Raw genomic sequence first — 72,089 nt, forward strand, 5'->3', positions numbered from 1 at the left:
CCTTGCTTGTATGAAGGTGGTTTACCTATTTATGCAAGTACTTCTCTGACAATAGATGTGTAACAGCCTAATGTAACATTGTATGGAAATACAAGATAACACTGATGCAGACATGTTTTATATATTTAACAAGGTGCTTTATTAATGCAACAGAGTTAGTCAGTTTTTCAATGTTTTTTGTCAGCCGGGTCAATCTGTCCGTGAACTCCCTGTTGGTTGCCTCCGTACGCTCCAGTATTTGTTTTTTTTTACTTTTAAGTTCTCCTGCACAGAGAGCCAACAACTGTCCATCGTTTTAAGTTTTTCTAGTCTGTAACTACACAAGCACGCACTTTCACAGCGAGATTCGATACCAAACACATCGCTTGTTTTCGGTAGATGTGTCCTGCGCATGCCCAGTAGGAGGTTGATTCGCCAAAATCTCTGTTTCAATGTGGATAGAGATATTTTTAAAAACACATAGTGTGGATGCCTATTGTTTTTACGCGAAACCAGCTTTTTCAAAATTTTCTGGTCTTGTGTGGATGTAGCCTGTGACGGTGACTGTGGTGCTCACCACTGAAACATCCACATGAGATGCTGCCACAAGAAGGAGACATTGATCAACAAGAACCCCACCATATGGAACATGCACTTTTCCAGGTGCCATTGTGAAGGGGTCACAGAAGCACAATGTCTCTCAACACCAGGTTCAAGGTCCAACTGAGTAACTGCAACCATCTGATCTGTTAAATAAATTGCACAACCCTAACCCTACCTCAACAATGGTACATGATGGAACACTTCTTGTACCACCATGCACTTTGAAACTCGAAGTTCAAAATAAGTTGATTGTTAGAAGTATGTATGTGTCACCATCAACTAGCCAGAGATTCTTTTTCTTGTAGGTATTCACAGTAGAATGAAGAAATTCAATAGAATCAAGAAAAAAAAAACACAAGCATCCAATGTGTAAAAGACAAACTGCAAATACAAAAAAAAAACAAATAATAAATAAATAGATAGATAAATAGACAGGTAGACAGACAGACAGATAGATAAGTAAATAAATAATACTGAGAACATAGGTTCTAGGGTCCTTGAAAGTGAGTCCACAGGTGTGTTTAGAGTTGTTGTGAGTGAAGTTATCCACACTGGTTCAAAAGCCTGATAGTTGAAGGTTAATAACTGCCTCTGAGCCTGGTTGCATGGAATCTATGGTTCCTGTGCCTCCTTCCTGATGGTAGCAACAAAAAGAGAGTATGCCTCTGATTGTTGCTTACTTGATTGATACCTTGGTTCGCTCTATCTTTTTTTCTTATCTGGCTTATATAACTTACAGTACTGTACAAAAGTCTTACCCATGCATACAGAGAGTGTGTATCTTCAAACTACTGCTTGAAATTTCCAATCTACATTAAGAACCAAAGACTGTTTCTTACTTGAATTATTATCTGCTATATTCACATAATTCAGAATACTCTTAATGGATAGGCATCAAGGTTGTTGCAATCAGTTGTTTCTTTAATATAATTTTAATATGATATTCATTGAGTTAATTATGCAACACTAAAATTGTAGCTTCAATTGTGTCAGTAAAAAGAAACTACAATTTGTATTTTTAACAAACACGTGTATTTTTCACAGTATGGTGATTTGTCCCCACCTACTGGTAGAAGTCAATGTACCAGTTCCATATATCTTTTCATTTTTAATTGGCTAGTACACACACACACACACACACATACACACACACACACAAGATGTCAAAGATTTTTGCAGAGTATTATATATTTAATGGTTTGATTTAATCATGCTTTCACCTGTAGCTCATGTACTGATGCAAATATCAAACTCACCTTAATTTAACTTGACTTCATTCTGATTCGAGGGGAGGGGAGGGGAAGAACCTTGGGCAGGGTTCAGCTCCTGCAAGTCAGCCTGTGGGCTGGGTCCCATGAAGAGAATGTGCGTGTGAGTGTGGGAATGAATATGAAAAGGATGGTTGAATGCCTGAATGTAGTGTGAGCCCCTGAGCCGGACACCCTGAGGGTCTCTGGTGGAGTGCATCTTTGTGCATTATGTACCAGCGCAAGATGAAGAGAGGATGCATGGAGTTGGATTTGCAGTCAAGTCCAGCATCCTGAAACAACTCTCTGACCTGCTCATGGGAATCAACAAAAGTATTATGAGGCTACTTCTGCCCCTCAGCCACAAACGTCACACAACAGTCGTCAATGCTTATGCCACCACCATGACCAGCAAATACGAGACCATTGAACGGTTCTACACCGACCTTAGCTCTGTTCTGTGCTCTTTCTCTGCTAACAACACACTAATCCTGCTTGGTGACTTAAATGCTTGAGTAGGCTGCGATCACGATCACTGGGAAGGGGTACTAGGCATCATGGTATTGGCAATATGATCAGCAACCTTAGCAAATATGCAGAATACGACCTCGTCATCACAAACACAGTGTTCAGGCTGGCGAATACATACAAGACAACATGGATGCACCCAAGATCCAAACATTGGCACATGATCGACTATGTTATAGTACATCGCCGAGACATCCGGGATGTCCTCATCACCAGAGCCATGCGAGGAGCAGAGTGCTGGGCTGACCACAGGCCTGCCCACACCACATTGAAGCTATGTTTTGCTCCCCACCATCCCAAGCACCCTAAGTTCAGCAGAACAGTTTTTAACACTGCCAGACTCCTAGAGCCGCTGTATCTTTGCAAGTTCCAGACCACCCTTGATGAGAAGCTGTCTGGCAAAGGAGCATTAATTGGTGGGTCAACCCAGAAGTGGAATCAGTTCAGAGAGATGGAGATGGAGACAGCAAAATCAGTCCTCGGCTCCAATGACCGGAACCACCAAGATTGGTTCGACGAGAATGACAATGCCATCAAAGATTTCCTGATGGCCAGGAAGAACAAAGCATTCATGGAGTGGCAAAACAACCCAAGTTCCATTCCCAAAAAAGAGCGGTTCAAGTCTCTTCAGGCCCATGCCCAACGAGAAATTCGCAAGATGCAAGACCTGTGGTGGGATAAGAAAGCTGAAGAGGTGCAGCGCTTTGCCGACATCAACAACGTAAAGCTGTTCTTCAACTCCATCAAGATGATCTTTGGCCCCTCAAGATCTGGCTTATCTCCATTATTGTCCACTAATGGAATCACACTGCTAAAGGACAAAAAGAGCATCCAACACATCCTTCATCTGTTGACCAGTCTGCTTTGGACCAAATCCCACAACAACCTATTCACGAGGAACTAGATGACACTCCCTTGATAGACGAAGTCAAGAAGGCTATCACGCAGATGAGCAGTGGCAAGGATGGAATAACTGTTGAACTGTACAAGGCACTCAGCAAGGAATCACTTGAGGCTTCCTACAGCTCTCTGACTAGCATTTGGGAAGAAGAGATGCACCTTGACCTCAGAGACGCAACAATAATCGCTCTCTACTAAAATCAAGGTTCAAGCACTGACTGTGGGAACTACAGAGGCATCTCACCACTTTCCATTGCCAGAAAAATCCTTGCCCACATCATTCTCAACAGACTGATTCCAACAGCTTCAGAAGAGAACCTTCCCGAGTCACAATGCAGCTTTCATCCCGAACGCTGCACTGTCGACATGACTTTGCAGTGAGACAGATACAGGAGAAGTGCCTGGAGCAGAACATGACATTATACTCTGTCTACATTGATCTGACGAAGGTGTTTGACACAGTTAACAGAAATGCGTTGTGGATCATCCTTAGAAAGCTTGGCTGCCCGCAGAAATTCACTACACTCATCCGCCTGCTCCACGATGGCATGACAGGAGAAGTGTTCTCAGATGGTTCCCCATCTGAGACTTTCAACATCTCAAATGGTGTGAAGCAAGGGTGCATTCTAGCACCAGAGCTCTTCAGCCTCTTCTTCACCCAAATGCTGAGCATTCTGTTAAAGACCTAGACCTTGGTAGTTACATAAGATATCACCTAGATGGATCTATGTTTGACCTGAGACGCCTTGCTGCAAAGACCAAAACATTGAGGAAGCTCGTCACTAAGCCCTGTTTGCTGATGACTGTGCCCTCATGGCCCACCAGATGAATCACCTGCAGATGACTGTTGACAAGTTCTCCGCTGCCTCAAAGCTGTTTGGCCTGACAATCAGCCTTGGTAAGACAGAAGTTCTCCTACAACCTGCACCAACCAGTCACCCTGCTCAGCCACGCATCACCATTGACAGCACTGCCCTGAAGAATGTGGAGAGCTTCAAGTATCTAGGAAGCACTATCTCCAGTGACGGATCCCTTGACAAAGGGATCATAGCAAGGATCCACAAAGCCAACCAGGCACTCGGGAAACTCCGTGTCAAAGTTCTGGAGCACAAGGACATTCAGCTTTCAACCAAGCTCAAGGTGTACAAGGCTGTGGTCCTCACCTCTCTTCTGTACAGCTGCAAAACCTGGACCCTGTACCACAGGCACGTCAAACAGCTGGAACAGATTCACATGTGCTCTCGGCGGTTGATCATGAGGACTCAATGGCAGGGCCGAATCACCAACCAGGAAGTCCTTGACAGAGCCAGCAGCACAAGCATTGAGGCAAGGATCTTCCAGACCCAGCTACGCTGCACTGGCCATGTAATCCGCACGGGTGAAACAAGAATCCCCAGGCAGCTGCTCTATGGTGAGCTTGAGCATGGCAGTCGCAATCAGGGCCGCCCAAAAAAAAGATTCAAAGACAATTTGAAATCGTACATCAAAAGGGCAGACCTCCGGCCTCGACAACTTGAGGAGTCCGCAACCGACAGGGGTGAGCGGCGAGCCCTGACCAGAAAAACTGCATCTGATGTTGAGGATGACTGAAATCAGTGCCTTGCAGCAGCACGAGACCGACACCACAAAGCTGTGTATGCACCTGTTCCAACAACCACCATTCCATGTCCAACCTGCAACCACATGTGTGCTTCTGCCTTCGGCCTCTGAAGCCACATGTGTATCCACAGATGACTACATAATGTTTAGTCTTCCTCGGAACCCTAGAGGCAACCACCACCACCAGCGTTAACCATGCTGAGGAGTGGACAGAAACTGTGGGGTGGTCTGTGTTCAATGAGATACAGAAACGTTGAAAGAGTTCTGCAGGGAAAGTGAGAGAGAGAGGTGGGGTTGGGCAGGATTATTCAAGGATAATAGTGTCTATCTGAGTGTTTGCAAAGCAACAACTGGTACCAGAGTCGAAGGGTGAATGAGATGATGATTTAAATACCCTGAACTAATCTTTCCCTCGCACTCTCCATTGGCACAAGACAGAGTGTCACAGACAGACAGCAATGATGTTAATGAATACATAGAATGCATGTGTGCTGTTAAATGCGCTGAGGAAGATGGGGACAAAATTCTGTACATATTGTTTAGAAATTTGTGACAGCTGACAATTTGAATTTTATTTTAACTCATGTTGCTGGTTCATATTTAACTAAAATAGCAGTAGCCAAATCTTGGCCTGTCATTACTGCTTGCAGCCTTAGGTACTTGTATACATTATATGTTTTGAATAGTCTGTGCATCTATTTTCTGTCTAAGGACTCTGGTTAGGGGATCGTGAAAGACAATCGGTAGCTTAAGTAGTGATACTTCCTCAGTTAGAACCAGTCTAACCCGACAGGCACTAAATGTAATTCCCTAACCAGTAAGGAAAGATTAAGAATTCTGGTGCAGGCTGTACGGTGCTAAAACAGGCGATCATCCAATGGGAGATAGTGACTGTCAGCAGAATTTGCCCTTTGGGGATGAATGTAATAACATTGAATGGCATGTACTGGGTGTGTGGCTCCTGTGCTCCCCACCGGCTGGTCAGGATGCTGCCTCCTGTGGTATGTTGTGTTGTGTATTTATCACATTGACTACCTGGCTGAACAGCCAGCTTATGGGGCAGGGAGACATAAGAGAGCTATCACAGAGGCAAAAAGACAAACCAGCCCAGGATAATTTGTCTTGTTAGTTTTTCTTTAGTGTTGTGTTTAGATATAATGTGGTGGCGTAATGATGTATACCATTCATGTACTTTTACAGAAACTCATGATGAATTATGTAAACAAAGAATGCTTAATCAAACAATGTATTTACAATATTACTCAAATATTACTGAAATAAACCCCAACTCAATACAGAATACAACTCAAGTATGTAACATAATGTTCTTCAGTCATCGAATTATGTATATATACATTGCCTAATAAATAATACAACTACTATATAGACATTCACAACATTGTGCATTTTAAATTGTCCCATTCAGGCCCAAATGGTGGATGGATCTCCAATCAAGTTGTAGTTGTTTCAGCCAGTCACAACTCCACAATGCTGACCCTCCTGTTTTTACCACACACAAACACAATGGAGCTTGTTGGTTGTTGTATTTCTTTGTTCTGAATGTCATTCCCACAGGAATCATCATTTCTCAGTGGAAGTCTTAGCTGGACATCTGCAGGTTTCAGTTCAGTATCTTTGAAATGCCACTCAAACATTTTGTGGAATGACTGAAACCGAGTCCAAATGCTTTTTAATTAAAAATGGGAAAATATGCAGATTCTGGAAATCCAAGCAATATATACGAATTACTGGAGGAACTCAGCAAGCCAGGCAGCATCTATGGAAAAGAGTAAACAGTCAACATATTGGGCTGAAACCCTTCATCAGGAGTGGAAAAAGAGATGAGGTCAGAGCAAGAAGTTGAGGGTGGGGAGGGGAGAAGATGTACAACGTGGTAGGTGATGTCTGAAACCAGGAAAAAGGGAGGGGTAAAGTAAAGAGATTGGAAGCTGATTAGTGAAATAGTTAAAGAGTTGGAGAAGGGGAAATATGATAGGAAAGGGTAGAAGACCATGGAAGAAAGGGAAGGGGGAGGAACACCAGAGGGAGGTGATGGGCAGGTAAGTTGAGAAAGGGAAATGGGAATGAGAGAATGGTGAAGGGGGAGGGAAATTAACAGAAGTTCAAGATGTTGCTGCTCATGCCATCAGGTTGGAGGCTTCCTACACAGAATATAAGGTGTTGTCCTCCAACCTGAGTGTGGCTTCACTGCTGCAGTATAGGTAACCATGGACTATCATGTCAGAATGGGAATGGGAAGTAAAATTGAAATGGGACATCCCGCTTTTTCTGGCAGACAGCACGCTGGTGTTCAGTGAAGTGGTCTTCCAATCTACGTCAGGCCTCACCGATATACAGGAGGCCACACCAGGAGCACTGGAGACAGTAGATGGTGATGTGTCACCTCTCCTGGAAGGACTGTTTGGGGCCCTGAATGGCAGTGAGGGAGGAGGTCAAAAGACAGGTGTGGCACTCGTTCCACTTGTAAGCAGAAATACCAAGAGGGCGATTAATGGGGGTGAGGGATGAATGGACAAGGGAGTTGAGTAGGGAGTGATCCCTGTGGAAAGTGAGGGGGAGGGAAAGATATATTTGGTGGCGGGATCCCGTTGGCGATGGCAGTAGTTACGGAGAATTATGTGCAGGACATAGAGACCAGTGGGGTGATTGTTGAGGAGAAGAAGAACCCTATTCCTTGTGGGGTGATTTGAGGATGGGGTGAAGGCAGTCGTGTACAAAATGGAAGAGATGTGAGTGAGGGCAGTGTTGATTTTGAAGGAAGGAAAGCCTCTTTCTTTGAAAAAGGAGGACATCTCATTAGTTCTGGAATGAAAAGCATCCTGGGAACAGATCAGGTGCAGATGGAGAAACTGAAAGAAGGAGATAGAATTTTTACAAGTGACAAGGTGGGAAGAGGTATAGTCCAGGTAGCTGAGGGAATTAGTGGGTTTATAAAAGATACCAGAGATAAACTGTCTCCAGAGCCAGAGACAGAAAGGGGAGAAAGCTGCTGCAAATGGACCAGATAAATTTGGAGGCAAGGTGGAATTTGAATGCAATGCTGATAAAGTCATTGATGTAGTGTAGGAAAAGTTGAGGAGTGACACCAGGTATGAACATTGTCCAGGTATGAACATTGTCCCGGAATGAGCATTGTCTTGCTGACAAATAAAAATACAAATCAAATCCTGCTAACTACAGTACTTTCAAGTCAGATACTCCCAAACACCAGCAAAGAAGGTATCATGGACAATGCTTTTCATCAGCACTTATCGCTTAGTGTGGTTCTGCCAAGTCTTTCACATGCTGTCCAGATATGTTCCAGGCAGAGACAGAGAGCTGAATTCCAGAGTGGAGGTGTGTTACGTATCCCGTAACTGGATAACTTACCAGCAAAGATGGAGAGGTCCGTTGAAGTCTGATGTCACTATTTTCAAACGTTTTTATTTATAAAGGGGCACAAAAGTAAGGTTAATACAAACATTCAGATAATGCATGTCACCAATACTCAATCTAAAGCACGGGTATAGTAATAATCATCATTAAGAAGTAATCTCGGCTGTTGTCTAGGGGATAATATATTGTCCATTGGAAATATAAAAGTCACTCAGAAGTCTGCAGACTTTAGCCTTTCGGGGAATCGCTGGGTTTCACATGTTTTAGAGGGATCGGTGAAGAACGAAAAAAAAACTTGCCCGGGTCTTTATGAAGCCACTCCATTAAATCAGGGGAATGTTGTTTCCCCGTTGTTAGTTCCCTTCTCGGTATTATCAGCCACCCGCTCCCCAGGCAAAGGAGTTAGGAGCGCACGTGGCGTTGAGTGGCTTCCAGCTCTCACGGGAGCACTGAGCGAGGGTGTCCTTCTGGTGCATCGCTAGGGTACCGCCTCCTGCAGTCCGCTTTTATCTTTACTTGCAGAGTTGTAGATGTCCGTCAAAGTAGGGTGATGCAATCTCCACCCCCACATTGCCCGAGGGTGTCCATATCCATGGTAGCTGTCACGTAGCAGGGACATGCACGTCACAAAGGTGCCTCTAAGAACAATGGCCAAAACCGTTGCATTGTCTCTCACTTCCGAGACCCGAATTAATAGCGATCTTGCGATTCTCCGGAAGAAGGGGGCTGCTCCCGCTCCTTCGGCCCCTCAGAGCTGTGGTACATTTATAACAAGGTGAGAATGACCATAATTAGACTTACATAACTTATGGCGAAGTGCAGTAACAAGTAGTCTCAGTAAAAGTAAGGACAATTGGAATGAAACAGTGCAACCACACCAACAGTAAGGGAAGAGGGGATGGTTATTATGAATGAATAGCTTTGCCCTGGGCCATCGGTCCTCCAAACTATATCACAGTAGAAATTGGTTTTCAGAGTAATCTCCTGGTTCCACTTGCCTTCAGAATTTTCATCAATGCCTTGCCCTTCGTTATAAGATCTGGAATGGGGATGCTTGTAGTTGGTAGCATAATGTTCAATTTCATTTGCAACTCCCCACAGAACAGATTGGTCTGTCCCCCTTTGCAGGAATTACTGAACAACAGTTAGTCTGGGGCTCACAAGCTTTCAAATCCTGCAAAGAGCTGGGTAATGATGGTTTGTTATGAAAAGAGTCTGACCATGTAAAATCCTTCAAAAACCAGTGTGCCTCACTATCAACAACTTGGGATACTGGACATTAATTAGAAACTTAACCTGTACTAGCAGATAAATACTTTGTCTTTAAAATCAGAGATTGGGTATTGACAGCAAATGACACCTCTTACTCTCTGTTCACCATCTCTCTATCAATTGAAAGGCAGAGGAAAGTGATGGAATATTCTCCCTGATCTGGGTTAAGTACAGATCTGATGACCTGCAAGATGATCTACATCAACAATCAGAAAGCTACATTCTGGAGCTGTACCGAGCTGTCTCACAGCTCTTCTGAGCCCAGTTTGAATCATTCCTTCGTACACTTGTGCTATGAACTTATACGTTCTCCTTGTTATCCCACATTCTAATGATGAGCTCAAAGGTTTATTGTCATTACCATAATTTGCTACTGTAATTTGGAATGTAATTAATATAATTTGCTCCCTCTGTATTTGCATGTGGCTCTGTGTTGCCCCCCCAGAAAAAGTCAAGTATAGTTTTACTCCTGCTCCATAAAGAAACCATTACCAACTAATACAGGTATGATTACAAAGTTTCAGCACTTTGTCAGCACCATTTCTGCAAATATAAAAGTTAATTTGTTCTATTAGATTAAGGGTCTATGAAGTTTGGATGAAGAGTTTTGGCACAAAAAGTTGACTCTTTATTCCTCTCTATTGATGCTTCCTGACCTGTGGGATTCCTTCAGCATTTTGTGCATGTTACTCTGGATTTCTAGCACCTCAGAATCTCTTATGTTTATCAGACTATTGCAGCTTTCCGTCCTGTCTCTGAGTTTATTGTGGAGACAGGATGGTATTTAATTACTTGGCCCATCCGGTCTACACACGGAGACAGCAGGGAAATCCCGCCATGATTTATATCACAGTACTCCTGAAATCTCTCATTTAAACATCACCACTCCTGACTGTTTTGCCACTGACCTATGCTAAATTTGGACATTTAAATGGAAACAGGCTTAAACACTCGGCAGGTATTAACTGATGTCATCATCTCTCTGTACAGATTTCAGGGCGCTGTCATTAGGGTAATGCCACATTTTTGCTGATTCTGTCTTCCTTCTCTAATTGCTGAGTCTCAAGTAACATGTTGAAACATTTCAGAAGAGCCTTCAGGACATTCAAGTGCTAGCTGTGCCAAAGAAATGTGGACATTCGACCAAACTACCTCATTACTTTTTTTGTATTTATGTATTTCCTGACTTAATTTATTTAACTGTTTGATACACATATCACTTACTGCAATTCAGAGCTTTTTTTACTATATCAGGACATCAGTTGCAGCTGTCAGGAATCTCAGCACCCAATCTCACTTTCTCTCTCACTGTGAGTCTCCCTCTCACTGCGGCTGAAGCGATATTACTCTCTCGCTTGTTAGTGAGAGAGAGAGCCTGTTGAGATGTCGAAGTATTGTGATGGATGTTAGTTTTTATTGGATCTAAATCACGGTCTCTGGAGGCTTTGCTGTGCTTGCTCGGTGGCGGTGGGGCTGATGCTTTTTGTTGAGTTACTTTTGTTTGAACGTACCATGGGTTAGCAGTAAAGAATTACATTCTGGAAGAATTTGAAAACTTTTATTAATGGTAATAAACAAACACGTTTTAACCAAGCGATATGCTGGAACATTGTAACAATTCTGCGCATGCTCAGTGCTCTGTCCAATCACGTACTGGCACATCATTACACGTGATATCACCACATTTTCCTTTCCTTCAAAAGAAAAAAAAATCAACAGCATTAATCAAAACAAATCTGCATCAGATAACTGAAACTCTGAAGTTAGCTTTTTCTTCTGTTTGGACCATATATGATCTGGGTTGTACTTCTTCAAGTACTGTAGCTTTCTTAATTCCTTCACTGCCATTTATAGTGAAAAACAAATCTTCTTTTCTTTATCTAATTCATTCATTAACTGTGCAATCTCTGTTTTATGCTGAGACTTCTTCATTTCAATAAAACTTCTCAATTCATTCACTTGTGCTTTCAATTCTTCCTTATACTGTGCCCACTGTGAGGGTTCTTGCTCTAGACGGTGATGAAACTGAATCTCATATTCTCTCAGTGTCTCTTTCAACATCGCTTGCATTGAAGCAACCTCCTCCTGCCATTGTTTTTTCACATCATCAATTGCCTCCTGTTTGGTCGTCTCAGACACTGCAGCTATTGCATTTATATTCTCCATGTCAGCATTTGCCTCCATGAGCTGGACCTGCAGTCGAGTTACATCACCCCCTGCCCACAATAATGCAAAATTCTGTGGCTTCAGCTCTGTGTCACTATCCAAGAAAAAAATTCTTTTCACCAAATTCAGTCTCTTACAGGCACATAAACCCAGAATTGACTGTACATTCTTTGGCATTACCATGGAAAGTGTGTGCACAATCTTTTGGTGTGATACTTTTGCCACATGATCCTTTAACTGGAATGTCTGCACCTGAATCCCCAGTCAGTTTTCTATTTTTGTGATGTAACTTTGGTCTTGGCTTTGAAGCATTAAACTCAGATTATGCAAGAACATTTACTTGAGCTCCAGTATCAAGTTTAAACAGAATATAGTTTTTATTCACTTGCAACAGAATAGTCCAGTCATTCTTACTTTGTTTATTTTCACAAAGCACATCTATGTAAAATTCCTCACGTTCATCTTCAAGCACAGCATTTGCTTGTTTAATTTTATTTTCCTACTTTTTACTTTTGCAACAGCGTGAAAAATGATTAACCTTACCACAGTCATTGAAAATTTTGCCATATGCGGAACACTGATTTGGATGATGTTGCCGCACACAGCGATCACATGACTCTTCTTTCAAATGCTGTTCTCTGTCGGTCTTGTTGATGTATTATTATATATCTTGATATTTTCACGCTTTTTCATGTTTACATTGCAGTTTCCAACAAAAAAGCTTTCAGCCTGTGACATTAAGGTCTCAGAAGCTTTGCAGAGTGCCAAAGCTTTTTCAAAATTTAAGTCTTGCTCTCTCAACAGCCTTTCTCTCAGAGCATTATCTCGAAAGCCACAAATAATTCTACCTTTAATGAGAGAGTCCATGAGTAATCCAAAATCGCATAGTCTACTATAGTTTCTTAACTCAGTAACATCCTGAACAATTGTTTCAGCAGCTCTCTGCGCACGTGTGAAGAATTTATATTGATCATGCTTTAAATTATGCTTAGGTATACAAAATACTTCAAATCTATCCAATTGAATTGAAATCATCTCCATCTTCAAAGACAAATTATATACCTCTACTGCGTCATTCATGATTACATGGAACAGAAGCGCAGCTTTGGTTTCTTCCGATTTTTCTTCATAATCTGTCGCCGATAACTACAGTTCAAACTGTTGCTTGAATACCCTTCACCTCTCAGCTACATCACCAATAAGCTGAAGTTTCAGTGGGGATTGTAAACCTTCCATTTACCATTCACAGTTCAAACTTTTTTCTTCTTCTTTTTTGATTATCTTCGATTCTCTATTCTGGATTATCCTGTATTACTTTTCCAGAACCAGTTCTGACACCATGTTGTGTTACTTCTGTTTAAACGTACCATGAGTTAACAGTAAAGAATCATATTCTGGAAGAATTAGAGAACTTTTATTCACAGTAATAAACAAACACGTCTTAAACAAGCCATGTGCTGGAACATTCTAACAAGCCTGTGCATGCTCAGTGCTGTGTTCAATCACGTACTGGATCATTACATGTGACATCACCACACTGTTTGCCAAAGTAAGTGGGGGGAGGGTTGTTGATTTTGCTGCTGCTTGTACATGGGGGTGCAGAGAGGGGGCTTTGGGGATCTTACATATTTATATCATTTGTTCATTGAGTTTTCATCTGTTTTCTGGATGCCTGTGGAGAGCAGGAATTTCAGGTTGTATTCTGCTTATATTCTCTGATATTTATTGGAATCATTGATCCACAAATGTGGCATGTAGCTTCCAATGATTTGTCAAGTTACTTCTCCATCTCTGTTGTACTTTGATCTGTTTATGGGCACCAACATTCCTTTATCAGGTGCATGGTGAACTACAAGTACAACACACCTTGCAAAATGTAAAATAACAGCATTCTAAATATAAATGATTAGTGTTTCTTCGATAATTTCAGATTATTCTATATTTGTGTCTTTTAACTAGATCATTCCTCCCATTTACATCTTTCTTCTTTCCAATCATATACCTTCCCTTTTGCTTTTCACCCCTTCCTCTTCCTGTATCTCAATCTGTTTCGCTCTGCTCCTGATCCTGATAAAAGACCATTGAAATGAGCAGTGACTTGTTTCTCTCTTCACAGATGCTGCCTGACCGACTCAGTATATCCAATGCTGTTTCTGTTATTACATTATTTTTCATCGAAAGGTACTGACTTGTACTTGAGATTGTCTGAGAAATATCTATTGCCCATATCAAAACCCTGGCCTTTAGTGCCTTTTACACATATACATGTAATGGGAAATCAGGAATGGTTTGAATGTCAAGTGTAGCCTTTTAGTAAAATCAGCCTTATTATCATTGAATGAAAATCAGATCTGTGCTCAGAACACACAAAAACACAGAGAAGTTTACGCGTGGTATTGTTTGAAGATAGTCCATTCTCTGCACTAAGTGTCTGCACTGATTTTTTTCATTTGTGGTCACTGTTATTTTGTGTTTCAACATCTTCTTAATCAGAATCAAATTTATTATCACTGACATATATCATGAAATTTTAAATTTATGGCAGCCATTAAAAAATCGATCAATCATGCAAAAGAGAAATAATGAAGTAGTTCTCATAGACGGGTCAGAAATCTATGGCAGATGGGAAGAAGCTGTTCCAAAAACATTCAGTGTGTGTCTTGAACGCATTTTTTTCGGCAGTTTAACAGGGGCAAGACCGCGCAAGCGTGTGTAAGTCGGACCGTGAGGCAGCGTGAGTATTTAAAGAGAACAGTTAGACAGAGCGGGTGAAGCCAGAGAGTGGTCGTAGATAATTGCCTCTCTAACTTTAGGCCTGTGTCTAGTGGTGAGCTGCAGGGATCGGTGCTGGGTCCATTGTTGTTTGTCATCTATATCAATGTTCTGAATGATACTGTGGTAAAATATGGAAATGACACCAAGATTGCGGGTCCAATGGGCAGTGAGGAAGATGATCAGAGCTTGCAGCTTGATCAGAACCAGCTTAAAAACTGGATTGAAAATTACAGATGGAATTTAATGCAAACAAGTGCAAGGTGTTGCACTTTGGTGGGATCAACCAGGGAAGGTCTAACACAGTGAACAATAGGGCACTGAGGAGTGCTGTAGAAAAAAGGGATTTGGGAATAGGGGTCCATAATTCATTGATAGTGGCATCACATAAAGACTGGGTCATAAAGAAAGCTTTTGGCACATTGGCCTTCATAAATCAAAGTATTAAGTAAAGGAGTGTAGCAGGGATGCCTACTGAGTTCCTCCAGCATTTTGTGTGTTATTGATACAGGAGATGGGATGCTTCGTTAATGTTGTACAAGACGTTGATGGTGCCTAATTTGGAGTATTGTGTGCAACACACACAAAATGCTGGAGGAACTCAGCAGGCCAGGCAGCACCTAGAAGAAGAGTACAGTTGACATTTTGGGCCAATACCTTTTAGCAGCACTGAAGAAGAAACAGCTGAGGTGCAGATTAAATGGTGGTGGGAAGAGAGAGAAACACTTGGTGATAGGTGAAACCTGGGGGGTGGGGGGGGGGATGAAGTAAAGAGCTGGAAAGTTGATTGGCAAAAGAGACAGAAGACTATGGAAGAAAGAAAAAGGGGGAGGAGCACCAGAGAGAGGCAATGGGTGGGAGAGGAGATAAGGTGAGAGAGGGAAAAGTGAATGGGAAATGGAGAAGGGGGTTGAGTTGGGGGGCATTACCAGAATTTTGAGAAATCGATGCTCGTGCCATAAGGTTGAAGGTTACCCAAATGGAATATAAGGTGTTGTTCCTCTAACCTAAGTGTGTCCTTATCCTAACAGTAGAGGAGGCCATTGAGGAACATATCGCAATGGGAATGGGAAGTGGAATTAAAATAATTCGCCACTGGAAAAACCGTCTTATTCTGGTGGTTGGAGCACAGATGCTCAGAGAAGTGGTCTCCCAACCTACACTGGGTCTCACTGATACACAGGCCACACTGGGAGCACTGAACACAGTATATGAACCCAACAGACTCACAAGTGAAGTGTCACCTCACCTGGAAGGACTGTTTAGGGCCCTGAATTGTAATGAGGGAGAAGATGTAGGGGCAGGTACAGCACTTGTTCTGCTTGCAAGGATAAGTGCCAGGAGGGGGATTAGTGGGGATGGATGAATGGACAAGGGAATCATGTAGGGAATGATCCCTGTGGAAGGTGGGGGGTGGAAGGAAAGATGTGCTTGGTGGTGGGATCCTATTAGAGATGGCAGAAGATTCAGAGGATTATGTGCTGGATGTGGACGCTGGTTGGGTGGAAGGTGAGAACCCCTTCCCACCTTCTCCTATCATTTCAGATTTCCCCCTCCCCCTCCTACTTTTAAATCTCTTACCATCTTTTCTTTCAGTTAGTCCTGACAAAGGGACTCAGCCCAAAATGTCAACAGTGCTTCTCCCCGTAGATGCTGCCTGACCTGCTGTGTTCCACCAGCATTTTGTGTGTGTTGCTTGAATTTTCAGCATCTGCAGATTTCCTCATGTTTAAGTTATTTCTGCCATTCTCATTATCTAGGAGGAGGGCAACTTAAACCATTCAATTTTAATCAAATCTGAAATTACAGGGTCAGTACAAATTCTACTGCCCACTGTTGAAAGACAATGGTGTCATTGGGTGGGCACTGGGAATGGGCCCAGATACAAGACACTGACACTGAAGTACTGGGAACTGGACTGGACTAGATCTGGGACAGGAACAAACCTGGGCTAGGACTTTTGCTAGGAAAGCAGGACTGGGACAAGGAACTGGGAACTAGGAGCCTGGGCTTGGACTCCGAGCCAGAGACTGGTCAAGGACCCAGAACCTGGGTCTTGACTCGGGCTCAGAACCTGGAACTAGGTGAGGACATGAAAATGCTTGGGTTCATCGAGGCTTGGGTATGGACTCCAGAACTAGGCAAAAACATGACATGGCTACAGGGCTGGACAAGGCTTGGATTCTTCAAGGCTTTCCTGGGCAGGACAAGGTACACCTGGTCTGGGCAAGGCACAAGGAAAGGACAAGACCCCAAAGCCTTGACTTGGTCTTGGCAGAACAGGGGACACAGAGCCTTTTTCTTGGCAGAACAGGGGACATGGAGCCATGTAACACAGAGCCCAGATCCTAGGGAGCAGGACATAGGGCCAGGACTCATACACAAAACACAGAGAGACAGTTCCCAACACAAGGTAGCAGCAAGCAGCCAGACCTACCTAGCAAAGGCATGGACACAGAGACAGTTCCAAACAACAATAGACAGCTCCTCATCTAGACACAGCAAGGCTCCAGTCTTGCTCCAGCAATAGAACTTGACAGCAATACAGGCAAGGTTATAGGCAAATGCTTGAGGAGGAAGGAAAAGGGAACAGTTCAGCAAATGAAGCTAAACCCAGGAGCTATTTATGTAGCCAGCCCAAAATGAGAATCAGGTGCCTCAATTAGAGCATCCAACAGAATAAGGGAAAACCGGACAAACTGGAATAAGGAACAATGGACCGGACCGTGAACCAGAGTGCGGACATTACTGACCGGACCATGACAGATGCACAGGCATGCGGACAGGAATGGCCCTACCATGAAGTTCGCAAGCTGGCAGTACTGACCAGAGAGGAGCAGCTGCAGCTGAGTGTTGTGAAAACAAACCAGTAAGTCTCACAAAGTGTGCATTTCAATGTTTGTGTCTGCATAACATTTGCTTCATAGAAAATACTTTGTTGTCAGCATGTAATACATATTTAATTGAGAGTTCCCTCTTTGATTAGCAAGTCCAAATTGACACAACAGACTCACATGTCAAACATGTGTCCATGTCTACATTCTGTGAGTAGAAACTATGTATGTGCAATTTAGAATCAGTAAATTTCTATGAAGTAACATATCATTTGGCTTTTATGCTCAATATTCTTATCACAAACAAATTTCTCTATTGTCTTCTAATTACCAAAAATGCATTTTTTAGAATTTTAATCTACCCCTGAGCTCCACAGTTTAGCAGGATACGGTGGAAAGCTTTAAGGTGTAACTTAGTAAGCATACAAATGCAAATTTTCAGAGAAGAAGCAGACTTCATCAGGAATTAAACAAAGTTTGATCATTTTGTGGAAAAGTTAGTCACAGCAGCCTCTGACATTTGAAACATGTATTAGGTGCATGCATTATAAGGATGAAGTAATTAATTTCACTAGTTTTTTTTTGCTTATATTTTATCCACAGCATCCTGGATGTGGGACATTTGTTGAACGCTCAGACCTGAGTAACTTGAGTGTCCGCTGCACTATCTGTACTGCAGAAAAGGGGAGTGTTTAGAGTTTCTGTAGGCAATGCCTGAAACCGTGGAAGGGACGTGTCCCACGGTCCGATGCGATAATGAAGGGTGCACAAATGTGGAACTGGACACACTACGCAGTTGCCCATTAATCAACCTCTCAGATACTGTAGTGAAGAATCGCCCTTCCCATCGAGCCTGCCCAACATGTGGTAAGCTGCTCAAACACAACCAAACGGGATGTAAAAATATTATCTGCTGTAGATGCAGAATTGAATTTTGCTTTGCCTATTTGGAGCTGACAGAAGTATGCCAGGCAAAAAAAAAACACATTCATGGTTTGATCTCTGTGTTAAAGGAATTGCACCAAAGCAAATTTCACTCCCAACATGGAACCAAAATATAGTTCTCAATAAATACGTTGCATACAAAATGTGTCACTACATTCCACCTGTGTATTGATATCACTCAGTTTTACCTTACTATAACTCCACCAACCTCTTGTCTCTCTATAAATTGTTGGACCTTTTGTTTGACATTCAAATCTGAACTTTCATTCACTGTTCAAATTTTGAGCTAAAAATCTTTAGCCCCAGCACAGGCATCACTTAATTGCCACTGACTCTAAGCTTCTCCCTAACAGTGTCTAAACTGGATAATTTGCAACATTGCTGTCATGCCTGATTCGAGGTGATTTTCAGATCTCATATCTCTACGCCACCATTTCTGTCACCTACTTCCACAATTGTAACATGACACATTTCTGCCACTGCCTATAATCCATGTCTTTGTGATGTGTAAGATTCCCTATTGTAGTGAACACTTGATTGCAACCTTCTTCTCTCTGTAAATTTGTACTCAATGAAGTCTCTGATGCTTCTGACCAAATTTCCACTAGCATTATTCCCATCAGCTACATTGCAATTAAGAAATTTCTTAACTTTGAAGCTTTCATCATTTTCAAATCTTTTCAATGATCTTGTCCTCTTTCTGTAACCTCCTCCTGCCTTACAACCCCCCAAGATATCCGACTTCACTTTAAAATGAGCCTCCTGAACATTGCTGACTTTCATCACTTCCTCACTGTCAGCTGACAGTCATTAAAATCTGTCTTCCATCTCATTCTTGCTATCTACCAAGCAGTAACAGTGACTACACTTAACTAAATACACTTCTGGCATTATAATGACTTGCAATGACACATCTGTTCCTATATAAATGAAAAGCATTTTTCATTTTTATGTCATATAGTTGGTTGCCCATTAATATTAGATTCAATGCAAATATTTTGAGAAACAATGCAAAGGAAAATATTGCTTATTTTGTTATTTCTACAGCCAAAAGAATTCACTGTGAATGATTTGCTTATAATTAATGAGATCAAGTTTATTCAATAGCATATGAAGTATCATTTTGATTATTTGATGTTAAATCTTTACAATATTTGAAGAATTTGCATCAATTGTGCATTTTTATGCATCACATGATCCTGCTGAACATTAAGAATTTAAAGTACTGCAGGCCTACCCCATCAGTGAGTTGCTCACAGGGGGAGAAAATGAAGGAGCTGTGCATTGTGCTGCTGCCTGAGTCGAAGGAGATGTGCAGTCTAACAGTGACTGACCATCTTGCTCGCTTTTCTTGTGACTGCAAGACCCTTTTGGACATTGTTAGTTTGAAATGCCGCTAGTTTGATTCACTGATTTATTGGTGGAGGGGGTGGGGAGCTGCATGGACTTATATCTTATGTGTGTGTGTATATATATATATCTTATATGTGCTAAGGGGACTTTGCTGTGTGTGTGAGACTGTTGGAACTGTGTTTTGCACCTTGACCCCGGAGTAATGCTGCCTCGTTTGGCTGTATTCATGTATGGTTGAATGACAATTAAATTTGAATTGAATTGAATGATTTCCATTTTGAATTTTTAATCAGTTAAATTGAACACAGCATAATATGGTTACTTTAAAAAAATCCTCTCTTCAGATTGACTACCCTTCCTACTTTGTTTGCTTTCTAAAGATGGTCAATAATAAATTGACCAACGTTCATTCATACATGGAGGAATCACAATTAATTTTCCTTTCCAGAATGTTTAAATAATAGATGCAAATTGATGTTGCTGAAATTTCACTGGAGTCTATTATCTTTTTCTGATTAGAACCATATGAAAATTGACAACTTTGTTACCTAATAAAACACATTTTATGTTAAGAGTATCTTCTTTGTAAATGAAGTTCAGTTATATCCAAATCCCATTTTTATAAACTATGTCCTTCCATCTCTGGTAGGTGACTGAAATCCTGAAAGGCTTTGGATTGATCTGTTTCTGTAACTGGCCAGGATGGTTCTTGGGCTATGTCCACACTAAACTGGATAATTTTGAAAACACTGGTTTCATGTGAAAATGATAGGCATCCACATCAAGCGTTTTTGAAAATACCTCCGTCTACATTAAAATGGGTATTTGGGCGAATTTTCTCCTACTAGGCATGCACAGGGCACATCCACAGAAAACAAGTGACAAGTTTGGTGTCGAATCTTGCTGTGTAAGTCCACATTTGTGCAGTTATAGACTAGAAAATCTTAAAAGGAAGTTGCCAAAAGACGGACAGCTGTTGGCTCTTGCGCAGGAGGACTTAAAACTGAAAAAAAATCAAATACTGAAGCGTATGGAGGCAACAAACAGGGAGTTCACGGATAGTATGACCCCGCTGATGACGAACATTGAAAAACTGACTAACTCTGGTGCATTAATAAAGTACCTTGTTAAATGTATAAAACATGTCTGCATCAGTGTTATCTTGCATTTCCATACAATGTTACATTAGGCTGTTACACATCTATTGTCAGAGAAGAACCTGCATAAATAGGTAAACCACCTTCATACAAGCAAGGACAGAAAACAGGGCAAAGTGATTATACTTATTTATTCAGAAAGTTATGGGTCAAAGTATTTGGTGAGTACATTTCTAACTCTTCTGGTGAAAGGGACTATGGGTAGAATGAAAAGAGATTAGAATAAGATTAGTGTTAATAGCTGTTTGATAGTTGACAGTACCCGATGGGTTAAAGCACCTACCTCCACACCATACGTATTTAAGATGCTATGAGTTCACTGTGCTGATTTTTTTTTAAAAAAGGAGTACGTGAAGTAGGAAATGAGAAGAAAATATTTGTCATGCTGATCTAACTTGTCTCCTGGAGTGCAGTGAAAGGGTTAAGGAGCTGAATTGCACAATTTTGCATGCACAACAAGCCAAACCCAGTTGCTGTAATTCATCGGCAGTTCTTGGAAAACAAAACTGAAAGGCATCTAATTTGTTATCTATGGTTACTAGCTGCAGTGAAATAAAGCAAAGTTAATCACTCAAGAGCTAGTAAATTGAAGTGACCCAGTGCAGGGCAGGGTTATTGAAAACTAAGTAAAGCAACATCAGCTGCTAAATGTCAAAGAGGAATGAAGAAGCTTGTCCTGCCTTGTATGAAAATAAGGCCTTCAGCAATTTGACCAAATCAAACTTCCCAATGGTCACTGCTTTTTCCATGAATTGCAACAGCCAGCTGGCTGAGCCCCACATAGTAAAGCCCTTCATGAAGAAAAGACTTTCTTCGTGTTGTGATGATATCACCAGAGAAAAGGTGTGGTGGGTGGGTTTAGACATTTCCTCCACAGAAAAAGCAACAGAACTTGTGACAGCACACTCGCCCATGCCCAATGATTTAGTTAAGGTGTCAAAGGCTTCATATTCATATGTTCATAAGTAATTAAGAAACCATCAACACCATTAACTACTGGGTGATAGGCCTTTCATCCCTCTATAAGTGGTAGCGTGTGTCCAGACTGTGTCCGTGGTGCTCATTGTGACTGCCTGCCAATGTTAGGACAACCCTCCCCACCACTGAAACATCCACATGAGGAACTGCCTCATCGATCAACAAGAACCCCACCATATGGAACATGCACTTTTACAACCGCTACCATTGCGAAAGGGTCACAGAAGCACAAAGTCTCACAATACCAACTTCAGGAATTTCCTATGACCATTTGCTTCTTGAAATAAATTGCACAACCCTAACCCTACCTCAACAATGGTACAGCATGCAATACCTCTTGTACCACCATGCACTGTAAAAATCAAAGTTCAAAGTATATTTATAATCAAAGTAGTTATGTGTCACTATCTTGAGATTCTTTTTCCTGCAGTTATTTACAGTAAAACAAAGTACAATAAAATCAAGGAAAAACTACACACAAAGATGAACAATCAACCAACGTACAAAAGAAGAGAAAAAAACCCCAAATAATAAAAAATAAATAAATAGTTCTGGGAATGTAGGTTTTAAGGTCCTTGAAAAGTGACTATTCAGGTGTGTTCAATGAACAGTTCAGTGTTGCTCTGAGTGAAGTTATCCACACTGGTTCAGGAAACTGATAGTTGAGGGTAATAATTGTCCCTGAGCCTGGTAGCCTGGGACCCAAGGCTCCTTTGTCTCCTTCCTGATGGTAGCAGCAAAACAAGAGTATGCCTTGAGTATGGCTTATTTTGACTGATGCTTTTTCTTGCACTATCTTCTTTTCTTAACAGTCTCGTATAACATACAGTACTGCACAAAAGTCTTAGCCATAGATACAGAGCAAGAGTGTAACTGCAATTTGCAATTTACATTAATAACTGCAGACGGTTTCTTGCTTGTATTAATATCTGCTGTATTCACATAATCCAGAATACTCCTAATGCAAAGGCATCAAGCTTGTTGGAATTGGTTGCTTTTCTTAACATAATAGTTGTAAGATATTCATTGAATTATTGCAACACTGAAGTTGATGTTTTATTTGTGTCAGTAAAAAGAAACCACAGTTTTTACTTTTAACAAACTTGTGTATTTTTCACAGTATGGTGGTTCGTCCCCACCTCACTGGCAGAAGGCAATATACCAGTTGCAAATTATGTTTTCAATTTTAATTAGATATGTGTTAGCACATTATGCATGTGGTATAATTGTTTTAATTATGTAGTCTATTAACTACATTATGTAGTCTATTAACTACATTATGTAGTCTATTAATTTCTAACTAAATAATTTCTGTTAGCATGAGTACAGATAGTATCTTGAGTATGTGATAGATTTTTCAGAGGCGCCATCTTCTTTAAATTGAATCTATTGCATCTCCGATTTGCTTCTCAGCTCCTCACTTAGTTTCAAATGCTCTGTACCTTTGTTTAAACTTTAAAATAAATGATATATATGTCTAAGACTTTTGCATAATACTGTATATTTCATGTTATCACTTAATCTACATTTGTATGTGCCCTCACCTTGTAGCTCGTGTACTTACGTCATGACAATAAACTCACCTTGATTTTACTTGACTTCATTCTAATTCGAGGGGAGGGGAAGAACCTTGGGCAGGGTTCAGCTCCTGCAAGTGCACCTGTGGGGTGGGTCCCATGAAGAGAATGTGCATGTGAGTGTGGGAATGAATATGAAAAGGAATTTCAAATTGTGGATGATTGAATGTCTGAATGTAATGTGAGCCCCTGAGCCAGACACCCTGAGGGTCTCCCGTGGAGTGCATTATGTATCAGTGTTAACCATGCCGAGGAGTGGATGGAAACTGTGCGGTGGTCTGTGTTCAATGAGATGCAGAAACGTTGGAAGAGTTCTGAAGGAAAAATGAGAGAGAGGGATGGGGTTGGGCAGGAGTAGTCAAGAAGAAGAGCATCTATCTGAGTGTTTGAAATGCAACAACTGGTACCAGAGTCGAAAGATGAATGAAATGATGATTTAAATGTATCCTGAACTAATGTTTCCTTCGCACTGTCCATTGGCATTAGACAGTGTCACAGAAAAGACAGCAATGATGTTAATGATACATAGAATGCATGTGTACTGTATTTCACAAATATTCTAGATTAACCCTCTTAATAAATGTCATTGTAAATGGGTTGAAACCTAGGTTACGGGAAATGAATACTGTTACTTGTGTGAGATGAGAAAAGGGAAGTAGAAATGTGAGTGTTTTGCAGCATAGACAGAACTAGTTAAACTATCAGAGGGTTAAGCCCGCTGAGGAAGATGGGCCAAAATTCTGTACACACTAGAAATTTTTGACTGCTGACAACTTAAATGTTATTTTAACTCATGCTACTTTTTTTTATTTAACTAAAATAGCAGCAGCCAAATTTTTGCTTATCATTACTGCTTGCAACCTTAGGTAATTGTTACACATTATATGTTTTGAATAGTCTGTGCATCTGTTTTCTGTCTAAGGACTCTGGTTAGGGGACAGTGAAAGACAATCGGTAGCTTAAGCAGTGATACTTCCTTATTTACAACCAGTCTAACCCAACAGTCAATAAATGTAATTCCCTAAACAGTAAGGAAAGGTAAAGAATTCTGGTGCAGGCTGTACGGTGCTAAAACAGGCGATCATCCAATGGGAGATAGTGACCGTCAGCAGAATTTGTACACAGGATTCCTTTGGGGATGAATGTAATAACATTGAACGGCACGTACTGGGTGTGTGGCTCCTGTGCTCCCCACCTGCTGGTCAGGCTGCTGCCTCCTGCGGTATGTTGTGTTGTGTATTTATCACATTGACTACCTGGCTGAACAGCCAGCTTATGGGGCAGGGAGACTAAAGAGAGATATCACAAAGGCAAAAAGACAAACCAGCCCAGGATAATTTGTCTAGTTAGTTTTTCTTTAGTGTTGTGTTTAGATATAATGTGGTGGCGTAATGATGTATGCCATTCATGTACTTTTATAGAAACTTATGATGAATTATGTAAACAAAGAAAGCTTAATCAAACAATGTATTTACAATATTACTCACACATTACTGAAATATTAAATACACAACACTCCTCCCTTCCTAGCTATAAACTCCAACTCAATGTAGAATGCTCCTTAACTCAAATATATAACTGTTACAAGTTGTGTGTCGGGAGCAGATCCAAGTGCAGGACACAGACACAGGGGTAATATAAACAGAAGTGTTTATTGTGAGTTACTAGGAAGGCCAGGGAGCGAGGACAAAATGTCAACATGGACATAAACATTGGATAACAAACCAATAAAATCTGGACTCAGACTTGACTCGGACTTGACTTGGACTTTGACTTGGAACTTGTCGTCAACTCGGACTTGGAACATGAACCTTGATTCAGACTCAGGACTTGGATCTGAACTTGGACTCAGGTCTTGGATCTGAACTTGGACTCAGGTCTTGGATCTGAACTTGGACTCAGGTCTTGGATCTGAACTTGGACTCAGGACTTGGAACTTGGATCTTGACTTGGATTTGGAACTCGGACCACGAGCTTGACTTGGAATGGACTTGGACCACGAAAAGTAGCGGCAAATGGCCAGAGCTACTCAACTGGAAGGACTTGGACAACGAAGAGGCAGAATACCCAACTTGGAGTAGCAGTGAATAGCCAGACCTACTCAGCTCGAGAGGACTTGTACAACAAGTAGACAAAACCACACAATAACAGTCCATTCATATCTTTGTTCGGAGTGGCAGCAAACAGCCAGTAAGTCTCAGCCAGCCACAAAAATGACAGAATTTGTACCTTACTCGGAGCAGCGGCAAAAACAGCCAGCAACTCAGCTAGACAGGAAAATGACTGAATTTGCTAAACAACCACAGGCACCTAAGTAACGAGAATCCATGATTCTTGACAGTCCTGGTATGAGCATAGCCACAGTGGCTACTGTGAGATGACTGGCTTCCGGTGACTGTTTTCTGGTGATGGTCCAGCACTGAATAGCTGTCCCTGGATCCTTTTAAGCTGCTGGTTCAAAATGAGGATCAGGTGCCTTAATCAAGGTGCCCACTGGAACATGGGGAGAAAGAAATAACAGGAATGAGGAATCCACGGACCGGACCGTGACAGTAACGTTGTGTTTTTCAGTCATTGAATTATGTATATATACATTGTCTACTATATAATACAACTACTATATAGACGTTCACAACATCATGCATTTTAAGTTGTCCCAATTAGGCTCAAATGGTGGATGGATCTCCAATCAAGTTGAAGTTGTTTCAGTCAGTCACAACCTCACAATGCTGACCCTCCTGTCTTTACCACACACAAACACAATGTGGCTTGTTGGTTGTTGTATTTCATTGTTCCGTATGTCATTCTCACAGGAATCATCATTTCTCAGTGGAAGTCTTAGCTGGACATCTGCAGGTTTCAGTTCAGTATCTTTGAAATGCCACTCAAACTCATTTTGTAGAATGACTGAAACCGAGTCCAAATGCTTTTTCATAAAAAACAGGAAAATATGCAGATTCTGGAAATCGAAGCAATGCATACAAATTACTGGAGGAACTCAGCAGGCCAGGCAGCACCTATAAAAAAAAGAGTAAACAGTCAACATATTGGGCTGAGACCCTTCATCAGGAGTGGTAAAAGAGATGAGGTCAGAGCAAGAAGCTGGGGGTGGGGAGGGGAGAAGATGTACAAGGTGGTAGCTGAAATCTGAAACCAGGAAAAGGGAGGGGTAAAGTAAAGAGATTGGAAGATGTTTGATGAAATAGTTAAAGAGTTGGAGAAAGGGAAATATAATAGGAAAGGGTAGAAAACCGTGGAAGGAGCACCAGAGAGAGGTGATGGGCAGGTGAGGAGATTGGGTTAGAGAGGGAAAACAAGGAGGAGAGAATTGTGAAGGGGGAGGGCAATTACCGGAAGTTCAGAATGTCACTGCTCATGCCATCAGGTTGGAGGCTACCTAGACAGAATATAAGGTGTTGTCCTCCAACCTGAGTGTGGCTTCACTGCTGCAGTATAGGTAACCATGGACTATCATGTCAGAATGGGAATGGGAAGTAAAATTGAAATGGGTCATCCCACTTTTTCTGGCAGACAGCGCGCAGGTGTTCAGTGAAGTGGTCTTCCAATTTATGTCGGGCCTCACCGATATACAGGAGGCCACACCAGGAGCTCTGGAGACAGTAGACGGCTCAGGTGAAGTGTCACCTCTCCTGGAAGGACTGTTTGGGGCCCTGAATGGCAATAAGGGAAAATGTGTAAAGACCGGTGTGGTACTTGTTCCACTTGCAAAGAGAAGTACCAAGAGGGAGATCAGTGGGGGTGGGGGATGAATGGATAAGGGAGTTGCATAGGGAGTGATCTCTGTGGAAAGTGAGGGGGAGGGAAAGATAAGTTTGTGGTGGGATCCCGTTGGAGATGGCGGAGGTTACGGAGAATTATGTGCAGGACATAGAGACCAGAGGGGTGATTGTTGAGGACAAGGAGAACCCTATCCCTGGTGGGGTGGTGGAAGGATGGAGTGAAGGCAGTCATGCACAAAATGGAAGAGATGTACGTGAGGGCAACATTGATGTTGAAGGAAGGAAAGCCTCTTTCTTTGAAAAAGGAGCACATCTTATTAGTTCTGGAATGAAAAGTCTCATCCTGAGAGCAGATCCAATGTAGAAGGAGGAATTGAGTGAAGGAGATGGAATTTTTACAGGTGAGAAGAGGTATAGTCCAGGTAGCTGTGGGTATCAGTGGGTTTATAAAAGATATCGGTAGATAACCTGTCTCCAGAGACAGAAAGGGGAGAAAGGTGCCGGAAATGGACCAGATAAATTTGAAGGCAGATTGGAAGTTGGAGGTAATGCTGAAAAAGCCGATGTACTCTGCATTGGTGAAGGAAAGGCAGCACCAATGCAGTCATCGATGTAGTGTTGGAAAAGTTGAGGAGTGGTGCCAGGTATGAACATTGTCCGAGAATGAGCATTGTCTTGCTGACAAATAAAAAGACAAATCAAATCTTGCTAACTACAGTACTTTCAAGTCAGATACTCCCAAACACCAACAAAGAAGGTATCATGGACAATGCTTTTCATCAGCACTTATTGCTTAGTGTGGTTCTGTCAAGTCTTTCACATGCTGTCCAGAAATGTTCCAGGCAGAGACAGAGAGCTGAATTCCAGAGTGGAGGCGAGAATGACCACATTTACAATTCTATAACTTATCACCAAGTGCAGTATCAAGTTATCCCAGTAAAAGTAAGGACAATTGGAATGAAATGGTGCAACCACACCAGCAGTAAGGAAAGAGGGGGTGGTTATTGTGAATTGAATAGCTTTGCCCTGGGCCATCATCCCTCCAACAATATCACAGTAAAAATTGGTTTTCACAGCATTCTCCTGGTTCCATTTGCTTTCAGTTGTTCCATCAATGCCTTGCCCTTTGTTATAAGATCTGGAATGGGGATGCTTGCAGTTGATAGCATAATGTTCAATTTCATTTACAACTCCCCACAGAACAGATTGGTCTGTCCCCCTTTGCAGGAATTACTGAACAACAGTTAGTCTGGGGCTCACAAGCTTTCAAATTCCGCAAGGAGCTGGGTAATGATGGTTTGTTATGAAGTAGAGTCTGACCATGTCAAATCCTTCAAAAACCAGTGTGCCTCACTATCAACAACCTGGGATATTGGACATTAATTAGAAACTTAACCTGTACTAGCAGATAAATACTTTGTCTTTAAAATCAGAGATTGGGAATTGTCAGCAAATGACACCTCTTACTCTCTGTTCACCATCTCTCTATCAATTGAAAGGCAAAGGAAAGTGTTGGAATATTCTCCCTGATCTGGGTTAAGTACAGATCTGATGACATGCAAGATGATCTACATCAACAAGCAGAAAGCTACATTCTGGAGCTGTACTGAGCTGTCTCACAGCTCTTCTGAGCCCAGTTTGAATCTTCCCTTCGTACACTTGTGCTATGAACTTGTCTGTTCTTGTTATCGCACATTCCAACGGTGAGCCCAATGGTTAATTGTCATTACCAAATTCATTACTGTAATTTGTAATGTAATTAGTTAATGTAATTTGCCCTATCTGTAATTGCATGTGACTCTGTGCTGACCCCCTCCATAAAGAAACCATTACCAGCTACTCTAGGTATGATTACAAATCTCCAGCACTTTGTCAACACCACTTCTGCAAATATAAAGATTAATTCATACTATTAGATTAAGGGTCTATGAAGGTTGGATGAAGGGTCTCAGCATGAAATATTGATTCTTTATTCCTCTCTATTGATGCTTCCTGACCTGTGAAATTCCATTAGCATTTTGTGCATGTTACTCTGGATTTCTAGATCTGCAGAATCTCTTATGCTTATCAGACTATTAGAGCTTTCTTTCTTGTCTTTGAGTTTATTGTGGAAACAGGATGCTATTTAATTAAGGAGACACTTGGACCATCAGGTCTACACAAACTTACAGCAGGCGAATCACACCATGATTTATATCACTGCAGTCCTGAACTCTCTCATTTAAACAACACCTCTCTTGTTTGTTTTGTCACTGACCAATGCTAAATTTGGGCATTTAAATGGAAACAGGCTTAAACACTCAGCAGGTATTAACTGATGTCATCATCTCTCTGTACAGATTTCAGGGTGCTGTCATTAAGGTCATGCCACATTTTTGCTGATTCTGTCTTCCTTCTCTAATTGCTGAGTCTCAAGTAACGTGTTGAAACATTTCAGAACTGCCTTCAGAACATTCAAGTGCGGGCCATGTCAAAGAAGTGCAATGAAATGTGGACATTCGACCAAACTACTTCAGTATTTTTTCTATATTTATGTATTTCTTTAGTAAATTTATTTAACTGTTTGATACACATATCACTTACTGCAATTCAGAGCTTTTTTTTACTATATCGGGACATCCCGTGCAGCTGTCAGAAACCTCAGCACCCAATCTCACTTTCTCTCTCACTATGAGTCTCCCTCTCACTGCGGCTGAAGCGATATTACTCTCTCGCTTGTTAGTAAGAGGGAGAGCTTGTTGAGATGTCGAAGTGTTGGGGTGGATGTTAGTTTTTGTTGGATCTAAATCATGGTCTCTGAGGCTTTGCTGTGCTTGTTCGGTGGTGGGGCTGATGCTTTTTGCTGATATAAATGGGGGAGGGTTGTTGATTTTGCTGCTGCTTGTACATGGGGGTGCGGAGAGGGGGCTTTGGGGATCTTACGTATTTTCTATCATTTGTTCATGGAGTTTTCTTTTGTTTTGTGGATGCCAGTGGAGAGTAGGAATTGCAGGGTTGTATTCTGCTTATATTCTCTGATATTTATTGGAATCATTGAACCATTGAACCACAAATGTGGCATGTAGCTTCCAATGATTTGTCAAGTTACTTCTCCATCCCTGTTGTACTTTGATCTGTTCATGGGCTCCTACATTCCTTCATCAGATGCACGGTGAACTAAAGGAACAACACACCTTGCAAGATGTCAAATAACAGCTTTCTAAATGTAAATAATTTGAGTTTCTTTGATAATTTCAGATTATTCTACATTTGTGTCTGTTAACTAGATCATTCCTCAATTTACTTCTTTCCTCTTTCCAATCATATACCTTCCCTTTTGTTTTTCTCCCCTTCCTCTTCCTGCATCTGAATCTGTTTCTCTCTGTTCCTGATAAAAGACCATTGAACTGAACTGTGAATTGTTTCTCTCCTCACAGGTGCTGCCTGACCTGCCGAGTATATCCAATACTGTTTCTGTTATTACATTATTTTTCACTTAACAATGCTGACTTGTACTTGACATTGTCTGAAAAATATCTATTGCCCATATGTGAACCCTGGCCTTTAGTGTCTTTTACACACTTACACATGATGGGAAATCAGGAATGGTTTGAATCCTCGTACCAAGAATCCCATTTCAGTTTTGGTAAAGAAAATGTCAGAAACAAGAACTATAACTGTTTTATTGATTGACAGAATGCCAAGTGTTGTCTTTTCGGAAAATCAGCCTTATTATCATTGAATCAAAATTAACCTGTGTTCCAAATACACAAAAAACAGGGAAGTTTACACATGGCGTTGTTTGAAGATAGTCCGTTATCTGCACTAAGTGTCTGCACTGATTTTGTTCATTGGCTGTCAGTTGGGGTCTGTGGTGGTATACACTGGATGAATTCCTCCATCCATAATTACCGGGAACTCATAGACAGTTTAATATTACTGTGGTGGTATTAGTGGAGTTTTGGTTTGGTTTGTATTTCAGTTAAATGCATAATTTCTTACTCAGTCGAATGGTGGTCTGTCTTTTTCATACTGTTTTAACTGGGCAACTGCTAATTCAGGCAATATGTACTGGTTCCGATATCCCAATTAACCAGAATCCGCTGCACTAGCAGATCAAAATAAGACATCTATAGTTGCATCTAATCATGTAAAGACATGAAATTTGAAAATTTTGTTTTACTGTTATTTTGTGTTTCAACTTCATCTTAATCAGAGTCAAATTTATTATCACCGACATATATCATGGAATTTGACATTTTATGGCAGCAATAAAAAATAAATCAATTGTGCAAAAGAGAAATAGTAAAGTAGTTCTCATGGACGGGTCAGAAATCGATGGCAGATGGGAAGAAGCTGTTCCAAAATATTCAGTGAGTGTATTCAGGCTCCTGATCTCCTCCCTGATGGTAGTAATGAGAAGGTGGCATGTCCTGGATGGTGAGGGCTCTTAATGATAGATGGTGCATTGAGACACTGCCTTGTGAAGATGTCCTTGATGTTGGAGAGGCTTTGCCCTATGATGGTGTTGGAAGCCCCTTTTGATTCTGCACATTGGACCCTCCAAACCAGGCTGTGATGCAAGCATTCAGAATGCTCTCCACTATTCATCTCTGGAAATTTTCTGGTGTAACCCAGGTTCATCAACCCAAAGATGTAATGTTAGAAACCTCCAGCTTAGGATGGATGAAAATGAAAATATTTTTTAAAAAAAGGGAACTTGATAAAGATACCTATCAGAGAATGAGGCATGGTTGACACAGGTGTGGACAAATGACAGAAACACAATAAACTATTAGAAACTAACTAAAGATATAAATTATTAAAAGTGGAATTAGTATTTGGTATTTCTACTTACTCACTGGAAATCCTCAGGGTGAAACCTCTGGAGGAGAGACGATATTGATTAATGATTTATTGAAACTCCAGCTATAACGAGGCTTTGTGGGAGAAGCCAGAGAGTGGTCGTAGATGGCTGACTCTCCGACTTGAGACCTGAGTCTAGTGGTGAGCTGCAGGGATCGGTGCTGCGTCCACTGTTGTTTGTCATCTATATCAATGATCTGGATGCTAATGTGGTAAACTGGATCAGCAAATATGGAGATGACACCAAGAAAGTGGGTGTAGTGGACAGTGAGGAAGATGATCACAGCTTGCAGCTGGATCCAGATCAGCTGGAAATCTGGATTGAAAACTGCAGATGGAATTTAATGCAGCCAAGTGCAAGGTGTTGCACTTCAGTGGGATCAACCAGGGAAGGTCTAACACAGTGAACAATGGGTCACTGATGAGTGCTGTAGAACAAAGGGATTTGGGAATAGGGGTCCATAAATCATTGATAGTGGTGTCACAGATCGACTGGGTCATAAAGAAAGCTTTTGGCACATAGGTCTTCATAAATCAAAGTATTGACTAAAGGAGGCCAGCAGGGATGCCTGGTGAGTTCCTCAAACATTTTGTGTGTGTTATTGAGTACAGGAGATGGGATGTTATGTTATCATCATTGGTGATGCCTAATGTGGAATATTGTGTGCAACACGCACAAGATGCTGGAAGAACTCAGCAGGCCAGGCAGCATCTAGGAAAAGAGTACAGTCGACATTTTGGGCTGAAACCCTTCAGCAGGTCTGGAGAGAAAAACAGCAGAGGTGTAGATTTAAATGGTGGTGGGAGGGGAGAGAGAAACACCTGGTGACAGGTGAGACCTGGAGGGGAAGGATGAAGTAAAGAGCTGGAAAGATGATTGGCAAAAGAGACAGAAGATCATGGAAGAAAGAAAAAGGGGGAGGAGCACCAGAGGTTGACAATGAGTGGGAAGGGAAATAAGGTGAGAGAGGGGAAAAAGGGGATGGGAAATGGATAAGGGGGGGGAGTTGGGGGTCATTACCAGAATTTTGAGAAATCGATATTCATGCCATCAAGTTGAAGGCTACCCAAACAGAATTTAAGGTGTTGTTTCTTTAACTTAAGTGTGGCCTTATCCCAACAGCAGAGGAGGCCATGGATGGATGTATCAGAATGGGAATGGGAAGTGGAATTAAAATGGGTGACCACTGAAAAAACCCTCTTATTCTGACAAATGGAGCATAGATGCTCGGTGAAGGGGTTTCCCAATCTACATCGTGTCTCACTAATATACAGCAGTCCACACCGGAAGCACTGAACACAGTATATGACCCCAACAGACTCACAGGTGAAGTGTCACCTCACCTGGAAAGATATATTAGGGCCCTGAATGGTAATGAGGAAGGAGGTGTAGGGGTAGGTGTAGCACTTGTTCCGCTTTCAAGGATAAGTACCAGGAGGGAGATCAGTGGGGAGGGACAAATGGACAGGGTAGTCATGTAGGGAATGACCCCTGTGGCAGGTGGGGGGAGGAGGGAAAGTTGTGCTTGGTGGTGGGATCCTATTAAAGATGGCAGAGGATTCAGAGAATTATGTGCTGGATGTGGACGCTGCTTAGGTGGTAGGTGAGGACAAGAGGAACCCTGTCCCTGATAGGGTGTTGGGAAGGTAGGGTAAGAGCAGACGTACATGAAATGGAAGAGATGTGATTAAGGGCAGCGTTGATGGTGGAGGATGGGAAGCCCTTTTCTTTGAAAAAGGAGGACTTCTTCTTTGTTCTAGAATGAAAAGCCTCATCTTGAGAGCAGATGTGGCAGAGATAGAGGACTTGAGAAAAGGGAATGATGCTTTTACAAGTAGCAGTGTGGGATGAGGTGTAGTCCAGGTAGCTGCAAGAGACCATGGGTTTGTAATAGACATCAGTGGATTAGCTGTCTCTGGAGATAGAGACAGTGAGATTGAGGAAGGGAAGGGAAGTGTCGGAAATGGACCAGATGAATTTGAGGGCAAGGTGGAAGTTAGAAGCAAAGTGGATGAATCAACAAGTTCAACACGAGTGCAGGAAACAGCATCAATACGGTTGTCAATGTAGCGTATGAAAAGTGCCGGAGGGTCACCGGTGTAGGCTTGGAACATAGACGGTTCCATGTAGCTGACAAACAGCCAGGCCCACGGCTACCCCTTTTGTTTGAAGTAAGTGGGAGGAGCCAAAGGAAAATCATTTAGGGTGAGGACAAGTTCTGCTAGGCGGACGAGAGTTGTGGTGGAGGGGAACTGGTTAGGTCTAACCTATTCCAGCATCTGCAGATTTTCTCTTGTTTGTGATGGGAGTATTGTGTGCAGTTTTGGTCACCTTCATACAGGAAAGATGTGTATAATGTTAAAATAGCATGGTGGAAATTTATGTTTCCAGTTCTGAAGGACTTGAGTAATAAGGAAAGATTGAATAGGTCAGGAATGTAGAAGACAGAGGGATTTGATAGAGTTATACAAAATTATGTGCTGTGTAGATAGGGTAAATGTAACCAGGCTTCTTTCAATGAGGTTGGGTGGGACTTCAACTCGAGGTCATGTGTTAATGGTGAAAGGTGAAAGTTTCAGGGGAACATGATGGGAAACTTCACTCAGCGGGTCTTGAGAGGGTGGAACGAACTAACTGTGCAAGTGGTATGTGCAAGCTTAACTTCAATATTTAAAAGAAGTTTGGATTGGTACATAGATGATCTGGGTATGGAGGGCTGTGTTTTCAGTGCAGGTCAATGGGACAAGGCATCTTAAATGGCTTGGCACAGACTAGATGGGCCAAAGGGCCTGTTTCTGCGCTGTAGTTTTCTGTGAATCTACAATTCTATTCATCTGTACAAATTTCAGTGTACTGTCCATTGAGGTCATGATGGGTTTTGGCTGGTTCCATTTCTAGTTCCTGAGTCTCAGCTAATATGTCGAAAGATTTCAGCAGATCCTTCACAACTTTCAAATGCAGGCTGTGCCAAACAAATGCAATGAAATGTGAATGTTTGACCAATCCCATCAGAAGGTAAATGGTCCGATTGTGTTTTCCTAAGTATGATAAAGGTTCACTTTCTATTTACTGTAAGCACACTCAGAAAGAGGAAATCTGGTCTCCCCACCCATTCAAGTTGTTTACTTTAAACTGCCTCAATATTAAGCCTCCTGGAAATGCCTTAACAATTTAACTTAGTGAATCCACCCCAGTGACTTCTCAGCTCTGCCTCAGCTCAATTTGTTTTCCCATTCTATATCTACTTTGCTTACAAGCTCTTCGCTCATCAACCTTAGTGTCATTCTGTGCTTTGCATTATTTACTCACCCCTACCCTCCTGGGGCCCTCCACTGCTAATCTATGCAAACACTTCCTTGTCCTTGGTTTGAGAGCCAGGTATTTTTGCCAATATCTTTGCCACAGTGGGAGGGGAGGAAGTACATTCTCCTCTTCCCCAAACAAAAATAAATCAAAGGATTGATCCACCTGACTGCTGGGGATCAGATTGTTTTCATGTTAAGAAATAGATAAGCATTTGAATTCCTGAAGTTTGTGAACCAAACGCTGATAAAAGGGATTAGTATAGAAGGGAACACATGAGATTCTGCAGATGCTGAACATCCAGAGAAACACACAGTCAATGCTGGAGAAACTCAGGTCAGGCAGCATCAATGGAAATGAATAAACAGTTGATGTTTTGGGCTGAGGCCCTTCATCAGGATGGGGAAGTGTGGGTGAAGAAACCAGAATAAGAAGGTAGGGAGAAGGGAAGGAGAACAAGCGAGAGGGTGATAAATGAAACCAGGTGGGTGGGGGGGGGGATATGGATGAAATAAGAAGCTGGGAGGTGATAAGTGTGAAAAATAAAGGAATGAAGAAGAAGGAATGCAATAGGAGAGGAGAGGAAACCATGGGAAAATCAGAAGAAGGATGGACACTAGGAGAATGCTAGGAGAAGATGGAAGAGGGAGGCTGGAGTCGTGAATTGAAGAAAAGGGAAGGGGGAGTGGCAAAATTACCAGTGCAGGAGAAATCATTCACATCTTCTTCATTTTCTGAACATCTGCCCTTATCTCACCATCCTGTCACCTTAACAGGGGCAGAGGCCCTCTTGCCCTCTCCTACCACCCTATGAGACTCCTCCTCCAGCACATCATTCTCCCCAGCCTCCATACACCAGACACAAACACAGGACCATACACGAGACACAAACACAGGACCATACACCAAACACAACTTTGCCTCTACCTCCACCCACTCTCTGTGATTCCCTTGGATTTGTCCCTCTCTACAAATCTCCAGCCTGACACTTATCCTCTCCTAACAAATTCCTTTTTCTCCAACCCTTTACCTTTCTCACCTATCACCTGACAGCTTCTTACTTCACCCCCTTCTCCACCCAACTGGCCTCGCCCATCACTTTCTAGCTTGTACCCCTTCCACTGCCCCACCCCTCATGCCTTCTTACTCTGGCTTCTTCTCCCTTCCTTTCCAGTTCTGATGAATGGTCTCAGACAAACTTTTTATTCATTTCCATGGACGCTGCCTGATCTGCTGTGTTCCTCCAGCATTTTCACTGTGTTACAGTGTAATTCGGTTCTTGTGACATTGACTTTGTGGGCTGAAGGATGTGTGTCTGTGCTGTATGAATCTGTCACCCAATTAACTATCATGTAACTGCATTTTTGGTTGCCAACATTTGTCAAATTGGATCTTCTGCAATCTCTATTTTGCAAAAACCAGATTGAAAATTGACAAAGGCTTTCAAAATTAGAATTTCTACCTTTACAATAAAATTCAGCAGATGCTAGTCTGTTCACAAAGTTTGTGATTTCTGTTGGCAGATGATCATTTATACTGTACAGTACACAGGCTCTGGTTAATTTAATCAGAGTACATTGAGCCATTTCTTCATCTTTTGGCCTTGTGTATTATGCTACATTGGACCTAGACCACACATATTAATTTATTTAGAGATAAAGTGTGGAATAGACACTTCCAGTCCATTGAGCTGCGGTGCCCATCAACCACCAACCACCCCAATTAAACCCTAATTGGGACAATTTTTTACAAGATCCAATTAACCTACCCAGTATGTCTTTGCTACCTGGCCCAGTAAGCCTGCTCCACCATTTCAGCATTGATTGTCCACTTTCCTTCTCCCTGCATCCCATCAGGCCCTGAGTAATCAAAAATCTATCAACCTCTGTCTTTTTCCATCTTTTTATTATTATTATTAATAACAACAAAATAAAATTGGTACATAGATAATGGGATTACAAATGTACATATTTCAACTAACTATTAAAGAATACAAAAACAATGATTACAGTATAAATATGTATTCCCACATCATAAATTATACAATATACAAATAAACAAGGTAAACCTAGATGTATCATAATATAGAATAAAAAAAGAAAAAAGAAAAAAATTATGCAAAAAAAACAAATCTAGAAATCTAATAACTAATAGAGAAAAAAACAAAAAAAAAGAAAAAAAGGCTGTTTTTTTAATATCTCACAAAAATACAAAATCATCAGTATCGTCAACTCTGATCCTCTCGACATATATGAAATCAAAACTGGAACATCAAATAGGCTTGGAACAGGGTCCTATTACATCATATGAAAATATTGAATAAATGGTCATATCTGTTCAAATTTAGTAGAAGTGTCAAATACATCACTTCTATTTTTTTTTAAATTTAAACATAACATAGTTTGAGAAAAACAATGAAATACAGTAGGAGGATTAATTTCTTTCCAATTCAACAAAATAGATCTTCTAGCCATTAGTGTAAGAAATGCAATCATTCGACAAGCGGAAGAAGATAAATGAAATGAGTCCATCATTGTTAAACCAAAGAATACGGTAATAGGATGGGGTTGTAAATCAATGTTCAATAGCACAGAGATAATATCAAAGATATCTTTCCAGTATTTTTTCAAAAGCGGACATGACCAGAACATATGAGTTAAAGACGCTATTTCAGATTGACGTCTATCACAAATAGGATTTATATAGGAATAAAAATGAGCCAATTTATCCTTGGACATATGAGCCCTGTGCACACCCTTAAACTGTATTAATGAATGTTTGGCACATATAGATGATGTATTAATTAATTGAAAAATATTATCCCAATTCTCAATAGGGATAGTAAGGTTAAGCTCTCTTTCCCAATCATTTGTTGTCTTATAAAGGGGCTCTGAACGTATCTTCATAATTATATTATAAGGTTTTGATATAAGCCCTTTCTGAAAAGGGTTTAGTTCAAACAAATTCTCCAAAATGCCTGAAGACACAAAATTTGGAAAAGTAGGAAGTACAGTATTTAAAAAATTCTTAATCTGTAAATGTCTAAAAAATGAAATCTAGGTAAATTATATTTATTAGATAATTATTCAAAAGACATAAAACAATTATCCAAAAATAAATCAGAAAATTGTAGTAATCCTTTAGTCTTCAAAGCCGAATAAGCTTGGTCTATAATTGAAGGGTAAAAAAAAACAATTGGATACAATAGGAATATTTAAAACGAACTGAATTCAACCCAAAAAATTTCCGAAATTGAAACGATATACGTAAAGTATGTTTAACTATCGGGTTGTCAATTCATTTTGGCAATTTAGAAAGAGCAAAAGGAAGAGAAGTCCCTAAAATAGAACCCAGTGCAAATCCTGGTACCGATTTAATTTCCAGGTTCACCCAATAAGGGCTAAAAGATCCATCCCAATCTTTCAACCAACATATCAAATATCTGATATTAACTGCCCAATAATAAAATCATAAATTAGGCAATGCTAATCCACCTTCCTTCCTTGCCTTCTGTAAGTATAATTTACCTAACCTGGGATTTTTATTCTGCCGTATATATGAGGAAATTTTTGAATCAACATTAGTAAAAAAAGATTTTGGAATAAAAATTGGTACCACTTGAAAATATATAAAAACTTGGGTAAAGTAACCATATTAATAGTGTAAATCTGACCTATCAGAGATAAAGATAATGGTGACCACTTAGTAAACAAGCATTTAATCTGATCAATTAAGGGTACAAAATTAACCCTAAATATGTCTTTATAGTTTTTTGTGATTTAATCCCTAAGTAAATAAAAGAGTCATTAACTAATTTAAAAGGTAAGTTTCCATAAATTGGGAACTGTCTATTTAAAGGAAACAATTCACTCTTATTAAGATTTAACTTATACCCAGAAAAATCACTGAATTGAGCCAACAATGATAAAACTACAGGAATAGATTTCTCAGGATTAGAAATAAATAATAATAAATCATCTGCATACAAAGATAACTTATGAATATCTGTCCCACGATTAATACCAAGAATATCCTATGATTCTCTCATAGCGATTGCCAAGGGTTCTAAAGCAATATCAAATAATAGTGGACTAAGAGGACAGCCTTGTCTAGTGCCCCAAAATAAACAAAAAAAATGGAGATCTTTGATTGTTCATAAGCACTGAGGCTACTGGGATATGATATATCAGTTTAATCCAGGAAATGAATGTTGGACTAAAATTAAACTCCTCCAACACATTATATAAGTATGGCCATTCAAGTCTGTCAAATGCTTTCTCCACATCTAATGAAATAACACATTCTGAGATGTTATGTGAAGGAGTATACACAATATTCAATAACCTCCTGACATTGAAAAAAGAATAGCGATTTTTAATAAAACTGGTTTGATCTTCTGAGATAATCTGGGGTAATACCTTCTCCAACCTGGATGCAAGTAACTTGGAAAAAATGTTGGAATCTACATTCAATAAGGATATTGGTCTATAGGATGCACAGTCAGTAGGGTCTTTATAAGTAAATAAGGACTTAAAAAATCACGACAATCCATATTTGGAGCATAAACATTAATCATAGCAACATTTTATTAAAAAGTAAGCCCGTAATTAACAAAAATCTACCATTCAGATCTGAAAAAATATCATGTTGGACAAATGCAATAGAGTAGTCAATAAAAATTGAAACTCCCTTTACTTTGGCATTCGAATTTGAATGGTATTGTTGATCCCTCCAAAACCCCAAAAAAAGCACATGAGTTTCTTGAACAAAAATAATATGTGCATTAAGTCTTTGGAATACTTTAAAAATCTTTTTTTGTTTAATTGAATGGTTTAAACCATTAGTATTCCAAGAGACAAAATTAATGGTCTGAGCCATATTTCTAAAATCAACCCTTCGGTATAAAAAGGGTTAACCAAATTATAAACTCATGCTCCCAGAAGAGGAACAAAAATAAAGAGCGGACCCAGAAGTGATGACATCGTGGACATATTTGTAGTTCAAAATCAGCCCAAATGAAAAAACTGAAAAAAACTGATAAAAGAAATATAAAGTTAGAAAAAAGACCACTCACCTCCCACCCAAGAAGAGAAAGAAAAAAAAACACAGCCAAAAATAGGCTGGGAAAAGGGAAAGATGAAACTAACTCTACCCCCATATCAACAGAAGACAACTCCGTATATAAAGGATATATATAAAAAAAATCCACCCAAACTCTAAAAAAATTATAATCACTATACTAAAACCAAACTTCTTAATATAATTGGTAGTAAAAAAAACAAACATATAATCACTAAAAACTTATAAATCGAGTTAAAACACAAACAAACCAAAACGTCTTTAAGCTGTGATAAACGATGCATTATAGGTAGAAATTGAGAGAAAAAAAAGCGACATCTTAAAAAAACATCAAAAATATTTTTTTTTAAAAAACCGCCATCTTAGTAAAAAGATACTCACCTTCGAAAGGTTTAAAATACACCTTCAAGAGAATAATACTAGCCAATGATATAGTATAATGGTTAAAGTAGGTAAAACCAAAAGATTAATATGTCGAAAAAAAAACTTTAACAAGAGTATAAAGTATAGAGTAAACCTACACCAATAGCCAGAAACAAAATCTGGTTTTGGAAATCAGTAACCATCTTGCACAATCAAAATCACTCATTTAGTAGAAATGTGTGTCCATAGCAGTAGGGAAGTTCTCCTTCAGAAAGCTTCTCGCGTTAGAAGTAGAAATGAAAACCCGTCATGAAGCATTCGGCGGCGAGATTCTGGGCTTCAGAAGGTATAAAAGCGCAGGCTTTAGATTTTTATCATAACATTCAGACATCAGCGGTTTAAAAAGAAGCCTTGCCTTCATTACTTCAGGACTTTTTAAAATCTTCTACTAAACGAAAATTGTGATCCTGAAATTTGGCCATTCCTACACGCCGAGCCACACAAGTAAGTTGCTCTTTAACATGTACGTAGTGAAATCGGACAATTACAACTGAGGGTTTAGCTGAAACACTCAATGATCGATGCATAATTCTATGAGTGTGATCGAGTAACGGAGGACTATCTGGAAATACAAACGGGAATGCATCCTTCAAAAGTTGAGCAAAGTACGTCATGGGGTCACCTTGTTCAATACCTTCTGGAAGACCAAGAATACGGAGGTTCTGTCTTCTGGACTGATTCTCAAAGTCGACACTCTTGGCTTTAAGTGTTTCCACCTGTTTGATGGTCAAAAGTAAGTCCTTTTGCAATTTTTCAATTATCAAATCTTGTTTCCGAGCGTCTTCTTGTAGAGATGCGATTAGAACTTGCTGCTGGTTAATTACTGAATCCGTCTTTTCCATATAATCTTGAAAAGCCTTTATATCTTGTTTAAAAACTTGTCGTTGTTCTTCAAATTTTTGATCTAAAACCTCCAATAACAATTCATAAGTTAATTCAGTGCGTTGCGGATGATCTTGCTTCTTTCCATTACCATTCGGATTCCGCCCATGTTCTTGTCCTTTAGATCTAAGAGCCATTTCTGAGTGCATATCTTCAAAAATTCACAATAAGCTCTTAATGATAAGTCCAAGAAAGTAGCAAGAATCTTTTGGTGTAGGTAAAAATAAGTTGAATAAGGGTGATCAAAGGATAAAAAAAAAGTAAAGGTTATGGAGCGAATCTAAAACAGTACTCACTCCATGAGCGTCTCCTCGATCAACCTCTGTCTTAAGTATACTATGTGACTTGACCACACCTGTGGCAATGAATTTCACAGATTCACCTCTCTCTGGTTAAAGAAATTCCTTCTCATCTCCATTGCAAAAGGACTCCTCTCTATTCTGAGGCTGTGTTCTCTGGTCTTAGACTCTCCCACCATTGGAAACAACCTCTCCAAATCCAATGTATCAAGACCTTTAAACATGTGAGAGGTTTCAACGAGGACATCAACCATTGTTCTGAATTCCAGTGAGCCGAAGCCCAGTGCCATCAAACACTTCTCATTTGACAAGCCTTTTAATTCCAGAATCATTTTTGTGAACTTCCTTGAAATCTCTCCAACGTCTGCACATCCATTCTTAGATAAGGAGCCCAAAATTGCTCATCATACTCCAAGTGAGGCCTCACCAGTGCTTTATAAGGCCTCAACATTACATCCTTGCTTTTATTTTCTAGTCCTCTCAAAATTGATACTAACATTGCATTTGCCTCCCTCATTACTGAGTCAATCTGCAAATTAACCTTTATCGAATCCTGCATGAGGACTCCCAAGTCCCAAGATTAAGATGCATGACATCCATGGTTAATCGCCTGTATAAATGCAGAATTTTCTTGCCTGTGTTATGTATCCCGTAACTGGATAACATACCAGCAAAGACAGAGAGGTCCGTTGAAGTCTGATGTCACTATTTTCAAACGTTTTTATTTATAAAGGGACACAAAAGTAAGGTTAATACATACATTCAGATAGTGCACATCGTCAACACTCAATCTAAAGCGCAGGTATAGTAATAATCATCATTAAGAAGTGAGCTCTACTGTTGTCTAGGGGTTAATAGATTGTCCGTTGGGAATATAAAAGTCACTCAGAAGGCTGCAGGCCTCAGCCCTTTGAAAATCGCTGGGTTTCATGTGGGGCGACCGAGAGAGAGAGATTGGGGAGAAGAGGAAGAACTTGCCGAGTCTTGATGAGGCTTCCATGAAATTGGGGGAGAGTTGGTTTCCTCTCCCCGATGATAGTTAAAAGCGGTTTTCTGTGATTCCAGCCACAAATTCCAATCCCGGAATCTAACGCACGTGGCTTCCTTCAGAATGGCTTCCCGCTGCTGCGGGATCACTCGCTCGTATCTTCTTGGTGCATCTGAGGGGGCTGTCCCCCTGAGACTCTCCTTTATATTTCCTCACGAAGTCGCAGGTGTCAATCAGTTTGGGATGATGCAATCTCTCTCTCAACCAGCCCACCTTGCCTGAGGGCTTTTCACGTGGTCTCCATGAGACAATAGTCGCTGTCGTCTTATTCTGTATCCCGGGTGGGACGTGCAATTTGGCACATTTCTCTCTCTCTCTCTCTCCTACTGGGTCTACTGACCCCCCCCCCCCTTCGACGGGTGCTCTTGCGATTCTCACAAAGGAGGGGGCTGGGATCATAACACCTGTAGAGGACAGAGGGTGGTGATTGAAGGGCATTATTCCAGCTGGATGTCTGTGACTAGTTGAGTTCCACAGTGATCTGTACTTGGACCGCTGCTGTTTGTGACATCATATCAATAAACTACCAACATTGTGATACAGATGGGTGTATTAGTAAGATGATATGAATGTTGGTGTTGCAAACAACATAGAAGACTATCTATAGATACAGCATTATATAAATCAATTGCAGATATGGGCTGGAAAATGGCAGATAGAGTATAACCCAGCAAAATGTGAATGGTTGAACTTCGGCAGATTGAATGTAAAGGGACAGTAGTCTGTTAATCGCAAGATGCTTCACAGTGTTATTTGCAGATGGATCTCAGTTCAAGTCCATAAACCCTTGAAAATGGGGATGCATGTTGATAGGGTGGTAAAGAAGGCCTATGGAATCTTGCCTTTATCCGTTCAGGAACTGAGTTCAAGTGTCAAGATGTAATGCTGCAGCTTTATAAAACTCCACATCAGGAATATTTCATTCAGTTCCGAGTGCCCCAATATAGGAAGGAAGTCAATATTTTGAAAAGGGTGCAGAGGAGATTTATCAGGATGCTGCCTGGATCAGAGAGCATGTGCTCTCAGGAGAGGTTGGACAAACTTGGACTCTTTTCTCTGGAGCGATGGATGCCGAGGGGAAACCTGATTGATGCTCATAATATTATGAGGGACGTAGGCAGAATAGACAGTCAGTAACTTTCCCCAGGGTTGAAATGTTTAATAGCAGAGGGTGTGTATTTAAGAAGAGTGGGGTTAATTTCAAAGCGCATTTGCAGTACAAGATTGGTGGATGCCTGCAATATGCTGTCGATTGTGATGGTGGAGGCAAACACAATAGGTGTGTTCAACAGCCTGTTAGAGAGACACATGAATGTGCAGGAAATGGAAGATCATGGACACTGTGTCGGCACAAACGTTAGTTTTGTTGGACATATTATTACTAATGTAATTAGTTTAGTACAGCTGTTTTTCTGTTGTACCATTCTATGTTCTGTTTTCTAATTAACCTATCAGAATGTTTAATTATCTATTGGAATGTCTATTCTTCCACAGAATGTTGGAATTATCTATTGGAACGGGAGAGAGACTTGGAACTACGAACTGCCGGGGCAAGATTGCTCCAGAATGTGTGTCTGTCACTTTGTATAATCCAAAAGGAGTGGATTTAGGAATGTCCTGTGGGACCACCTGGGTTAACCCTTGCCTGGGTATGTTGTGTGGTTCCACTCGGAGACAATATTCCTGTGACAGGTCACTTTTGTGATATATCTAAGTGAACTTTGGAACTACTCAATGGACAAGGTCTTTAATGACCTGTGGAATTCAACGTAATCGCTTTCTCTCTACATTTACCTTGGATAACAAATTTCTCTCTCCCATCATTTATTCCATGGAAAAACTGAATGTTCCTACTTTATCATCACAAGACTCTAAGCCTTGTTCCCCCAAGCTTGATAGTTTGGGAATTATATTTACATATATATATATACATACATACATACATAACACTGTTAACTTTTGTTTATCTTGTTTAAGTTACTATATCATAAGCAGTTACTAATAATGATAGTGGTTTTAACATCAAAACCAGACTCCATGCATTATCTATTGCTGCTGGTACGTAATACTATGTGTTCACAGGATGAGCATCCACCCACACAGTAACCTGATGTCAGGATCAAAGCCAGGTCCCTTCAGTTGTGAGGCAACAAACTTAACTGTTGCATTGCTGGACCAATGGTGTAGTTGTATCAGCACTGGCCTTCAAGGTGAATAGTCCTGAGTTCAGATCTGGCCAGATCTTTCAACACTTTCCACCTGAGCTGCATTGAGCTTTCAGCTAGCAGGTTAGCCTCATAAAAAAAACAGCCAGATGCCACAAAAAGAGCAAAAAATACCACCCAATCTGCCACAAGGTGTAGAAAGGAACAACGACAACAATCTGGCAGCAGTATCTTTTCCTTCAACAGCTTTCTAAAATATGCTAAAAGACCAGAAGACTATAAGATATAGGAACAGAAATGGGCCATTCAGCCTATTGAGTCCGCTCTACCATTCAATTATGGGCTGATCCAATTCATCCAGTCATCTCCACTCCCCTGCTTTCACCCCATAACCTTCGATGCCCTGGGTAATCAAGAACCTATCTATCTCTGCCTTAAATATACCCAATGATTTGGCCTCCATAGCCATTTGTGGCAACAAATTACACAGATTTACCACCCTCTAACTAAAGTAATTTCTCCACATCTCTGTTCTAAGTGGACGTCCTTCAATCCTGAAGTCGTGCCCTCTTGTCCTAGACTCCCCTACCATGGGAAATAAGTTTGCCATATCTAATCTGTTCAGACCTTTTGATACTCAGAATGTTTCAATGATATCCCCCCTCCCCCATTCTCCTCAATTCCAGGGAATATAGCCCAGGAGATGCCAGATGTTCCTCACATGGTAACCCTTTCATGCCTGGAATCATTCTTGTGAATCTTCTCTGAACCTTCTCCAATATCAGTAAATCCTTTCTAAAATAAGGAACCTAAAACTGCACACAATACTCCGTTTGTTCTCACTAGTGCCTTATAGACCCTCAACATTGTATCCCTGCTCTTATTTAATATATCTCCAGAAAAGAATGCCAACATTACATTTGCCTTCTTCACCACCGACTCAAACTGGAGGTTAACCTTTAGGACATCCGACACAAGGACTCCCAAGTCCCTTTGCATCTCTGCATTTTGAATTCTCTCCCCATCTAAATAATAGTCTGCCCATTTATTTCTTTCACAAAAGTGAATGAACATACATTTCACAACATCTTATTTCATTTGCCACTTCTTTGCCCATTCCTCTAAACTATCTAAGTCACTCTGCAGGCTCTCTGTTTCCTCAACACAACCCACTCTTTCACCTATCTTTGTATCATCGGCAAATTTAGCCACAAATCCATTAATCCCACAGACCAAATCATTGACATACATAGTAAAAAGCGGCGGTCTCAACACCGACCTCTGTGGGACTCCACTCGTCACGGGCAGCCAGCCAGAATACGATCCCTTTATTCCTACTCTGTTTTTTGCCGATCAGTCAATGCTCCACCTATACTGGTAACTTCCCAGTAATTCCATGGGCTGTTACCTTGCTAAGCAGATTCATGTGCGGCACCTTGTGAAAGACCTTTTGAAAATTGAAATACCCCACATCTACTGCATCTCCTTTGTCTACCCAAATACTCAAAACAAATCTCAGTAGGTTATTCAGGCAGGATTTACTTTTCAGGAAACCATACTGCCTTTGCCCTATCTTGCCTCCAGATATAATTAATCTCATCTCTAACAATTGACTCCAACAACTTCCCAACTATTGATAGCAGTGTAATATTTGCAATTTTCTAGTCATCTGGTACAATGCCAGAATCTATTGATTCTTGAAAGATCATTGTTATTGCCTCCACAATCTCTCCAGCTGCTTCCTTCAGAGCTCAAGGGTGCATTCCATCAGGTCCAGGTGATTTATCCACCCTCAGACCATTCAGCTTCTTGAGCACCTTCTCAGTTATAATTTTCACTGCACATACTTTATTTCTGTGCCCTTCCCTTGGACAACATCAGTGGCGTGGAGAGGGAAGACTTGCAGCTTGGGCAACTGCCGGTCTCCTATACAACCCTGCCCAGGCTTGCGCACTGAAAGAACCTCCAAGGCACAAATCCATGGTCTCACGAGACCGATGGTGGCCTATCAATCAACTCCCAATGGCAGCCATCCTTTAGCCAAGTTTCAGAAATGGCCACAACGTCAGACTTGCCAATCTGTATCTGAATTTCAAGATAGTCCATTTTATTTCTTATGCTGCATGCATTCAAACACACCACTTTCCATCCAGTATTAGTTACTTCACCATGCCTCTATTGCCCTGTAACTCATCCCTCTGGCTGTGATTATGCCTCATCTCCTATCTGTCCTTTCTGTCATCTCTGCTGCATGCTACCTTTGGTTTATTTCTGTTTTCCCCTTTCTCAGCGCTATCACTCCAGTTCCTATCCCTCTGCCAAATTAGTTTAAACCCTCCCGAACAGAATTATTAAACCTGCTTGCTGGGATATTGGACTCCTTTGGGTTCAGGTGTAACTCGTCTTTGTTGTACAATTCATATCTCCCCCAGAAGATGCCCCAGTGATCCTGGAACTGGAAGCCCTGCCCCCCAGACCAATCACGCAACAATATGCCTGATCATGCTATTCTTGCACTCGTTAGCACCTGACACGGGCATCAATCCCAAGATTACTACCCTGTTTTTCAGCTTCCTACCCAACTCCCTGAATTGTCTCTTCAGGACCTCCTCCCTTTTTCTACCTGTGTCATTGGTAGCAAAGTGTTCCATGAGTTCTGGCTGTTCACCCTCTCCCTTCAGAATACTCTGTTCCCAATCTGTGACATCCTCTACCCTGGCACCTGGGAGGGAACACACCATGCATGTATCTCTATCAGGCCGACAGAACCTTCTGTCTGTTCCTCTCACTACAGAATCCCCTATAACTACAGCATTCCTCATCCTCTTCTGTCCCTTCTGCACCACAGAACCAGGTTCAGTGCCAGAGATCCGATCACTGTGGTCGTCCTCTGTCAGGTCACCCCCTCAACAGCATCCAAAACCAGATAACGATTACTGAGGGGGATGGTCACAGGGTTGCTCTCAAGCTGAGCTCTTCCCTTCCCTGACAGTCACCCACTTATCTAACTCCTGCAGCCTCACCCAGCTCATTCCCAGCTGCTCTGCCAGATTAGATATTGCAAACATCATTTATGTTGAGAAATTGGGCATCAACTGCTAATCCATATATGTCATTTAATCTTGAGTATGATTACCACCGCATGCTGCTATTACATTTTAATTCTATTAGGCATTACAGAAAACTCAGCAATCAATGATACAATTTCCATACAGGTTATTTTGAAAATTGCCGTACTCAGAGAAATATGGATTATACTAGTAAATATCAAGAGTGCCTAATGGAATTATCTGCATTTATATGGAAGCAATTTTGACCAAGGATGGAATTACTGGATTTAGTGACAGTTTCAGCACGTTGGGTCTGTCAGTTCATTCTGCCACAAGGCCCTTGGGTGCAGAGGATCAGAGTCAATTCAATTCCAAGTCAAGTCAGTTCAAGTCAATTCCACAAGCAAGATTTTGGGTTCATTCCATGTAATGGGTGACTTGTATTTTGGCCAGAATGGTTAGGCAGATAACTGTGAATTGTTTAGATCCCCTTTGAATTGATAGACTCAGTTAATATTCAGAAGCAAATATTCTTGGAAGGATAAATAAATTCTGACTTGTACTATTTGTGAGGATTTGTACACCATCAAATGATTCAATTCATTTGTGCAAGAAAAATAACTTAGATTAATAAATAAAAGAGAAATAACTACTGAGAAGATGAGATGAAGAGTCCATTAAAGTGGGTCCATAGGTCGTGGGAACATTTCAGTGATGGGCAAGTGAAGATGAGTGAAGTTATCCACACTGGTTCAAGAGCCTGAGGTTGATGAGTAATAACTGCTCCTGAACTCAGACGTGTGTGTCCTGACTCCTGCATCTTCATTCTGATGGCAGTATTGAGAACAGTGTGTGGCCTGGACATTGGAGGTCCTTGAGAGATACTGCTTTCCCGCAACAGTGCTCCACGTAGATGCACTCACTGAGATCTTTATTTTGATGGACTGGTCATTATTCCAATACTTATTGTATGATTTTCCAATCAAGGGCTTGGTGTTCCCATACCAGTCTGTGATGCAGCCAGTCAATATAATCTCCATCACACATCTATATGTTTGTCAAAGTTTACAATGTCATCCTGAATCTTTGCAAACTTCTAAGGAAGCAGTGGTGCTGTCATGCTTTCTTTGTAATTACACTTTTGTGCTGGTCCCGGGTCACATTTTCTGGAATTGTAACACTGAGTATGTTAAAGTTTCTAACTCTCTGCACCTCCGATCCCCCAATGAGAACTGGTTCATGGAGCTCTGCTTTCCTCCTCTGGGAGTCAATAATCGGCTTCTTACTCTTGTTGACAGTGAGTGAGAGGTTGTTCTTGTGGCCTGGTGAATGAGAATGCTGGTGGTAGGGCTGAGCCTATGAGAATGCAGTACATAAGATGACACATGATTAATGAAATGGCTGCTCAGCCAATGAGAATGCAGTAATGTGTTTACTGTGCCACAATGTTGTGAGAGGACATGTGAACCATCGAGATTTAGGCTTAGACTTACTTGTTTAGGTTAGAAGGGATGGTTTTGGGGACAGCACATGGAGTTGGGGGACAGGTTAGAGTGTAGGGACAGGGATGGTGTATTAGAGGTTGAGGCAGTTATTGAAGTATTTGGGACAGGAGTCCAGGTCAGAGTGTCCACGGTTGAAGGTCAGTGATCTTGAAGGACAGACGTTGAGTTGGCAGGCACTGAGTATGAAGACATGCAATCCTCATGGGTCATGATCAAGTTTGATATGCCCACTTATGTCAGTGAGACCCAGGATCAAATGACACCTCCGTCCCCAGGACAGCAGGTTCTGGTGTCAGTAGCCCTGCAAGTCCAGAGTTCTAGTCTCATGATTGTCCAGTCCTGGGGTCAATACTGAAAGATGAGTCCTGAAGGTTGAAAACAGAAGTTGGTGAGTCCCACAGTTAAGGTACCTGGTTCTACAGGTCTGGATGTCAGAGGCCTGAATATCTGTGTGTCCTGACTGGGGACTGGAGGATGGAGACCCAGAGATGGCCTGTCTTGTGTTAGAGTCCTGTCTGTGTGTGTGTGTCCTGACCGGGGACTGGAGGATGGAGACCGAGAGATGGCCTGTCTTGTGTTCGAGTCCTGTCTGTGTGTGTGAGTCTGGACCGGGGACTGGAGGATGGAGACTGAGAGATGGAGATGGCCTGTCTTGTGTTAGAGTCCTGTCTGTGTGTGTGAGTCCTGACTGGGGCCTGGAGGATGGAGACCGAGAGATGGCCTATCTTGTGTTAGAGTCCTGTCTGTGTGTGTGAGTCCTGACTGGGGCCTGGAGGATGGAGACCGAGAGATGGCCTGTCTTGTGTTCAAGTCCTGTCTGTATGTGTGAGAGCCTGGTTGGTGGGAAGGAGGAAGGTGCTTGTTCTGATGTTGGTTTGTTTTGTTGTGGCACCACTGCCAGTCATAATGACAGATGTGGGTTCAATTGTATCATTTAAGAGAAGCTTGGATAGGTATATGGATAGGTGTGGTATGTATGGCTATGGCCTGGGACACTGTTTTGAGGCAGTGCCGATGGAAAAGTCAATGTTAACAAATGATCACCAGGACTGGTATGACCTTTGCAAGGTTAGTGGAACAGTGGGAGTGTTCGAGGCAAGATAGCAGGAATTGGAAAAGGATGCTCTCAGAAATGTGAGAATACATTATAGGAATCAGCAGGGAGAGGGGTGGTGTTCACATGAGTTCAACAGTAACATCACTGTGTTTACTAGCAGACTGCTGGGAGTGTCATTTTCATGATTGATATGTGTTTCTCCCTGCAATATTTCACTTTATTGAACAAGGGGGCAAGATAAATGAACAATCCCATCTCTACCATTCCTGAGTTCACAGACCCAGTGTCACCATGGAAACTAGTTGTGCCTTTCACTCTTATCACATCATTGTAACCCAGCCAATGAAAAGGGCCTTTACTAAATATGGAGATGCCAAGTTGTGCCCACTCATGTAGAAGTCAAGCCCTGACATCACACTGTGACACCAGTGGGACACATCACAATGTAGCATCTTGAAAGGTTTCAAAGTCTGGTCACTTGGAGACCAGAGGTAGATGCACTATTCACTGCTCTGGAGGCTGGTGTCGACACAATGCTCTAAAATGCCTTGTTCTGGGCTTCAGATTTCCTTGACTCTCGGATGGCAATGATGAGATTTGCCCGGGCCCCAAGTGAGAAATTTGGTCCTGGATCTTCCTGTTCACCAGCGTTTCAAGGGATTAGCACCGATTGGATCAGGACCCGGAAAATTCAAACCTGCAACCTAACAGCATCACTGTGAGCAGAATGGTCTCCTCTTGGGCTCCACAATTATTCTTTCCTGTGGGATTTTGTTGTGGTCACAAATACCTGCAGACTCATTTGAAAACACGGTCTGGAACATGTTCAGGAGACGGTTACCTATGACCATCACATTAACATTGATCTGCGACTGGTAATATATAGAATTGTACTGAGGATGCCAATGTTATTAAACGTATCTCTGTGAGGGCAAATCAGAAGCCATGGTTGACAGTAGAGGTTTGTCCACTGTGGAGACATCAGGATACCGCCTTCAGTTCAGGCGATAAGATGGCACTCAGGACAATAAGAACTGTGATATCCACACCATCAGGAAAGCAAAATGTGATTATTCACAGAGGATATATGGCCATTTCTGTAACATCAGAAACACAAGGTGAATGTGACTGGGCATTCAGACTATAATGGACTTCAAGACCAGCCTGTGCTCAAAACTCTGATGGGCTGAATGTCTTTTGTATTGTTACACTGTTTACCTTTTATCGTGTCATAAATGCACCTTATTATTTGTAGTCTATTTGTGGTAATATTAATTTTTGTGTTGTGTTTGAGTTATACGTTCATGGTTGAAGGAACATTGTTCTGTTTGACGACAGGCACCTATACAATTGAAATGAAAATAAACTTGAACATTAGCTTGTACTCTTCCTGAACTGTATTTCCACAATAGAAATCTAACACTGGAAAGGATGGAGGCACCAGACTGATGATGAGAGCATATTCTCATGTTGCTACAATGTGGGTTGGTTTGGCCCCAAGTGTCATCCTCTGCTGGTGGACATCCTGGCCTGTGATGTTATGGCCTCTGACTATTCACATCCAGCAAGAGTAATCACAAAGCCTCATAATGCCCCTTCCTCATGGGGAATGTGTCCATGGATCTCCTGTGTTACAGCATCTGATTGAGCCGGAGTCCCAGGACCCCAGCCTTCTCCCGGCTCGGTGCTGTTGCTCTCAGGCCCTTCAGATGCTTTGCCACCTGGGTGGGCCCACCCTGAGGACCAGTGGGCTTCAAGGCCAATGGACATGGATGTGTTCACCTGGGATTTCCGTAGGCTCAGAGGGTGAAGGTACAATGGACATTATCCAATTCCAGACTTGGGGCTGAGTTAAATCAGTGTGTCTTCAGACAGATAGTATGACCAGAGTCTGGACATCTGCAGGTAAAGCAGAGCTCCTCTCCTGGTTCTCTCTGCCTCTCGCCACATTGCTTCCCATTGGTGCTTGAATGACAGGGTGACACTCTTGGTCACATCAGTTGGAGTCAGTCAATCTAACATTTGGCTCCCTCAGCTGCTCTGAGCTCCACCCTCATGAGTGGATGATCCACACAGAGTCAGTCCGAAATCCCTTCTGAACTCAGGAGCGTTTTCACTGAGTGATCTACTCACATCCCGAGACAATCATCATTCTGCTCAGAACTCAAGCAGACAAGGTGGAGGATCCTCTCTGTGTTTCTTGCCCGGAGTGAAGCTGTGGGAGGAAGCCAAAGCAGCAGTGGTAAACACACACATCAGAGAGAGCAGACAGCTCCTGATGTCTATACAACTCAGGTCTCTGGAGCAGGAAAGCAGAAGTTCTAACTAATGCACGACAGTGTGATGCGTATTTACTTTCCAGGGCATGAGAGGCTTATTGCTAACCTCAGCTTTCTAGTACAATAGTATACTTTCCCAAAGAGTCAGAGTTGTTTGTGACAAAGTTAATTCAACTGACAACAGACATTCTTTGCACAATCTCTTGTGAACAAGAGCTAGTTTTCTGTTCTCAATATAAATTGTAAGCAAAATCCGTTCTAAGTTGGAAAGATATCTGGGTTGGTTGCTAAGTAATGTGGTTTGCAAAGTGAAATACTCAAAACATTAATATCATTGTTACAGAGCACAGACGGTGGAGGTGGTGCTGGCTGCTCAGAGATGTGGTTGGCAAAGTGTAGAGACCATGAGTCTTCTTATCTGCATTCGCTAACCAAGGTGGACAATGGGACATTAATTAGCCTACATTATGCTAGGCAACCCTAGCTATTTTATTTGCACCATTGTTCTCAGAAGCTTTGAGTCCATCTGTATAAATTACTTCAACTCAGCAAAGGTATCTGGATACCATTATATGCAGATGACGTTATCTAGTTGAAAGTAATGTAAATATTAGCAACCACTGGGGATTTTTAGGAATGTCAAGCAGAATGTCAGAACGATGGGTGACAGAAAGAAGATCTAGATTTCATTCCTCAGCCTTTGTTTTCATGATGGATGACTTGTTTGTCTGCAGCTCGCTGCTATGTTCCTTTAGTTCATAAGAATTACACCTGTATTTGGATATCCTTTACACCTTATAAATCTTTTGGAAATTGGAAATCTTTCATGAACCATAAATTCTCTGTGAGGAATGTAGGCTAAGAACTATTTGGTTAATTTCATTAAAAATATTAGTGTTATTAAAAATAAAATAAACTGATTTTGAAATGCATTGTCTGTTAGAAGTATCTCTCCCTGGTAGGGAGTGGGTATCTCACACTTAAACAGTAGGTATTGGCAGCTAGACTACACCGCAGGGACTAGACAGAAAAGCAAATTAGTCCTTGAATAGTAAATGGACACATTATAGTGAGGGTACCTGTAGAGATCGACCTGAGATAGGGCTTAAAATCTTCTTTTGAGTTTAGTGCTTTGTGGGCAGAGGATCAGATGAGAGGAATGGTCGAGATCATCACCATCATCATCACAATGTGTTGTATCGTATAACATGGGCGATCACGGTCTTTGACCATCGTTGCTCTTGGCAAAATTTTCTACAGAAGTAGCTTGCTATTCTTCCAATGTCTATACAAAGTAGGTGTCCCCAGCCAATATCAATATTCTTCAGAAATTATCTGCCTGGCAGCAATGATCATATAACTAGGTCGTATGATGTCCCAGCTGCTCAGACGACCATCCACCATCCGCACCCATGGCTTCACATGACCTTGATAGGGTACTACACCTTGCCCAAGTGTGACTTGCAGGCTAGTGGAGGGAAGGAGCACCTTACATCCCCTTTGGTAGAGACATACCTCCATCCTGCCACCTAACTTACAACATGGCTGTGAGTAAAGAGAAAATATGCTTTGGGATAAACTTTTGAAAAGCTGTACAGATGTCCCATCTGGGGATTGTGGTAAATGACAAGAATAGAATTCTTTATTCATTGCCATCACAAGGCTGTGATTACAGAAAACAATGTAATGACTGACACTCAGATGTATTTCAATTTATCTTCCCATCTCTGCTGCAAGCTGGGCTCTGTGTATAAACACAAGAGATTCTGCAGATGCTTGAAACTTTGAACACACAAAATGCTGAAGGAAATTAGCCTCTCTGGAGGGAGTAAACAGTTGATGCACTGGGCTGAGGCCCTTCATCAGAACAGGAATGGAACGGGACAGAAACCAGAATTTGAAGATGGGGGGAGCACAAGCTGGTAAGAGAAAGGTGAACAGTCCTACCAAAAGATTTCAACCCAAAATGTCTACTGTACTTTTTTCCAGAGTTTGATGAGTCAGAGAGCAGCAGGTATTCCAGAGTGGGCAGTGAGGGAGAGCCTCACAAACACCCAGCAAAGAGAGAATTTTAAATTCTCACAGACGTAGATTGGAGCTTAGAGGTTTGGAAATGTGATTACACTATTTTATAAAGGAGCAAAAGAGAAGCCAGAGTTTGATGGTGGATTTGGCTGGGCTATCAAGGAATTGAAGTACAACATTATAAAAATGTTCCTCAATTTAATGGCTGTTTGAAAAGCTTTAAGCCCCTTAAGCAATCCTTGTATTTTACAGTACTGCCCCTGCAGTCAAACATATATCAACTCCTGAAAACATTTGTTTGTTTATTCGTGTAACATTACTTTTTGTGTTGTGTTTGAATTATACGTATTGTGTTGTGCATCTTGGTCTGCAGGAACATTGTTTCATTTGGTGATATGCACATATATGATTGAAATTAAAATAAACTTGAATTTGAACATTACCTTGTACACTTCCTGAACTGCATTTCCACATCAGAAATCTAACACTAGAAAGGACGGAGCCAGCAGACTGTTGAAGAGAGCCTATTCTCATGTTGCTATAATGTGGGTTGGTTTGGCCTCAAGTGTGATATTCTGTTGGTGGACATCCCAGCATGTGATGTTATGTTCTCTGACTATTCACATCCAGCAAGAGTAATCACAAAGCCTCATAATGCCCTTTCCTCGTGGGGAAGGTGTCCATGGATCTCCTGTGTTACAGCATCTGATTGAGCTGGAGTCCCAGGACCCCAGCCTTCTCCCGGCTCGGTGCTGTTGCTCTCAGGCCCTTCAGATGCTTTGCCACCTGGGTGGGGCCACCCTGAGGACCAGTGGGCTTCAAGGCCAATGGACATGGATGTGTTCACCTGGGATTTCCATAGGCTCAGAGAGTGAAGGTACAATGGACATTATCCAATTCCAGACTTGGGGCTGAGTTAAATCTGTGTGTCTTCAGACAGATAGTATGACCAGAGTCTGGACATCTGCAGGTAAAGCAGGGCTTCTCTCCTGGTTCTCTCCGTCTTATCGACACACTTCTTCCTATGGGTGCTTGAACAATGGGGTGACACTTTGGGCCACATCAGCCGGAGTCAGTCAATCCAGCAGCTGGCTCCCTCAGCTGCTCTGACCTCTACCCTCATGAGTGGATGATCCACACGGAGTCTGTCCGAAATCCCTTCTGAACTCAGGAGCATTTTGGCTGAGTGATCTGCTCACACCCCGAGACAATCATCATTCTGCTTCGACCTCAGGCAGACAAGATGGAGGCTCCAGTCTGTGGTTCTTGCCTGGAGAGAAGACAAGCTCCATTGTAAGCTGGTCCTTTGCTCACTCTTCTCTTGTAAGCTCCTCTTCATTCATCAGATAGTGTAGCATTTTCCACCCGGCTGTTTGACCCCATGGATTTAGTATTGTCACATGTACCTGACACAATGAATAACTGGTCTTGATTACTGTTCATACAGATCAAATCATTACACAGTGAATTGAGGTAGAGCAAGGGAAAAGAATAACAATGCAGAATAAACTATTAAATCTACAGAGAAAGTGGAGAGTAGGGAAATGATAAAGTGCAAGATCATAACAACATAGATTGTGTAACCATGATTCCATCTTGTAAAAGTGGTACATGGAAGAGTCTGGTCACAGCGGGGTAGAAGCAGTCCTTGAGCCTGGTAATACATGCTTTCAAGCTTTTGTAAGTTTTGCCTGATGGAGGGGGGAGAAGAGAAAATGTCCAGGGTGGGTGGGGCCTTTGATTATTCTGCCTGCTTTAGTGAGGCAGTGAGAAGTGTAGACAGAGTTCACAGAGGAGACTCTGGTTTCCATGATATGCTGAGCTGTGTTGACAACTCTGCAGATTCTTGTGTTCATGTACAGAGCAGTTGTCATACGAGGCGGCTTTGCGTCCAAATAGAATCCTTTCTATGATACTTCAGTAAAATTTGGGAAAGGTCAAGATTGAGCAAGAAAAAATATCTTGCCTAAGGTAGGGTTCTTCAGGTCAGCTCAGAAACCCAGTGGCAGTGTGGAAGAAGCTGTGTTTAACCAGGTTAATGTTAGATTGTGATTGTGTGGGTAATGGGAAAATCATCCCTTTTGTGCTTCTTGATCTCGTCACTCAAGATTCTGGACTTGAGATAGAGTTAGAGTTGAGGTTAGGGTGGGGTCTTCAGGCTCCTGTACCTCCTGCCCGATGGCAGCGTACGATCAGATCGTGGGAGCAGACAGAATCTAAGGTGGAGGTTCCAGTCTGTGGTTCTTGCCCGGAGTGAAGTTGTGGGAGGAAGCCAAAGCAACAGTGGGAAAGCCACACATCACAGAGAGAGCAGACAGCTTCTGATGGATCAGTACCCGGTGGATCACTGTAGTTTTGCAGCTTACCCTGGACCCAACTTCCTACCCGTTGCCCCTGTCAGGTTGTTCTGGCCGGACTGCCTTTGCCCGGTGGGGGTTCTGCCCCTTCCTACCTGTTGCTTCTGTCGGGTGGTTCTGGCTGGACTGCTGCTGCCCGGTGGGGGTTCTGCCCCTTCCACCTATTGCTCCCTAAGGATTGCACCCCGCAACTGCCCAGGTATCTGCGACTGACCCAGGGTTTCCGCCTGGGAGGCAGCCCTGCCTGGGATCCATGTGGCCCACCCTAGGGACTCCTACCCTTGCCTCCCCTCGTGTCCCATGGATTGTGTCCCACACCTGGCCAGTTGTCCGTGACTGGCCCAGGCCTCTGTTTTCCCACCTGGGAGGCAGCCCTGCCTGGGATCCCTACAGCCCGCCCTGAGGAATCTGCCTGCCTGCCCCGAACCGTGGAATCTGCCTGCCTCCGCTCATCTGAACTCTGGGATCCTCATGCCTGCCTCCGCTCATCTGAACTCTGGGATCCCCCCGCCTGCCTCCCTCGTCTGAACTCTGGGATCCTCCCGCCTGCCTCCCTCGTCTGAACTCTGGGATCCCCCCGCCTGCCTCCCTCGTCTGAACTCTGGGATCCCCCCGCCTGCCTCCCTCGTCTGAACTCTGGGATCCCCCCCGCCTGCATTAAACCTTACATGCCATGGCATCCCCATCCTGTCCTCCCCTAGTACTTCAGTGTCTGCATCCTGTGTTGAAGTCCATCCGGCCCCGTCCCTGACACATGCTCAAAAACTCAGCTAAAATCATCAAATATGACACCTTATTCATAAATCTTCTCAATCCTATTATTTTGTTGTGATATGTTATTACACCTTTCATTATAAGTCCCAGCATTTTCCTTGTTCATCAAGCTGTCAGATTGGTATTGAGTATGTTCCTGAGATGGTACATATTTGACCACAGGAGCAGTGCTGTAATATACTAGGATTGCTTAAGGGCATTTTCTACAAGATAACATCATCTGCATATGATATGTTCCAGATACCTTTGCTAGGTTGAAGTAATTTATACAGATGGTCTCAAAGCTTCTGAGGACAACGGTGCAAATAACTTAGCTGAAGTTGTCTTGCTGAATGCAAACCTATTAATCTAGCCCCTGTTACAAATGGGGGCATTGGGAGCGAACCCATGTGCATGACACAGACACAGAGGTAGTATAAACAGAACTGGGTTTATTAATAGTTACTAGGAAGGCCAGGGAGTGAGGACAAAAGGTCAACATGGATGTAAATGTTGGATAACAAACCAGTAAAACCTGGACTAGGACTTGGACAAGGAACCTGGACTTGCACCTGCCTTGGACTCGACTTGGACTAGGAACCTGGACTCGGACCCGGATTGGACTCGGGACCTGGACCTTGACTCGGAACTTGGACCTTGACTTGGACTTGGAACTTGGAACTTGACTTGGACTCAGAACTCAGACGATTAGCTTAGACTTGGACTTGACTTAGACAATGAAAATACAGAATACCCAACTCGCAGTAGCGGCAAACGGCCGGACCTACTCAGCTGGAAGGATTTGGACAATTAGGAGACAGAATATCCAACTTGGAATAGCGGCAAATGGCCAGACCTACTTGGACAATGAGGAGACAAAACCACACAATAACAGTCCATTCATATGTTTGCCTGGAGTGGCAGCAAATGACCAGCAAGTTTCAGCCAGCCATGAAAATGACAGAATTTGTACCTTACTCCGATCAGCGGCAAAAGCAGCCAGCAGCTCAACTGGACGTGAAAATGACTGAATTTGCTAAGCAGCCACAGGCATCAAAGCAACGAGAGTCCACGATTCTCGGTGGTTCCGGGATGAGCATAGCCACACTGGCTACAGTGAGATGACTGGCTTCCGGTGACTGTTTTCCGGTGACGTGCTGCTGGTGATGGTCCAGCAATAACCGCTTAACCCAGAGCTTTTATGTTGCTTGTACGAAATGAAGATCAGGTGCCTTAATCAAGGCACCCAAAGGAACACGGGAAAAAGGAAACAACTGGAATGAGGAATCCACAGACTGGACCATGACAGCCCCATTGTCTACCTCGACTGGTGAATGCAGACAAGAGAACTCATGGTCTCTATACTTTGCAAATCCAATCCTGAGCAGCCAGCGCAACCCCCCCATCTGTGCTCTGTAACAATACTGCTTGTAACACCGTACTTTTCACTTCAAACTGATTGCTGCTTGCAATTTCCATGAAGAGATGAAGATCTGTTCTTGTTTAGAAGCAGAAGCTGAGCAAGGAATATTTTGTTAGAATTTTAACTTTGTGAGAAACAACTTCAACCCTTTGGAAAAGTCACGCTGCTGTACTAGAAAACTAAGGTTGGCAATAAGCTTTTCAGACCTTAGAAAGTGAATATCCCTCACACTTCTTCACACATAGCAGTTTGGGGCCCAATAGTTTTACACTGGAATGTTTTAATGTCTTGTGTTTGGCCAATGCAGGCATGAAGTCTCATGAGCACCTCACTTTGCCAAACATATCCATTAGTAACAAAACCAGATGTCTTTCTAACATAAAATGAGTTCTGCTAGCAATTTTCATTGAGAATGGTAAACTGGTTCTTGTTCACAACAAGAAGTTGAGCAAGGTATGTTTGTTATCATTTCAATTAACTTTGTCACAAACAAATCTGACTCTTTGGGAAAGTCATGCTGCTGTACAAGAAAGATGAGGTTGGCAATAAGCCTCTCATGTCCTAGCAATAAATATCCATCACACTGTCATGCATTATTTAACAATTCTGCTTTCCAGCTCCAGGGCCCTGAACTGCATCCAGACATCAGGAGCTGTCTGCTCTCTCTGTGATGTGTGGCTTTCCCACTGTTGCTCTGGCTTCCTCCGACAACTTCACTCCGGGCAAGAACCACAGACTGGAACCTCCACCTTAGATTCTGTCTGTTCCCAAATTTTACTGACGTATCATAGAAAGGATTCTATTTGGATGCAAAGCTGCCTCGTATGGCAACTGCTCTGTACATGAACACAAGAATCTGCAGAGTTGTCAACACAGCTCCGCATATCATGGAAACCAGAGTCTCCTCTGTGAACTCTGTCTACACTTCTCACTGCCTCACTAAAGCAGGCAGAATAATCAAAGGCCCCACCCACCCTGGACATTTTCTCTTCTCCCCTCCTCCATCAGGCAAAACTTAGAAAAGCTTGAAAGCATGTATTACCAGGCTCATGGACAGCTTCTACCCCGCTGTGACCAGACTCTTCCATGTACCACTTTTACAAGATGGAATCATGGTTACACAATCTATGTTGTTATGATCTTATACTTTATCATTTTCCTACTCTGCACTTTCTCTGTAGATTTAATAGTTTATTCTGCATTGTTATTCTTTTCCCTTGTTCTCCCTCAATTCACTGTGTAATGATTTGATCCGTATGAACAGTAATCAAGACCAGTTATTCATTGTGTCTAGGTACATGTGACAATAATAAATCCATGGGGACAAACAGCCGGGTGGAAAATGCTACACTATCTGATGAATGAAGAGAAGCTTACAAGAGAGGAGCGAGCAAAGGACCAGCTTACAATGGAGCTTGTCTTCTCACCAAGCAAGAACCACAGACTGGAGCCTCCATCTTGTCTGCCTGAGGTTGAAGCAGAATGATGATTGTCTCGGGGTGTGAGCAGATCACTCAGCCAAAATGCTCCTGAGTTCAGAAGGGATTTCGGACAGACTCCGTGTGGATCATCCACTCATGAGGGTAGAGGTCAGAGCAGCTGAGGGAGTCAGCTGCTGGATTGACTGACTCCGGCTGATGTGGCCAAGAGTGTCACCCCATCATTCAAGCACCAATGGGAATCAGTGTGTCGACAAGACTGAGAGACCGATGAGAGTAGCCATGCAATACCTGCAGATATCTGGACTCTGGTCATAATGTCTGTCTGAACACTGATTTAACTCATCCCCAAGTCTGGAATTGGATAATGTCACTGTCTGAGCCTATGGAAATCCCAGCTGAACACATCCATGTCCTTTTGCCTTGAAGCCCACTGGTCTACAGTGTGGCCCCACCCAGGTGGCAAAGCATCTGAAGGGCCTGAGAGCAACAGCACCGAGCCGGGAGAAGGCTGGGGTCCTGGGACTCCAGCTCAATCAGATGCTGCAACACAGGAGATCCATGGACAAATTCCCCATGAGGAAAGGGCATTATGAGGCTTTGTGATTACTCTTGCTGGATGTGAATAGTCAGAGATCATAACATCACAGGCCAGGATGTCCACCAGTAGAGGATGACACTTAGGGCCAAACCAACCCACATTGTAGCAACATGAGAATATGCTCCCTTCAACAGTCTGCTTGGTCTATCCTCTTCTGATGTGGAAATGCAGTTCAGGAAGAGTAGAAGTTGAAGTTCAAGTTCAAGTCTATTTTCATTTCAATCATATATGTGCATATCGCCAAACGAAACAATGTTCCTCCAGACCAAGATGCACAACACAATACATATAACTCAAACACAACACAACAAGTAATTTTACTCAAGTAGACTAACAAATGTTTTCCTGAGTTGATACATGTTTGACCGCAGGAGCACTGCTGTAATATACTAAGATTGGTTAAGGGGCTTAAAGCTTCTCAAGCAGCCATTGAATTGGGGGACATTTGTATAATGATGTACATCAATCCCTTGATAGCCTAGCCAAGTCTACCATCAAACTCTGGCTTCTCTCTTGCTCCTTTATAAAATAGTGTGATCACATTTCCAAACCTCCAATCTCCAGTCAACCTCTGTGAGAATTTAAAATTCTCTCTTTGCTGGGTGTTCGTGAGGCTCTCCCTCATTGCCCACTCTTTGGGAAAGCCACACATCACAGAGAGAGCAGACAGCTCCTGATGTCTGGATGCAGCTCAGGTCTCTGGAGCTGGAAAGCAGAATTGTTAAATAATGCATGACAGTGTGATGGATATTTAATGCTGGGTCATGACAGGCTTATTGCCAACCTCATCTTTCTTGTACAGCAGCATGACTTTCCCAAAGAGTCAGAGTTGTGTCTGACAAAGTTAAAACAACTGGCAACAAACATACCTTGCTCAACTTCTTGCTGTAAACAAGAACCAGTTTTCTGAAAATTGCAAGTTTTTAAGTTAGAAAATCACCTGGGCTGGTTGCTAAGGGATATGAATTGCAAGGTGAGGTGATCATGAGACTTCATGCCTGCACTGGCCAAACACAAGACATTAAAACATTCCAATGTATAACAATTGAGCCCCAAACTGCTATAGGGGAATAAGTGTGACGGATATTCACTTTCTGAAGTTTGGGAAGCTTATTGTCAAACCTATTTTTCTAGTACAGCAATATGACTTATCTAAAGGGTTGAAGTTGTTAGTGACAAAGTTAAAATTTGAACAAAATATTCCTTGTTCACCTTTTTCCAAACAAGAACCTCTTCATGGAAATTGCAAGCAGCAATCAGTTTGAAGTGAAAAGTACAACCTTACAAACAGTATTGTTACAGAGCACAGGCAGTGGGGATGATGTTGGCAGCTCGGAGATGTGTAGAGACCATGAGTCCTCTTGTGTGTATTCACCAAATGAGGTGGACGATGGGGCTAGATTAATAGGTTTGCATTCAGCAAGACAACTTCGCTAAGTTATTTGCACCGTTGTCCTCAGAAGCTTTGAGACCATCGGTATAAATTACTTCAACCTGGCAAAGGTATCTGGAAAATACCATATGCAGATGATGTTACCTAGTAGAAAATTATATAAATATCAGAAAGCACTGGAGATTGTTAGGAATGACGAGGAGAATGTCAGAACAATCGGTGACAGAAAGAAGAACTAGATTTCATTCCTCAGTCTTTGTTTTCATGATGGATGAGTTGTTTGTCTGCAACTCGCTGCTATGTTCCTTTAGTTCACAAGAATTACACCTGTATTTGAATATCTTTCATAGCTTATAAATCTTCTGGAATTCGGAAATCTTTCATGAATCATAAATTCTCTGGAAGAAATGTGGCTTAAGAACTGTTTGACTAAACTTAAACGTGTATCATTAAAAATAAACTAATATTAAAATAAGTTGTCTGTTGGAAGTACCTCTTTCTGTTCGGGAGTGGGTATCTCACACTGAAGCAGTAGGTATTGGCAGCTGGTCTACACTGTCAGGACAAGATGGGGAGATAAGTTAGTCCTTGAAGAGTAGATGGACACATTATAACCTCCCAATAGTGAGGGTATCTGTAGAAATCTGTCTCGGATAGGACATAAAATCTTTTGAGTGCTTTGTGGGCAGGGACCCTGATGAGAGGATTAGTCAAGGTCAACATCATCATCATAACGTGTTGTGTCTTATTATGTAGGCGATCGTGGTCTTTGACCATCATTGTTCTTGGCAATTCTTTTCTACAGAAGTGGTTTGCCATTTCCTTCTTCAGGGTAGTGTCTTTACAAGGTGGGTGACCCCAGCCAATATCAGTACTCTTCAGAAATTGTCTGCCTGGCATCGATGGTCACATAACCAGGTCATATGATGTGCACTAGCTGCTCATACAACCATCCATCATCTGCTCCCATGGCCTCACATTACTCTGATAGGGAGCTAAGCAGGTGCAACACTTTGCCGAAGGGTGACTTGCAGGCTGGCAGTGGGAAGGAGCACTTTACACTTCCTTTGGTAGAGACATATCTCCACACTGCCACCCAATAGTCAAGGTAGCTGTGTGTAAAGAGACAGATTGCTTTGTAATAAACTTTTGAGAGGAACTGTCAGATGTCAATTCTTTTGTTCATTCTGTCGAAGAGTAAGTCAGTTGAACATTTTGCAATGTTTATATGATGAATATCATTCATCAGTACTTATCGTTAATCCACTGTGATGAAGTGCTTTGAGAGGGCAATCATAAAATATAACTCCTGCCTGAGCAGTGAATTAAATCAACTCCAACTTGTCTACCTTTGCGCAGATGAACAGCAGGTTCCATTTCATTGGCGACTCAGCCCTAGAACATCTGGACAGTGAACACGCATACATCAGGATGTGCTTCATTGACTACAGCTCTGGGTTCAACTCTATCATCTCCTCAGAACTAATCACTGAGCTTCAAGTCCTAAGCCTCTATATCTCCTTGTACAACTGGATCCTCAATTTCCTTGCTTGTAGAGCCCATTTGGTTTGGACTAGCACCAACAATTACCGTGAGTAGAGATGCACCACAAGGCAGTGTGCTTAGCCCACTACTTCACTCACTTTATACTTATGACTGTGAGCCTAAGTACAGTTCCAATGCCATATTCAAGTTTGCTGACACACCACTGTTAGTGGGTGGATCAAAGGTGGTGACAAATTTGTATATAGGAAGGAGATTGACAATCTGATTGATTGGTGCCACAACACCTGCCCCTCACTCAGTGTCAGCAAAACCAAAGAACTGATTGACTTCAGGAGGAGAAAAGCAGAAGACCATGAGCCAGTCCTCATCAGGAGATCAGAGGTGGATCAAGTTTGCAGCTTTAAATTGCTCAGTGTTATCATTTCAGAGGATTTGTCTTGGGTGCAGCATGTAACTACTTTCTTAAAGAAGCTATGGTTGTGCCTTTTCTCATGGACCTCTACTTCCTTATAAGTTTTGTGGAGATTCAACATGTCATCACAAATTCCTACCATTCAGACCACACACATTTGTCACTGCTGGTATTGGGAAGGAGATACAGGAGCCTGAGATACAACATGACCAGGCTGAGGAACAGTTATTGCACTTCAACAATCAAAATCTTGAACCAGCATGGATAACTTCACTCAGCTGAACACTGAACTCAATGTACAACCTATGGACTCACTTTAAAGGAAACTACAACTCATGTTTTCAATATTATTTATTACATATTTATTTGGATTATTATTATTTGTATTTTTGTATTTGCACAGTTTGTCTTTTGCAGATTGGTATTTGTCTGTCTTTGGATTTGTATAACTTTTCATTGATTCTAATGTATTTCATTGTTTCTACTGTGAAGGCCCATAAGTCAATGAATCTCAGGGCAGAGTATGTTGACATACAGTATACATATTTTGACAATACTTTGAACTTGAAGGAACCATCACTTAAACTAATCCTTGAGAATCTCTGTGGCATTGACAAGAACAATTAGTACTTTGCAGGTGAACTAATTACAGTTTTGAAAATAATTGGGAAGGCACCCTCCAACATCTCCTCATAGCTGTGTTCTAAGTATTGATTTATTCTGTTTAATTAATCCTATTCTCACAGTTCACTGTACAGTGTAGAATTTAAGTTATTCCCTGAACTCACTTTGAAAGGAGTGCTCCAATTCCAGACCCAAAGATGAGTTCAGGAATTGTGTAGTGTTAAAATGATATCTATGATTTGTCGCAATAGCAATTTTTCCAACAATATTTTTGTTGTTTTTTTTAAATAAAGAGAACATAGTATATATGAGAATTGTGCAGTGTGTAACAAATATATCAAATGTACAATTCACATTCATGAAAGAGATGCACCCACAGTACAGTCATGCTTTGATTATCGCCCCACCCCTCCCAGTCCCCAACTCCAAGCCATCAATGCATTGGCAAAAAGGGTTAAACAGAACCTTTGTCCCGACAGAGCCGCATTGGAATAGAGAAGGTGTATTTTTCTAATACATGGGCTCTAGTGTGATAACAAATTTGAGTCGGAAGAATTTTACCGGAAAGTGCTGGAGGTCAGGGATTTAGGTACTGAGGAAAGGGAGAGAGAATAGACCTTTAGTCTCAGTGGCGGTGCTGAGGTGGTGCTTGCTGTTGCTATAGCACCAGCAGAAATTACAATAGCACCACCACAGCACCACCAAGAAATTAACTGAACTTTGACATACAAATTGCAGCTGCTTTCCCTGTATAGTTTTGAATACAGCTTGTTTCTCCAGCTGATCTAGTGAAACAATGCCCCCAATTACCATAGCACCCACACAGCAATAAAGTTATAAACTCTGTGGAGGTCTAAGGTCAGATCCACTCTACATTTCTGCTTCGTTCGTTGTCAATGTCTTGCCATTGCTGTCCTCAGATCAGTAAAGCTGATCTAAGATCACTTAAGGTGGTGATGTCACTCACACGAGAGATTGATAATATACACACATTGTGCAGGATCCAGGCACAGATCGAGATCAACGGATGCCACACACCCACATTCTGCTTTTAAAGCTAGCATGAGCCTGGCATGAGCATTAATTTGGCCGGTGTGAAAAATGGATTGATTTTTAGCGAGAAAACGACCTCATCCAGAGGAATCAGTGGTGTCTCAGCCCGAGCCTGTCTTAATTGAAAGTGACACTCAGAGAGAAGTAAGTGGGGATGAGGACGACAACAGTTCATCAAAGGAGTGTGAGGGTGAAGTAAAGGAACAAGAAATGGAGCGGGATTCGGAAGAGAACGTGGATGAAGCTGCTCTTAGTGTTAGTGGGAATATTGTTAGCGATGTTAGCCAGCAGCCTGAGGAAGGACCCCATCGGCCAGCATTGAATAAGTACCGTTCGCAAAAGTTTGGCAATCAGCAAAGGAGTTTTATTCGTGGCTGGTTTGACCGGTATTCCTGGCTGGAATATTCGATCAGGAAAGACACTACGTTCTGTTTCGCATGCAGGCACTTCCTGTGCAGAGGACATGGGTTCCATTCTGAGTCTACCTTCACTGTCACCGGTTACCACAACTGGCGGAAAGCTACAGCAGCTTTCAAAACCCACCATGTAAGTGCAGCTCATGAGTTTGCTATGGAGGCATGGGCCGAATTCAGATTGAGAAAACAAGATGGTTCAAGATTGGGAAATATGCTTGGTAAAGGACATGAAAAGATTGTCCAAGAAAATCATGAGTGTATGAGAGCAATGGTTGAGTCTCTACGCTATACTGTGTGCTAAGACATTGCCCAGTGAGGACACCGGGAGGATGATGGATCTGGCTGTAGGGGAGACTTTGTTGAGTTGCTCAGTGAAAATTGGGCATTTTGATAAGACTGTAGCTAAAAAAATAGAGGAAAATCCTAGAAATGCAAAAAACACCCATCATGATATCCAAAATGAAATTATGGGTATTATGGCAGATATGGTCAGACGTCAAACAAGTGCAGAAATCAAGGAGGCTGGACATCTTGTCATCATGGTGGATGAAAGTAAAGACTTGAGTAAAAAGGAGCAAATATCAGTGGTAGTGCAGTATTTGAATAACAAAACAATGCTTGAAGGATTCTTGCACTTCGCTCCAGCAGAAGGGTTGGACGCAGAGTCGCTTCTTAGAAGCATTGAACTCGCCCAGTGTGTTATTGATAAGAACGTGTTATAGGTCAGTGTTATGATGGGGCGGCAGTGATGTCCGGGTGCAATAATGAAGTACAAGAGAGGTTCAGGAAAGAGGTCCCGCAGGCATTATATATACGCTGCCATGCTCACAGACTTAACCTTGTTTTAGTGGATGTTGTGAGCAATGTACAACAAGCGGGTGAGTTTTTTGAAACTGTGCAGCTGCTTTACAACTTATTTTCAAACTCTGTTGCCCACGATCTCTTCAGGAAGAAACAGAGAGAACTGGAATCAACTGCACAGCCCGTGGAGTTGAGGAAATTGTCAGATACATGCTGGGCATGGTAGTACACAGCTTTGTGGGCTATAAGGAAATCACTCCCTGCCATTCTAGATACATTACAGGATATTATGGGTCAACCAAATGCATGGAGGAAAACGAAGGCCAGAGCTGTGAATGGACTGATTGACAAGCAGTTTGCTTTACTTCTCACTCTGAGGATTTATTCCGAGTCACCAAGTTCATGTCAGACCAGCTACAATCTCCAAGTTTGGAGCTTTCATCCGCTGTGGACTTGGCTCAGTCTGTTATCGATGCTCTCAGCAAAATGAGGAGAGGAATCATGGAGTGAAATTCAGGCACGGACTAGGGACCTGTGCGTCAAGGCCGATATACAGAGCAGACCACGTGAAAGGAGACAGGCCCAGCCACCCCGCCGCCTACATGACTTTGTAACCGAACGCACACATGTCACATCCTCTGATGTCCTTCGCAAGCACCTTTTCTATCTAGTTATAGACAGACTTCTGACTGAAGTGAAAAGACGTTTCTCAATTGAGACTGGGGGTGTTCTGACTGGAGTCTCAGCATTGAGTACCAAACACAAGCTCTCCCTGGACAAGAATTGTCTTTGGCCAAAGGCCCAATACTATGGAGTGACTGAAGTGAACCTGACTGCAGAGTTAATTCAGGTTCGGCGTCTGCTGGAAACAAAACAAAAGCAAGGACGGACAGTGAATGACAATGGAATTTGTAGCTCTAATGAGACCCTACCGTGATGCATTATAGATTTATACAAACTAATCTGCATATCACTGACCCTGCCTGTGACATCTGCCTCATGTGAACGGAGTTTCTCTTGTCTCAGACGCCTCAAAAACTATCTGAGGAACAGCAGCGGCGATGCTCAGAACAGCAACTGGGCCCTGTTGGCCATAAACAGCTAGAGGACTAAGGCACTTGACATCCAGAAAATCAAAGATGCTTTCACCACCAATCACGACAGCAGATAAATTGTGCTTCTCTGAAAACATCAATGGTGAGTGCAGTTGATTTAAAAAAAAATTTGGGCCTGGACTAATGCTGAATATAATTATTATTTTGTGGTGGATACCCCATAGTCCTTACATTTCCTGAAAATCCTAAAATATTACATTTTCTGCTATTAAGCATACTGGTTTTGCTTAGACTTCCAAGTGGTGATTCTATTGATTTTTGTTTTAAATTCAGTAGCCAAATTAATTGAGGTATTGCATGGTCAGAGTACAATTTACCCAGCTCCTGGTAAAGCCCTGCATCTGTTGTTTGCCTTATTTGACTTTAATAACGGTGTATCTTTTGGCATTGTCTGTCTATGTGATGCGAATAGCAGTGGACATTGTGGATTAGCATTGTGTTTTTCAGTTGAAAAGCACGCATTTGACGCTGATTGCATGATTGGTGCATGATTCATGTTGTGCGCTGTGGGTCTCATGCTCTGTTGGCTTGAACGTTTATGCTCTGTGTAGCCCGGGTTGTCTCTGATGCTGTCGACACTGTCACAGTTCACTTCTGTATTAGATCTTTCAATTGCTGTTGCTTGTGAATCAACAGAGGCATTTATAGTAGGCACAAAATGCTTGAAACTGACTTTTGAATGCCACGCGTCTGGCCTTGTGAATACACATTACCATACAGTACATCTCTTATAACCATCACTGAATAATTCAGCCTCATTGTAGCACCAACAAGAGAAAATCTCTGGCGCTCCAAGTGTTTAGTCTGGCTGGGAATCTTGAAAATATTCAAGAAAGCGTCCCCACACCTTTTGGAACTTCATGTCGAAATTGAGAATTGAATAGTGGATCTTCTCATGGTGTAGACTGGACATAATGTCTCTGAGCCACTGAGCATGAGTGGGCGGGGCAGCATCTCTCCACCTGAGCAAAACTGCACGTCTGGCCAACAGAGAAGCAAAAGTCAATGTGTGACGTTTAGTCCGGCTTAGGTGCACGTCCCCCTCTCCGGAGGTGCCGAAAAGAGCAATCAAAGGGTTGGGTTCCAAATTATAATTAAGTATTTGGGATAGAGTTTGGAAAACATCTTTCCAGTATTTTTCCAAACTAGGGCAAACTTAACCTACACGAGAGCAAACTATTTCCAATAAATGGAGAAGCACAAATGTTAGAGTTTCATAACCTCCCTTTTACGGTTGTGAATAACCAATTTACTTACCTTGGTGTCACAGTAACAAGGAAATATAAGTGTCTTTTTGGAGAAAACTTTATTTGTTAAATCATACAAAACAGAGCTTAGTACAGTGGTCAGTACATGTCCCTGATGGGCCGAATCAACGTTGTCAAAATGAACATCCTTCTTAAATTTTTATACCTTTTTCAATCCATACCAATTTTCATTCCTAAAGCCTTCTTTGACTCGCTAGACTCAGTCGTATCATCCTTCCCCGACTGAATAAAGTTCATCTTCAAAAATCTAGAATTTGCCCAATTTCCACCTATACTACTGGGCAGCTAACATTCATTGTCTCATCTTTTGGTCTCATTTTTATAATAAATTCGACTGCCCAATATGGGTGACAATGGAGCAGAACTCTACTAAGAATGTTTCCATCGCCGCACTTCTTGTCTAAACCAACTGCTAATCCTGTCATCAGGCACTCCCTGAGAGTGTGGGCTCAGTTCAGAATGCATAGTGGTCTCCATGCCTTCTCTCTTTCAAGTCCTATTCTACATAATCATCTCTTCCAGCCTTCTGTACATGATTCAACACTGGTACAGAAAGGGCAACAGACACTTTAAAAATCTTTTTTTAGACAACTGTTTTGCATCATTTGAACAACTGTCTGCAAAGTTTAATCCATGCAACACTCATTTCTATAGATATTTGCAAATGAGACATTTTATCCACCATCTGATACCCTGAGACGCCCAACACAAATGTCTTTGACTTGTTTCTCTGTATGAATCCACTGCGCAAAGGTCTAATATCTTTTATCTGTGACAAGCTGGCAGATCTGAGGCGAGCCTCTCTTGACAAAATTAAAACTGAATGGGAGCAAGATTTAAATTTTTCAATGACAGATGAGGTATGGGATGAAGTCCTCAAATTAGTTAACTCAACCTCTTTATGTGTCCACCACTGTCTGTTACAGTTTAAGGTCATACACAGTGCCCATATATCTAAAATTAAGTTATCTCGCATTTACCCAGATGTTAATCCCTGTTGCGACAAATGCAAAAGAGGCGAGGCTCCCTTATCCATATGTACTGAACAATTCTTTGTAACAGTTTGCCATTAATTAGAATTGAACTGTATTTATATCTGTACCTCATAGGCTCAGATGTAATTGGAATCCTTTTTTCCAGAACTTAATTTAAACCTGCATCATTTCTTTCTTTTTTTTTTTAATAATTTTTTATTGCATTTTTAAATGATTACAAAGTATGAAAAAACAATGTATATAACCCATACCCCCTCCCCTTAACCCCTCCCCCCTAACTGCCCCATAGAGAAAAAAAAAGAAAGAAAGAAAGAAAGAAAGAAAGAATGCCTGGTGGTTGGAAGATCTCCACATGCTCCATGGAGTTCGTAATAATTTTAATATGTATATTTATTTCTTTCCCCTAATAACCAATTGTTTCATCTTAAAAGCATCTATATATTTAATCCTGTCTTTTGTAAATAAGGGCTCCAAATTTTCAAAAATGTTTCATATTTATCTCTTAAATTATAAGTTAAATTAAACCTGCATCATTTCTGTCTCCTCAGACACTCTCTGTGGTATCTACATATATGGTGAGCCAGAAATAGGATTAGCTCTGGCTGTGCAGTTGTCCGCTCTGGGGATTGTAGTAAATGACAAGAACAGAATTCTTTATTCATTGCCATCATAAGGCTGAGTGTTTACAGTAAACAATGTAATGATGGACAATTGGATACACTTCTCTTTCTTCTCATCTATGCTACAAGCTGATGGTGTGGGCATCACTGATTCAAAGAAGATCATATCTGTTAGTTTAATCTTAAAGGATATACTTTCTATTGAAAGGACAGGCAGGAAGGCATAGGTAGTGGTGTGGCTCTGCTGGTAAGAGATGGAACTACATCTTTAGAAAGAGGTGACATAGAGTCAGAGAATGTCGAATC

The sequence above is a fragment of the Hypanus sabinus genome, chromosome 2 (genome assembly GCF_030144855.1).
Source record: "Hypanus sabinus isolate sHypSab1 chromosome 2, sHypSab1.hap1, whole genome shotgun sequence".
NCBI classification, from domain to species: Eukaryota; Metazoa; Chordata; class Chondrichthyes; order Myliobatiformes; family Dasyatidae; genus Hypanus; species Hypanus sabinus.